Source organism: Xenopus tropicalis, chromosome 2, assembly GCF_000004195.4.
Source record: "Xenopus tropicalis strain Nigerian chromosome 2, UCB_Xtro_10.0, whole genome shotgun sequence".
Lineage (NCBI taxonomy): Eukaryota > Metazoa > Chordata > Amphibia > Anura > Pipidae > Xenopus > Xenopus tropicalis.
In genome coordinates this window covers 63701778-63772049 of record NC_030678.2, presented here as the reverse complement: position 1 = coordinate 63772049, position 70272 = coordinate 63701778, and the positions used below count along the sequence as shown (strand labels likewise).

At 38.0% G+C, this 70272-nt stretch overlaps 2 protein-coding genes across 7 annotated transcripts; one reads left to right on the top strand and one right to left on the bottom strand.

Moving 5' to 3' along the window:
- Positions 1-4268: 4268 nt before the first annotated feature.
- Positions 4269-33092, bottom strand: tnnt2 (troponin T2, cardiac type). 5 transcript variants are annotated; one of them, XM_002932124.5, is made up of 17 exons: positions 33000-33091; positions 29603-29651; positions 28014-28027; positions 25496-25537; positions 24701-24733; positions 22670-22690; positions 21516-21534; positions 21361-21421; positions 20940-21056; positions 17522-17599; positions 15559-15669; positions 11836-11945; positions 10222-10312; positions 9229-9269; positions 7343-7348; positions 7066-7071; positions 4269-4433 (listed from the first exon to the last, which is right to left on the bottom strand). In XM_002932124.5, exons 2-17 carry the CDS (start codon positions 29635-29637, stop codon positions 4382-4384), a joined length of 837 nt encoding a protein of 278 aa, XP_002932170.2. In that variant the 5' UTR covers positions 29638-29651; positions 33000-33091; the 3' UTR covers positions 4269-4381. The 5 variants fall into 5 exon arrangements, with proteins under 5 accessions (XP_002932170.2, XP_012809815.1, XP_004919784.1 ...); XM_012954361.3 differs by having other exon boundaries at positions 21516-21537; positions 33000-33090; XM_004919727.4 differs by lacking the exon at positions 24701-24733 and having other exon boundaries at positions 33000-33090.
- Positions 33093-44379: 11287 nt separating this feature from the next.
- tnni1 (troponin I1, slow skeletal type) lies at positions 44380-69975 on the top strand. Of its 2 annotated transcripts, none has more exons than XM_031895627.1 (9): positions 44380-44488; positions 49297-49316; positions 49443-49446; positions 49613-49654; positions 49743-49874; positions 54722-54811; positions 56815-56991; positions 58997-59122; positions 69748-69975. In XM_031895627.1, exons 2-8 carry the CDS (start codon positions 49306-49308, stop codon positions 59102-59104), a joined length of 564 nt encoding a protein of 187 aa, XP_031751487.1. In that variant the 5' UTR covers positions 44380-44488; positions 49297-49305; the 3' UTR covers positions 59105-59122; positions 69748-69975. The 2 variants fall into 2 exon arrangements, with proteins under 2 accessions (XP_031751487.1, NP_001096486.1); NM_001103016.1 differs by having other exon boundaries at positions 44474-44488; positions 58997-59108; positions 69748-69973.
- The last annotated feature ends 297 nt before the right edge of the window (positions 69976-70272 follow it).

The window sequence follows — 70272 nt, the reverse complement described above, 5'->3', positions numbered from 1 at the left end:
CAAAACATTTTTTTTATTGCTTAGCTTTGGAATCTCTGTATCACAATGAATCACTTATTTTTAAGGGCACTGCCAGGGATACAGTGATTCTAAAGCTAGAAGACTGGAAGATATTTTTGGAAAAAACACTTCCACCTGCACTTCTGCACAGTGCCCACTAAAGTCAGTTGGAACTGCAAGAAGTTGTTACAGGTGTTCATTTTTGTACCAGTTGTGAATCTGCTACATCTACCTATGTATGGCCAAATTTAGCCTCCCCAGACAAAAAAAATCACCCTCCCCCTAAGGGCCAGTTCACTCAACAACAAACTTGTTCTATTGTTTGATTTCTAATTTTGACTACAGTCATCTCTATTGGGGAAGATGGAAAGATAAGGGGAAGATGATCCAATATTGCTTGCTTAGAGGCTGCACAAAGATGAATGCATAATGACTTAAAGGAGAACTAACCCGTAAACATCAATATGGGTACAAATGCCATATTTTATATACTGAACTTACTGCACAAAATGTCATCATCGCAATAGCAGAAATGATTCAGGTCTTTACAGTTGTCACAGGGGGTCACCATCTTGTAAAGTGTCTGCGACACTCACATGCTCAGTGTTTTTGTCGGGGCAGCTGTTGAGAAGTCAAACTAGGTCATTACAAAATATTAAGCAGAAAATGAGTGTTGTCTCTCACGTAAGCTAATGCTACAGGGATGTTTATTAAATTCTGTTAAGAGTTGCACTAATTTCAGAGCTGCCATGTAGTAATTATCTGTATTAATTACTAATAACCCTTGTATTCTGACATTTATATTCTGCATGTAGGGTATATTGTGTGTTGTCTCTAAGCTCAGGTAACTGACAGCACAGAGCATATACAGTGAATTAGCAGAAAAGGAGATAGAGAGCTACTGGGGCATCTTTGGAGACATAGATCTTCAGCGCTAAAGACCTGTGTTTACCTTGGGCTGGTACAGAAGCTCAAAACATTATGTGCAACATTTCTAGCCAACTTCTTTAGTTAAGCTTTAGTTAGGCCTTAGTTCTCCTTTACGTCTGTGATATTACAGCTGTTGTTAATACAGCATCTATCCAAAAGAATTTATTTCTTATTAAGTAAAATATATCACACACACTCACATATATATATACTGTATATATATATAGCATATGTAGCTTTCGTTCTCTTGTGCATGCTTACAATTCAAATTTAACATGATATTGGGTGTAAACTGCTAATTAAAGAAGCACAATGTGGGTATTTGTTGTAGTTTCTATATCATGTTTTGCTTATCATGGTTTATATAAGATACATACATATCTTTTCGTGTATATGTCAAATAAACAATTCCTTTTCACAGATTTTGGAGTCTTTATTTGTAATAGCAGATTATAAATGTGTTGTCTAGGTAAAGCTATAATTCATATATAATATACAAGAACCATTATATATATATATATATATATATATATATAGCCCAAAATATATCCCTATGAATGGTACTTAGCAATGTCTTACTGTATTTATACAGGTATGGGACCAGTTATCCAGAATGCTCGGGACCTGGGGTTTTCCGGAATAAGGGGTCTTTCCGGAATTCGGATCTCCTACCTTAAGTCTACTAAAAAAATTATTTAGTAATTAAACCCATTAGGGTTGTTTTGCCTCCAATAAGGGTTAATGATACCTTAGTTGGGATCAAGTACAAGCTACTGTTTTATTAATACAGAGAAAAAGGAAACCATTTTTTAAAATGTGAATTAATTGATTTCAGTGGAGTCTATGGGAGATGGCTTTTCTGTAATTCGGAACTTTTTGGATAATGGGTTTCCGGATAAGGGGTCCAATACCTGTGTGTGTAATATATATATATATATATATATATATATATATATATATATGTAAATTTTATATATATATATATATATATATATATATATATATATAGATATATATAGATATCTTAATCTATCTTCTGTTGAATTGTCGCCATTACAATTAAAGGTTTTGGAACGAGGTCTAAACTTTTGTCCTACATCACAATTTGATTCTTTTCAGTTAAAGGTGGACTTATATCGTTTCTTCCTCACCTTGAGGTTTTCCCAGTGTATGTATATATATATATAATTGGTGGTTAGTTATGAAAAGTGATGTATACCTGTTTTAATATGATGGTATGATGTCACCTCAGAGTTTCAGAACAAGAACGAATTACTAAACAGCTGCAGTCTATTTATTATAGATGTTCACTGCCAACTGCTCTGCTTTCTATGCAGAAGACTGCATGGGTTTCTACTCATCCAGCCTTCACTTCACCCAAGTACATACCTTGCCCTCATCAGTTCCTAGGGTTGTAAAGGAAAGCCTGGAGCTATAAGTGCAGGGGCTGCATGACAAGGGATCCTAATAACCAGCAGCCAGATTACACTGGTTTATGTTTAGAGATAGGCAGAACTAGGTTCAACTGTGATTTGGTGAGAAGGAAAGAGTTAAGGCAGGAGAAAGATGGCCTGGGGGCGGAGAAAGAGAGGGATGTGATATCAGAAAAAGAAGCACTCACTTCCTTATCTTCTGAGCAGATAGAAACATCCCACCCTCCCCCTTTTTTCTTCTTTTTGTTTTCATAATATCTATTAATAACTGAATGTGGATGTTTTCCCGAATGCATTGTTATATTGTGCTTTCTGTATCTACGGTATTAACTTGAGAGTCAGCATTGTATTTAATTGATGTTAACAAGTGATGTTAACAATTGCTTGATCCAGGGAATGTTTCCAATCACTAAGGGGGTCAGGAAGGATGTTTTTCCCTCTTGAAGCATAAATGGCACCAGCTTCCAGTTGGGTTTTTTGCCTTCCTCTGGAACAAAACAGTGGATATATGATGAAATATTTTAAGTTTTATATGTCACAGCAGCGGTAGGACCTTGCCAGAGTACTGCACAGGTAATTTTAGCAGAAGGAGAAAGGAGGTTCTCTCCTGTGACTACACGGTGGATTGATAGATACAGACGCTACTACTGCTTGTGCTAGGTGACAGCCTGCTTGGATTTACTATCATCAAGACACTGCAGATCCAGGACCGGCAGCAGGGCTGCTCATGGTTGGTAATGCAGCTCCTGCTGGTAGCAGCGTTTGGGGCCATCATCTCTGTAGGTAGAGGCAGTCTAATACTCATTCAAGTCTTCAGCGAGGAACGGCAGAACATAGTAGCAACCTCTTATGGAATTATGGCTTAAGAACATTGCCTTGGGTTAGGCTGGCAAGGTTCTATTTATTTGATAAAATGTGAATAAATGCTGTGGCCATTTTCTCCACCTCCTGTCATTTCATTAAGGTATGTATTGAGGGCAGCAGTTTGTGAGGCAATATATTTTGTTTTTAAGGCTGCATATACAATCCCACAAAATTATTTTTATCAATTCATTACTTTGAAACACTTTATTTCACTTATACAGTGGAACAGAAAAAACCTGAATCAGTTTCAGTTAAGGAATACCATTACAGACAAGGATACAAAACTTTTTCAAAATGTCCAATCCTTAGATTGCAAATTCATTTTAGGCATAATTATATTCTACAATATTGGGACCCATTATCCAGAATGCTTGGGACCTGGTGTTTTCCGGATAAGGGAAACATGAAAAAATGAAAGTGTATAAAAGTAACTAAAATATAATGTGCTGCTGCCCTGCACTGGTAAAAGTTGTGTGTTTACTTCAGAAAGTCTACTATAATTTATATAAATAAACTGCTATGTAGCCATGGAGGCAGCCATTCAAAGGAGAAAAGGCACAGGCACATAGCAGATAACACACTATTGTATTCTACAGAACTTATCTGTTATCTGCTATGTAACCTGTGCCTTTTCTCCTTTTTTCCAGCTTGAATGGCTGCCCCCGTGGCTACACAGCAGCTTATTATATAACTTATAGTAGTGTTACTGTAGCAAACACACCAGTTTTACCGATGCAGGGCAACAGTGCATTATATTTTTATTACTTTAAAGCTCTTTCATTTTTTGGTGTTACTGTTCCTTTAAGTGTACTAAAATATTATTTAAACATAAAACAAACCCAATAGGAGTATTTTGCTTCCAATAAGGATTAAATGTATCTTAATTAGGATCCTGTTTTATTATTACATAGAAAAAGGAAATAATCTGTAAAAATATGAATTATTTGCTTATAATAGAGTTTATGGGAGATGGCCTTCCAGTAATTCAGAACTTTTTGGATAACGGGTTTCCGGATAATGGATGCCATACCTGTATTTTGTTACTTTCTTCAAATGTATACATTCAAATATAACAGGAATTGCAAACACATAAATATAAATATATGGTGGATTCAAGGTGTCAATGAGGTCTTGTCTTCTTTCACCATCTCTGCTTATTTCCATCTTCCTCCAACAATTCCTTTGCCTGATCTAGGACCTTTGGAGCTGTGGGATGCAAAAGAAAATAAGCACTGCTAAAACACTGTGTGCTATTAACTGTGCGCTCAAGCTAATGGAGAATTACAGAGCTGTTTTCTACAAACTTTAAAACTTAGTTTCAAAATGTTTAATCTTTTTTATGAAATCCACTCCTCTATGCCATCAGTTATATCTAGTATAAATAAATTTAAAGCAACTGGACTGGTTTAGTAATCATTGAAGACGTTTCACTACTCATCCGAGCAGCTTCTTCAGTTCAACTGACTGGTATGGGAAGTCCTCAGCATATATACTCTTCCACTAATCCAATCACAATGGCACTATGTAACTCTTCAGAAAGGTGACATCTGAAACTCACAGAGGTGTGAATGCTGTGGAGTTACTTTGAAAGGATTACCAAAGTATCATGCAACTCTTCAAACAGGTGTTACTTTTTGGAGTTGCATGAATGGATATGTGAAGAGTTCTGAAACTGCCGGGGTACAGATGTTAGAACAGCATTGTATGTAGCAGACAGATGGTGTCGAAGTCCCCCGCCTCTGTTAAGGGATGGTTTCTCCACTTTGACATGAATGGCCTCTTTTACACCTCTTTCAAACCAGCGGAAAGTGTGACAACTGATACAGAGTCCAAGGACAAGGAATGTAAACATCTCAGAGGAGCACTGAAAGCTTGTGGCTACCCAGACTGGGCCTTTGTCAAAACAGGAGCAACTAAGCCCAACAGGAACACCAAAAGGAATAACCGTCCTGAGGCAGAGAGAAGGCGCAATATAGTCATCCCATATGTAGCAGGAGTGTCGGAGAAACTCAGGAGAATTTTCAACAAACACCACATCCCTGTGTTTTTCAAACCTAGCAACACACTGAGACAAAAACTTGTACACCCAAAGGATCCAACACCAAAGGAAAAACAAAGCAATGTTGTATACGCAGTACAGTGTAGCGAGGAGTGCACGACCTTTACATTGGTGAGACAAAGCAACTGCTCTCCAAGCGAATGGCTCAGCATAGGAGGGCGAACACTACAGGCCAGGACTCTGCTGTATTTCTACACCTAAAAGAACACTCCTTTGAAAACAGCAATGTCCAAATTTTGGACAAAGAAGGCCGCTGGTTTGAAAGAGGTGTAAAAGAGGCCATTCATGTCAAAGTGGAGAAACCATCCTTTAACAGAGGCGGGGGACTTCGACACCATCTGTCTGCTACATACAATGCTGTTCAAACATCTGTACCCCGGCAGTTTCAGAACTCTTCACATATCCATTCATGCAACTCCAAAAAGTAACACCTGTTTGAAGAGTTGCATGATACTTTGGTAATCCTTTCAAAGTAACTCCACAGCATTCACACCTCTGTGAGTTTCAGATGTCACCTTTCTGAAGAGTTACAAAGTGCCATTGTGATTGGATTAGTGGAAGAGTACATATGCTGAGGACTTCCCATACCAGTCAGTTGAACTGAAGAAGCTGCTCGGATGAGTAGTGAAACGTCTTCAATGATTACTAAACAAGTCCAGTTGCTTTAAATTTATTTATACTAGATATACCATGACCTGGATGAATTAAAATCTTCATAGACATATGCCATCAGTTATAACTATGGCCGTATGCTTTGTTCAATGCCTATTTGTTTAAAAGCCAGTGTTTTAATCTTACTCTGCCACACATTGCCTGGTGAAGGGCATGAGGTAAATAAAGGCCTCTCTGTGGGAGAATGGAAAATAGGTGGTCAATCCTGTATCTGGGTTCTTCATACAAGTAGAGGCTCCATCAAGCCGTCCCAAATTTATGAATAAGTAACACATTTCACTTATGCATTGCACAGAATGTTTTGGAAAAATTTGTGCATGTTTATATGTTTACTAGAATGCATAAAGGCTCGTTATGAGCCAAAAATACAGTTGCAGTTGTGCAAGTTTGCATTAAAGGCAACTCATTGACTTCCGCCTGTTGATGTAGCGGCATCAAAGTGTCCCAAGTCAATTGCCACAGCAAACTTTAGTGCCTAAAGACTTGGCAGCAGATGATGTTTTCATGCCAAAACCAACCTTTCAGTGCAATTAGCGCTATAGCTCATGCTCAACTTTTTTTTTAATGCATTGGCCACAATTGTGTCAGGCACATCACTCCTTCGAGGCCACAATAACACTGATATTGATCATTGATAGTGATGTGCGGGTCGACCTGCAACCCCCGGGCCAGGTGGGTTAGGATTGAAATTGGGGTTACAATGCTCATTTAAGTTGGGTGTGAGCCAGACTGGGGAAGTACATTCTTCCTCTGCTCTTGAAGTTTCTCTGTCTTAAAACCTAAGGCATGTGTAGATGTAGTGTACAGAGTGAAAAAAACACAGGTATCAGTTGGGTGCAGGTTATACAATGCGGCTTAGGGTTGAGTGCGGCTTAGGGTCAGGTGTGGGTTAAGTTCTTCCTGACTTGTACATCACTAACTGATATTATGGGGAAAATGCTGAATTTAAAACTTGCACTCAAAATTGCACTTTGCAAACTGCGCTTGAGTCCTTTTGCCTTCAAAAATAAGCCTTATTGTAGTGTGCTATAAACGACATGAATATCCGTGATCCTTTTAATGGCCATATGTGTTACTGTTATTACACAATAAGCATGGTTAACTTACCTTTTACTGCACCAGAGTTATGAGAAGGGAATAGAAGAGGGAAAAAAAAATATTAAAAAGGAAAAAAATGATCTTATGGAAAAGAAAGAAATGGCATGAAAAAGTATTATAGGTGCAGTATATAATGGGATCATATACAAAAATAACACAATATTTTACTTATATTTTAGTAGAATTACACTATGCAGACTATGTAGACTTCCAGAAAATCATTTTTTCAGTAACACTACAACATTAATATTATATTGAAATTACACAGTAAGTATGGTAAACTCACCTCTTACTGCATCACAATTATGAGAATTGAATGGAAAAGAAAAAGAAAACATTATTACAAAGTAAAGAAGTATTTATATTTTTAAATAAAAACAATGAGTTTAGGGAAAAGAAAGAACTGGTATGAAAGTGTATTGTACAATGAGGTACAGTATGTTTAAGTGCTAAAATAACAGTCAAATTAGAGACAATAAAAGATATCATAGCATAATTTAGCAAATTGCTAATTTTAACAGACATTTCCAGGAATTGGTCAATGGGTTTGGATGTTTGGATAGTTATTTTAAAATTCTCAAAACTGTTAAGAGCTCAACTTGTGCTTTTCCCTATAGAGAGTTTTACCTAAAACCACTTTCATTAAAGTTACTTGAGTGTTACTTCCATATAGTTGCTTCCTGCCTTTAATTCTGAATAATTCCTATTGACGCAGGGGAACTCTGGAGCTTGGTGTTATTTACGCAAGAGCATCAGTTAGTTTCAGAATTATTTATTGCGAGTTGCAAGTTTTTAGGATAACTGCATAATCTGTGTGCCAATTAACACACTAATGAATAGTTTATATAAAATAGTATTTATTAGCAATTTATGAATGTATTATTAAATTTAATTATGACCAATTAAGTAATATCGGGAATCAATGATATGAATTATTCTTAATTCATTCACTAATAATACATTTATAAGTATCATTCATCCCAAGTGCAATCACTAATTTTTGCTACTTACGTTGAAAAAGGACTTTATATTTTTCCCACTCTACATTTTCCGGCTTTGTTTCACATTTCTCAGGGTGTTGAGAAAAATTAGCTTAAGATTAACTTAATGCTCCCCACTATGTAGTTTGTGGACATTGCAGCAACAACGAAAAAAAATTAGCAACAATTTTGTTTTTCTGAAGTAGTTAATATTTACTGTCTATCACACCTTAGTAAACACATGCCTTAGTGCTTACAGATAAGAAATCTTGAGACTTGCATTGCAGTTGCAACTGGGACCAGCAGTAAGGGCAAGGCAGGTTGAAGATGTCCATAAAAACATGAGGGGTTTGGCCTTTTTTGTACTGTGGCCATGACCTGCCTAACTGCTAACTGATCCAGAAGAAGGCAAAAAAAAACAAAAAAAACAGCTACTGAAGCCTCTCTAAATTGACCTGATGTTTTTTTTCAACCAACTTACAATATAACTACAGTATATAACATATTATTGCCTCAGAGGGGAAAAAAATCCTTTCTGACTCCAAGATGGCAATCCAAACTGTAAAGTTTGGGCCCACACCTTCCTTGAAGTTATCTAATGTATCAGCCAGTAGGACTGGTAAAAGAATTCCACAATAAAACAATAAGTTTACTTTCACTGAGCAAAATTAGCAAATTGTTACATAGTTACATAGTTACATATGATTGAAAAAAGACCAAAGTCCATCAAGTTCAACCCTTCTAAGTAAACCCAGCACATACAAACCTATACTTACCAATCTATACACTCACATACATAAACTATATATACAAACATTAATACTAACTGTAGATATTAGTATCACAATAGCCTTGGATACTATGCTTGTTTAAGAACTCACCGAGGCCCCTCTTAAAGGCATTAACAGAATCTGCCATTACAACATTACTAGGGAGGACAATCCACAACCTCACTGCCCTCACCGTGAAAAACCACTTACGCTGCTTCAAATGGAAACTCCGTTCCATCTAAAGAGGTGGCCTCTGGTGCGTTGATCGTTTTTATGGTAAAAAAGAACATTCGCAGGCTGTCAAAACCGCTTTATGGATGGAGCTTTGTCTGTCTTATTATAGTGAATTTGGAGCATGGAAAACCATGAACATGAAGAATTAATCAGTTTATTGAAAGGGTTGTCGTTTTACAAATACTTACAGCTTTTGATGATCCGAAACTCGATTTCGCAGAACATTAATCTGAAAGAGAATGTCATTTAATTTACTAAACTTCAGGTAAAATAAATCTAATAACACTTACTAATACATATGGTACTTATTCTTTTACCTGTAGGTAGGATCCATCACCCAAATAAGCATCTGCATGGCTAAATTCCCCTAAGTGATGCATACATTCAAACCAAAATTATAGTGTTCTGTGGAAATGGATGCTGAGGTCAACTTTATCCCCAAAATCAATGCCCTTGCACCTAATAGAGCACTATGAGAGCCACAGAAATAGACCATTTTACAACTATATCCATTTAAAGTTTTTTTCTTCTGCTCTTTAGACACAACGCATTATCAGAATATAGCCACAAGTGACCCTAAAATTTCAAAATGTTTTATAAAGATGAAGATTGATCAGTGGGTCAGGAAAAACTCAACCCACACCTGACTCTAATTCGCACTCAACCCTAACCTGCAAGATGTTGCCTTTGTAGGACCCGCACCCAACCCGGACCTGTGGGTTTTCATTCTGTACATTACATCTGCACTTGCCTTAGGTTTCAAGACAGGGAAACTATAGGCACAGAGGAAGAGTGTAATTCCCCAGTTTTACCTACACCCAACCCAAATGCGCAATTGTCACCCCATTTTTAATCCTAACCCACCTGGCCTAAAGGTAAGCCTGTGGGTTGCAGGTCAATATCAGTGTCATTGTGTCATTAAGGGTGTGCCTGACACAATTGTGGCAAATGCATTAAAAAACAAACCAACCACAGTTGAGCATGAGCTATGGCGCTAATTGCACTGAAAGGTTGGTTTTGCCATGCAAATTACATCTGCTGCCAAGTCTTTAGGTATATATGATATATAGTTTATATATGTGAGTGAATAGATAGGTCTGTATAAGTATCCGTGTATATATACTGTGTTTTTTTAACATAACTGCTTAATGACATAACATTAGTTTAACAAAATGACTCACCTCATATTTCTGTTTCTTAAATGTAGCCTGATGATCATATTTTTCTGCTTCCAACTCATAGATTCTGTTAAAGAGATGTTGAGCTTCTGTCCTAAACACATATAAGCACACAAATTATTATGTTTTAGGGTTAAATATAATCATGTCTTCTATATAGTATATTAGATACATGATAGATTATATCTAAGCTTTTAGATAAAGTTCTCAGGCCAATCATTTGGTGATACATCTCTGCAGCCACAGTATCAAAGGTATGCCGTAGGTATGATATGGGAAGGGACTTTCAGCCTAATCATTTTATCTCTTTGTAAACATTGATAACAGAAACATTAAAATAGGATTGGTTAATGGCAAAGGGATTTAAGATGATGGCTCAAAGAGAGATTAGTCACCCGTGGTTTAATCTCTTCTTTAGCGGGCCACTAATCTCCTCGGCAATAAAGTGAATCACCAGTGGAAAAGCATATGCTTTACTTTGTCTTCCGAATTTGTTGGCGAAAAATCTGGCCCTGGAAACAGGGCAGGATATACCTGCAGTGCGCCTCTTGGCCGTTTGCACCCTGCCCCCCCCACGCACTCGCACACTCCCCCACCCCCTCACCCACATGTTCTCTCCTCCAGTGCTCGCACCCCCTATGCTAGCACCACCTTCTTTACTGATTGGCTGAACTGAGGACTGGGTGGTTGGGAGATTTAAACAGCTGTCAGAAAACTCCCCTCCAGTCCTTAGTGCAGATGTGGCCAGCTGGCGACATGCCGCCCCTTTATCTTTGCCACCCAAGGCCCAAGCCTTTCTGGCCTGCCCACATGTCCGGGCCTGAGTGGAAAGACATTTTGGGGAAATTAATCGCCCGCGGTATTAACCCACAGGCAATAAATCTCCTTGTGGGCCATCAGCCTTAGGGCAGTGGCAGACGGGCGACTGATCTCCCCAAAATGCCATCCCACCGTGTTATTGCATATGCGCTGTTTCAGTTTGCCGAAGTCACCTGAAGTTACCTTTGAAAGAAACTTAATTTCTGGCGAAATATGGTATATAATAGTTTTTAAGGAGCTGCTCCGTAATATGAGATCACAGCTGGTATAATGTTCATTAACCTTAAAGTTCTTAAGTGCTTTCTGAACTTTACAAAGAGGTCCTTAGTTGTTCATATATTCTCCATGGCCAGATTATTTATTGCACAGAAATGGAAACAAGAGGAGTTGCCAGAGTTATCTGTAATTTTTTTTTACATTAATTTCCTTAATTACTCAAGAATGTTTAAATATATTGAAGGTAAGAACTGTGGTGGTCATAAGAAATATTACCAAAATGGGATGTATGGATTAAAAGTAGCTATGTGGAACAGCCCATGAATTCTAGGGAAAACCATTGATTTGAGGGATATAAATACATGGCTTTGTGCTTGAAATTGCACACTGCGTCAAGGAAAGTGAATGTGCCCTACTGTTCTTTGATTTTTACAAAAACTTTAAATGTTCACAGTATCCCAAATTATTACTTATTTATATATGTGTATATCTGACATTGTAATGAAATTCAGTTACATACAGTTATTTCACATTAGAACAAAAAAGCTATTGCTGTTTGTATTTTAAAATATCGCACTATACCTCAGTTTGTCTTCATTCATGTTCCCAATATTTAGTGGGGTTTTTCTTTCTGTTAGAATCATTTTTTTCTTTTCTCTTTCTGTTTGTTTCTTCCCTACTTTTCTTTCTGTCTGAAATAAGTTTAAATACTTCAGCACGTTAGCTCCTACAAGAGCACATTTACAATAAGATTTGACAAAAATTATGTGATGTACAAGATTAGAAAGTGTTAAGCTGACTCTTACCAAGCCTTAGAGGTATATTGTGCATCCTTAGTAACATTTATATTATTTCTAAGCTCTACAAAAACATGAGTTATCCTACCAATTTTAATATATAATTAAAAAAAAAATATGGACAAAGCCCAGTGTTACAAAATCCCCAAATTTTGTTAACTTTAGAAAGATTTGCGAAACTGTGGAAAATTCGCAAAACGCAGAAATTATCGTGCATCAACAAAAATGTTTAAACGCTGCAAAAAATGATGCACGCAACAATGTTTTGTGTGTCATTTTTTTGGACACACACAACAAATGTTTTTGACACGCACAGCTTTTTTTTGTCACATGGCAAATTTTTCTGCAGCAAATTGTTGCGCCCAATGGCAAAACGTGGAAATTTGCCGCAAATTCATACCTAGCAAAAAATTTTGCTTATCAGTACTGGGGGACCAGTTTACTACTGCTGGCTCTAACTAATGTCCTCTCTGTATTCAATATTATCAAGGGAAGCATTTATCTAAAGTATGTGAGAAGTGATTGTTTTCTGTGCCATTTAAAGAACCATCAAATAGACTGCGTGTGATTAAGCTAATAAACAGTTACCCATTGTTTTAAGAACCACTGGTACACAAGGTATTGAGAAATCTGCTGTGTTTGTATGTGGTATGTTTATGTGATAAAATGAGGGTAAATGTTAGGCACCCCCCAGTGGTTGTATTAACATACCTGATACCCCAGGCCGGTGCAGTTTTCGGCTAACAGGAGCACCGTCCGCGGTATCAAGTGACTGCAATCACTGGGGGGGGGGGGGGTGCCTAACATTTTGTCATCCCCCAGTGATTAGCCCTTGGTCCCGCTCCTTTATAGGAGAACTAAACCTTAAAAATGAATATGGCTAGATATGCTATATATTATATACTAAATGTATTTCACCAGCCTAAAGGTTTGGCTTGTCTATAGTAACGATTCAGTACTTCTCAAAAGTTGTCACAGGGGGTCAGCAAACTGTAATCTGTTAAGTGTCTGCAAAACTCTCATGCTCTGAGCAGCTGTTTAGAAGATAAGCTTAGGAGTTGTGGCAAATTATCAAGCAGGAAATAAAGTTTGTCTGTCATAGAGGGTGATGCTACGGGACTGATTTTTAAGTTCTGATACTAAATGCACTAGTTTCTGAGCTGAGATGCACTAATAATCTCTATTATTTACTAATCAGCATTATATTGTGACATTTATATTCTATATGTACAGTACATTGTGCATGAGTCCTGAAGCTCAGTAACTGAAAACAGCACAGAGCATGTGCATGTAATCAGCAAAAAGGAAAATGGAGGGTGGTACAGCGGTTTCAGAGGCACAAATGTTCACTGCTAAAAGAGCTGGGCCCTGGGCTGGTACAGAAGCCCAAAACATAATGTACAGTATTCATAGCCTACTTCTTAAGTTAAGCTTTAGTTTTCCTTTAACCCCTCCTCTATTTTACATTGAAAGAGTATGATATAATAACAGGAGTTGCATGAAGTTGTGACTCACCAGGCCGGGATGTAAAGTAATGTCCTTTGTTCAAAGGTAATACAGAATAAATAACCAAATAAAAGCACCAGTGAACAAGTATAATTTTAGTATTTATCCTGAAATACAAAAATCAGGACCATCATCATCAGTTCTGATTTGTTGTCAGGATCTGTAGAGAATTGAACTTTGGACTATGTGCTAAACTGGGACTGCATTAACCCACTGGGCCACAGGAGTTTCTTTGAGCAGTGTTTGGTCAGTTGCAGTGATGTGCATCCAGCATCTCTACCTGTTTCCCTCTTGTCTCCACCCATCTTGTTAATCACATGTGTTGCTAGTGTAGGGATCCATAGGGTTAACTAGTCCCTATGGCTTTAAACCCTGCAGCTTCCTGGTTTTGTGCTGTTACTGGGCAAAGACCTATGTGTCAGTTTTGAGTTGCATGTGTGTGTTTATTGGTTAACAGGGAGACCACACCCTTGGGACACAGATATAGTGTTTAGCAGGGGGTGGGTCTGCCTCTTTGGCTGCCTTTGCTCACAGGGGAAGGAGCACTGTGCTGGAGGCAAGGAACTAGGCCCCAGTAAAGCCGTTGCCCCAGAGTGTGGTCATCCACTCTGGTGGATCGGGGACAGGGACCCCGTGAATGAGGACCAATTAGATAGCAAGTTTTGTGGAGCACTTTCTATGAGAGTGAGATAGTGAGGGAAGAAAGCACGAGCAGTTTGGCTCAGAGGAAAGTAGCTGTGAGAGTACCCTTCCAGACAGGCACTGTTGCCTCAGTGTAGGGCCACGGTTTAGACATAGGAGGCAGGTAGTCTGTGAACCCTGATCCAGAGTTGCCGTGGGGCCTGAGGAGTGTGGTATCCAGCTGACTGTTCCAGAGAGGGGGTGTACACCATCTCTGTGCTGTCCTCAGAGAAATGCTATGCTAACTAATGTGTGTGAGTATATTGCATAACCCTGCAAGTTGCTTGTCGCTGAAAATAAACCAGTTCTACTGTTCAACTGCAAGAACCTTCTGGCGCCCATTTGTTATTCTGCACTGCACACAGCTACAGTGGGTTGTAGTTTCACTACACCATAGCTCAGTTTGGTTACTTCCACATAGCGAAGGCCCATCCTGAAGGACTGAGTCGTGTGTACCCCATGCTCTTGAACTATCTAGTTGTGCTGTTGGCTTGGTTATAGCCAAGAAAGGGTTACACTAGTCTAGAAATTAGGGGCCTTTATAAACCTGTTCCTTACAGATCCCAGTTACTTGATCATTGTTGCTTCTGAGCCTGATCTAGCCTGTTTTCTGTGATTCCTGGTTTTCAAGTTACCTGCCTGGTTCCTTGCACACGTTCTCCTGTCCCCACCTGGTCTTCTGTGGATTCCCATGTTTGACTTCTGACTTGTTTTACTTAACCTTGCTTGCCTGCTGCCGTCCACTGACCTCAGCCTGCCTTATAGACCTTTCCAGTCTTCTGCCAGCCCTGACCATTTTGCCTGTTACCGGACTCCGCTTTATATACTGTTTGCCTCACCACTGGCCTGTATTTCAACTCGTTTTTGTTCTGCTTTTTCATCTGTTTTGTTACTTCTCTCATTAAATCAGTCTTCACCTTCATTATGGCTTTTGGTTACTATGCAGTTCCAAGGGTTATTCAGCACATAAGCTCCTACCTGCTGGTCACTCACCCATGGCCAGACCTGACATTTGTACAGATTGTCTAAGCTAGGTGTATGTTAAAGACAACTGGACACCCTGTTATATGGACAGAAATGCTGTTACCTAGGAAGCAGTACTGAACTGATGTGATTATAATCCTCAAGAAATATGAAACTGGGCCACCTCTGCTAAACTGAAGCATTGTACAGAAAACTACATTTGCTATGCAGCGCACTGTAGAAGACCACAGTAAGAATAATGGGTGGCCAAAACGTATAAAGTATAACTTGCTTGATAACAATCCTGACAATGCTGATGAAAAATATAGCAAAAATAAAAAAGAGAATAATAAAATACCTTTTGAAGGTAGCCTCCAAAGTGAAGCATGTTGGAAAAGGCTTTCTTTTTTCTGACATCATCCTCAGCTCTCTTTCTGTTTTCCTCTTCTTCTTTGCGTGCACGTTCTTCCTTGAAAAGCAAAAAAGAAATATTGATGATTACAAAATATTTACTGTAATATTTACTGTTATGACAGATTAAACTAGATTATGCTATATTACTATAAATTATGTAAGGTAAGAAAGGCAGACCGCTCTTGAAATTCACTGTACTTTTAAACAGGCTTCAAATAATATAGTAAAAATTTTCAACAGTTTGTTGCAGATTGCAGAACCAAATAGGAATACTTTCTAGTATGTGAAGCAGAGTAGCAGAGATTCTACTAGTGGCTTCAGCCTGCAGATTTCCGTGTGGCTAGTAATTATGGACTGAATTCACAGTTGGAAGTATTATAGAGTTTAGACCATAATAATGCTGTCACACAATCTGAACAAAATGCCATGCAATCTAGAAATCATGACCAGCCTTTAAGAAGTTGCATAGATGGCAAAACTTATGCAATTTAAAGTTTATATTAGCCTAAAATGAGCTGTTTAGAAGCAGAATAAGGAGAGGTCACTGTTGTATCACAGCTACTTTTGGTAAGACTCTATCAATACCGGTAAGTTTCAGGTCCTTACTGTTGTGGATATGCCTAGGGTAATTACTCCACTGCCACTTATTACTAGAATTTCTTACTGCTTTCTTGCTAATTACTGAGATTTCTTGCCACAAGCTTTTGACATAGATCCTACAACAGATGATAGTTTGTATTGGCCAAAAAAGGGTCAATAGTTTTGTTGTGCGTTATAATAGATAGGAAGCCCTGAAGCTATAAACGCAGGGGCTGCATGACAAGGGATCCGAATGACCAGCAGCCAGATTACACTGGTTTATGTTTAAAGATTGGAAAAATCAGATGCAGCTGTGTTTGGGTGAGAAGCAATAAGTTAAGGAGGGGGAAAGCTGGGCTGGGGGGTGGAGAAGGATAGGGATGTGATGTCACAAGAGAAGGAGTTCACTTCCTATCTTCTGAACAGGTAGAAACATCCCACCCACCCTCCCTTTTTGCATACTTTGTAAAATGCCAGGATATTGTCTTCTTTATGCTCTCATATTATCTATTAATAACAGAATGTGAATGTTTTCCTATATGCACTGTTACATTGTGGTTTCGGTAACACTATACAGTATGAATGTGAGAGTCTGCATGGTATTATTTATGTTAAATGAAAGTCAAATCCTTGATCCCAGGGAATTTTCCGATCGCCAGGTGGGGTCAGGGAAGGAATTTTTTCCCTCTTGAGGCATAATTGGCACAGGCTTCAGGCTGGGATCAAAACAGTGGATATATGTTAATGTATTTATAAGTTGTATCTGTCACAGCAGCGGTAGGACCTTGCCAGAGTACTGCACAGGAAATTTTAGAGGAGGGAGAAAGGAGGTTCTCTCCTTTGACTGCATGGTGGGTTGATTGATACAGACGCTACTACTGCTTGTGCTAGGTGACAGCTTACTTGGATTTCCTATCATCGAGGCACTGCAGATTCAGGACCGGCAGCAGGGCTGCTGAACTTCTCTCATGGTGGGAGATGCAGCTCCTGCTGGTAGCAGAATTTGGGGCCATCCTCTCTGTAGGTAGAGGCAGCCTAATACTCAGTGGTGGATATAATGGCATAGTGCTGATCTCAAGTCTTCAGTAAGGAACAGCAGAGCATAGTAGCAAATCTCTTATGGAATTCTGGCTTTGAATATTGCCTTGGGGTGAGGCTGGCAAGGTCCTATTTATTTCATAAAATGTAAATAAATGCTGTGGTGTTTTATTAATGTATGTAACAATGGGGTTCAGAGGGATGGCTGAAGGTGAAGGGCAATTGAGGAGTCCCCTTGTCAATATTATACTGCTACTCTTATAAGCCTGTGGGGCATACCAGGTACTTACTGCAACTCTAGCTTGTCTCTCTTTTTCCCTCTCATTTCGAATCCTCAGCTGTTCGGCTCGTTCAGCTCGTCTCTTCTCCTAGAATAATAAAAATAATACATAAAAGCTAAAAAAATAAACCAATATATTTTTATCTTTGTTTCAGTTTTTTTTATTCAGAATGTATAATTATTTAGTTACTTTATTATCACAAGCTTCTATTAAAGGGGCAGTATATCCATTTATTTAACACGAGGAGCTCATTTTCAGCTTGTACAGAGCAACAATATGAAACATTGTCAGCAGAGCAATTCCTTTGAACTAGGCACAATTCTTTAGTGTAGTGGCCATTTAGGATGGCTACATAAAGGCAAATTTCTTGGATATTATACAGTTTGTTGATACTGAGGGCTACATAGTATTGATCTGATTTATTACTTTTTTTAGACATAGGTTATCCAGGGTTTTCTATTTTGACTGACCTTATCAAGCACCAGTTTGACTGACCAACATACATATAAGGCTGGCTTATACATTGACTGACAATTACATTTGAGTTAAAATTGATAATGTTAAAGGACAAGTAAACCAAGAATATAATTTGTAATGGTTTTTGAGTTATTTGTATATATAACTGCTTTTAAATGCCGTGTGTGTCTGTCCTTTTCTATTTCCTGCCCTGGTGGCTCCAACTCTTGAAACAATCTAATACAAGCCAGCAGATTGACAGGCCTGTCTTGCTGGAGGAAACTGACCGTTTTAACATTGTTTAAAAAGAAACAACCAGGAGTTTAGCAAATGCTGCAAACTTTTTTAATAAATTCATATTGGAAAGTTGCTTAGAATTATGTTTTCTTTTATTAGGCAAAAATGTATTTTTGGGATTGACATGTCCTTTAATAATAATAATAATGAACTGAATTCTACATTTGCCAGTTAATGGTCACCTCAGTTTATAAAGAACTAGAAAAAGTTTTAAAATCTGACAGTATAATAAACAGATCAATGTCATACAGTTTTCTTCACATGTATGGCTTATATGATCATCTTATATGATGACCAAAAAATGGGTAACATAGACACACGACCATAAACTCTAATAGTCACATCTACAGCAATAGTATAGTGCCCATTATGTCTTATTCTATAATACTTTGTTCATGACTAGTGATGAGCAAATTTTTTTTTGCTCTTTGTTTAAGGGTGAAGACACACAGAGCTCTAGTAGCAGCTGCTTATAATGGCTACAGAAATAGACAATGCTGATCTTTTACTGAGAATTGTCTCTATGTGTGTTTTAGCAGAGCCAATTCTCAGTATTGTCTATGGCAGGGTATTAGTTTAGTAGCCGTAACAAGCAGCTGCTACTAAGTCGCTCTATGTGTCTTCACCATAAAAGGATAACAGGCTGTAGCTGGGGGAAGGGAGTGGTATATTTATAAAGAGGCTTTTCAGTGGATTGCTTATTTGTTTGACTGCTCCTTTGGATCAGGAAGTAATAAGGCATTAGTTTCATTTTCAAATGTTGCCCTAGTTAAAGCAAAAATTAAAAAAAAACAATACATATTTTCTAATTAAAATAATAGGCAAAAGTATGCTCCATACAAACCCTATTCATCAAACCAATGTTGAAAAGAGGGAATATTGTCCCTCCACCCAAAAAATGTTTCTTGTAAAAAAAAGAAAATGTAATTGGTTAAAATGGTTTTACATTGTTATTTAATGATTGCTATTAAAAGCAGTATCTGTCTTGCTTATTTCCACTCTCTGCACTACTAACTCTTGACTCCTCAACAAACAATGCATTAAAGTTGTTTAACTGGAGGAGACCTGGCTTCTGCTACACAAGAGTCAAATCCAGCAATGCAGAAATGGATTAACAAATTAAGGTTTCAGTTTTAATTACCATTACAAGTACAACATTTTACTCAATGTATAGTATACTGGAATGTTATATTTTCTTTTCTATTTCTTTTTTTTTTGCAGTAGGAAAATACATGTTATAAAATTGTTTAGAATTGTAGTTCCTCTCTTACCTCTAAAGCCAGCATATTCTAAACATGCTCATAAGGACTGCTTATCATTATGGCATGTCTCATAGAATGTAGTATTACATACTAAAAAGGTTTTATTACTATCAAGAAACGCATAGGTGACACATGGGTGTAAAGTAATATATATAGTAATAATAGTAAAGACTATAAAAAAATTTCTGCCTGCTTAACACAGTGGTTTCTTGGTTAGTTGATATGTGTACATAAGTCATACACATCTGTTATTGGCTGCACCACGTAGATAGACTTTAAGCACTATAAATATGAACAGTCAATAGATTAGGCCCAAACCAGAGGCATTTTAACAAATTAACATCATATTATGAGAATTGTTATGTGAGAAAGAGTTCTAAGACAACATAAACACTTGAAGCCTCAAGTCTTTCATAAACTCCATGTAACCATGTATCCTCTCATCATATATTAAAATAATGAATGTTAAATTATTTTTTAAAATATAACAAGTAATGTGACAGATTATTTAAGACCCTTGTGTAATATATTCATATAGTACATGGAGCAGTGAAAATCCTGTAAATGTTATCCTTATAAATGGTCTCAGTGATGTCTTCCGTTATAACAGATGCTTAGTAATTAATTTGTTTCATTAATCACTAAAATGTGTATTATAATAAATAATGTGCCCCACTGTTGTAAAATAAGAGGATATTGGATAGTTCCATGACCTGCTTAAAAGCACTCAGCCTTCAGCCTTGTGTCATAATATTTATTTTACAAATGGGGTTACATTTTTCACTATAGGACTATGTATGTCTACAGACACAACATGCTCTTTTCCCTGCTGTGAGTGAGTGAATATAAGCCACTTTCATTAGAGGTTCTTGTGTCTGTATAGTTGAGCTCACTGGAGATCACTCCTTCCTGCCCTCCATTTCAAATAAAGAGCTTCTGCTTCTACTAACACATGGTTCTATGCCCTGCATCAATAAATGCAGCACACTTGTGGCTAAAGAATTGGGTGCAGATATAATTTGCACACTAAACACCTGAACTGACACCAAGTAGACTGCAAAAATATTTGGCACTACTGTATTTGATTTATGGCAAAGTGCAGGTGCATCCATTTTAACAAATCAGTTACAGTTCCACCTGACTCAGAATGCAGGAGCCCAGTTGTGATTCAGCAGTCGCAAGAAGCATGCAATAATGCATGAATTCTTTAAAAAAACATGCTCTGGGGGAAAACACATGGTGATTGTGCACACTTTGCCCATTGCTTCAGGGTAAGTGACTGTGCCCTTTTATATTTGTTGCCATTTACATTAAAAATGGCGTAACACTGGATCTAGTTAATTAAATATAATTAAATAATGAATTACATATAATTATATAATTAAAAAAAACATTCCAATTATCCTACATACCATTCTTTCTGTCAGTGCTTGAAGTTCCTCCTCCTCCTTCTTTCGACTTTCAAAATGAACCTCAATAAGCGTCTGCAGTTCAGTAAGATCTTTTTCCATTCGCTTCCTGTGAATGTCCTACAGTTGTATAGAAGATAGATAGATAAGATATAAAATAGAACAGGTACCTGACTGGTTTAAAACTAAATGTTCTAGGATATTTATCTTTCTTTATATGATAACTAAAGCCCATGAAGGTAACATAGTAACATAGTAAGTTAAGTTGAAAAAAGACACATGTCAATCAAGTTCAACCTTTTATGCCTATATATAAACTGCTTAACTGCTAGTTGATCCAGAGGAAGGCAAAAATCTCCTTTTGAAGGCTCTCTAACTTGCAGCAGAGGGGGTTTTATTTTGATAACCATTTTGCAATGCTTACATCAAAATCCACCTTTTCACCATCTGGTATCTTTAGAGGTATCAGGTTTGGCATAAAGAGCCTAGAACAATAAAACAAAGGAAAATAATAAAGTACAACTTAAAAAGACAACAAAATTCAACTTTCCTTCCTTCCTATTTTGTATGTTTACTTACTTTGGTTTAGGTCTTGACTCTTCTGTTCCAAAAATCAGGTTATATAAAGAGAAAATATAAATATAATAAATGGTTTGGCTGGAAAATATTCTATCTGCCTTTATAGCTTTATTTACTCAAGGTTAGGATTCAATGCAACCCCATGTGATGTGCAGTTTTTCCACTTCCATCTAATAAGCAATTGTTCTTTTCCATACAATTTTACCCTATTTCTGTTTACTCACTTTCCCCAGTTTTACCTTTTCTTTTCCTCCAAGTCCTGTTTCTATCTCTTATGCCTCACTTTTGCTTATACCTCTTTCCTCTTCATGTGTTATCTTTCTCACTGTGAACTCCATCTCCTATGGCAGGGCCAGAATAGCCTACATGCTGAAAAGAGCACTGCACTTATTCTTCCTCAGTCAGGAGCAAAGCAAACAGGACCAGTACCTCAATTAATAAACTCACATAGGTTCTCCTCATCCTACCCTTGTTACAGCAATAACCCTTAAAATTTGCAAAGATTCAGATAGGATCTTATTTGTTTTCCTCTAGAATAGATTATAAAGGATTCACTTGTACAAAACATAGAGCTTTATGGATTTATGGAATGTGATGTTATCTTCTTGTGTTTACCTTTATTGCAAAAACTTGGGTGGCACATACTGTAGTACGAAAAGAAGTTTCATAAATATTTGGTGTGTGTGTATGGTGGGAAACAAGGTCTTGTGGATATTGGTTGTCTCGTCAATTAAGGTGTCCGAGCAAAGGCAAGTGTTTAGTGCTGAATCATCAGATATGTGTAGAATTCTACCTGTATATCTGACAGTTCAGCCCTGACCAATGGTCACAGTCAAGATCATAATTGTATCATGTATGACCACCATTATATTTTATAGTAGGGGTTTGTTAAATCTTTCTTTGAAACCCAGGTTAAGCCTGGAAAGTTTTGCAAATCAAAAGTGGTTTCTTAAATCAGGTATCCAACTAACTAACTATTTTCTACTGAAGGTAGAAATTTTATTATATTGAATGGAATCATGAAAACCCACCCTAAATACTTGTACAATGGGAACCCATTTTGTGGCTATGACCCACAGGCTAAGAATATTTGCTTTGCAAGGGTATATTGGGTATTGTTGGGGATTTGGAATTGGGAAATAAAAATACCTTACCTTCTTGTTCCTCATTTTCACCTGTGAGAATAAATCAATAAATCACGTAAATTCCTTGAAAGAATACTGTCATGGGAAGACATGTTTTTTTCAAAATACATCAGTTAATAGAGTTTCTCCAGCAGAATTCTGATTTGAAATCCATTTTTAAAAGTGCAGTTTTTTTCCAGAGTGTGAAAGTGGTGGAAGGTGAGAGTCCCAGATAGGGGACAAGTCTTGAATATATTTTGTTGAAATGCTACAGAACTATGTTCCTGTAATGCTAATGTTGGGAAGAGTTTGCCCCAAATAAACCTGTGTTTTTGCCAGAAGACGCGGTGTCCCCTGTCCCCCCTGTTGTGCGCATTTCTTGTAGTCACACACCTGGTAGTTGCGACCCTGTCAGTTAACCCCTGGAAATATAGAACTACATTGACTTAAAAAAATTTGCCCATTGCCTGCATTTGCATGAAAATTAACACATAGAATAACACACCCATTGATTTGAATTTGTATTTCGCAACTTTTTCCGTTTTGCAAATTTTTCAGCCAAGCAAAACAGGACAGATTTGCTCATTACTGTTTACAAACTTAAAAAAAATAAAAATATGTATATTTCCTTTTTTAAAAGGGGTTTTAAGAGCCATGATACCGAGGAAGGAAGGAGAACAGCCGAGAGAGCTGCCAGTGGCAGAAGTATGCATTAGAGAATGGGGTACAGTGAGACAGAAGATTATAGCTGTGGCAATAAATGGCTTTCAAGAAGTATAACAGAATATGGTTCATTAGAATGTATAGGTTATTGGTTATAAAACTCCAGCAAGGAAAATCTGAAAAAGTCTATGTAGCATGTGACAGTGGGGCGCATTTATGAAAGTACGATTGAGTCCAAATGGGAAAAAATGGGAAATAACGCTACTTTTTCGTGCTTTGCGTCAATTTGTGCAACAAAACCGTATTTGCCGCAACGACTACAAAAGTTTCCGAATTTATTCAAGCTTCAGTATCTTGACTTTCTTTTGGCCAGGTTGGAGCTGCAGAGTGCCATTGAGTCCTATAGAAGGCTTCCAAAATCACGCATTGAAGGTTCAAAGTCAGAAAGGTTTTCGTGCCGTTTACGATCAGATACGAAAATTTTTAAACTTATGGATCACACCACAATATTTTTGTACAACCACGACACAAATGTTAACGCACATCAGAAATTATCATGGTTAGTCCGAATTTTTTCCAATCGTGCTTTTAATTGGCGAAAATTTGTACATTGATAAATGTGCCCCAGTGTGTTTAGAAAACACAGCTGTCTTGCCTAAAAATGTATAACAAAGTGTGCATTTGACACATGATGTAGGTTGCAGGGGGATTCTTATTGCAGATAAGGTTAATAATCCCTCTCAGTCAGGTAATTAAGAGGCAGCTGATAGAGTAGCTGCCTGTAGAGGTAAAAATGGTGTGTGCACACTCCTATGGGCTCAGAGCAGGAAGTCTACCTGCCTGTGTTAAGCTGGCCATACACACACCGATAATATCGTACGAAACCCGTTTCATACAATATTCGGTGCGTGTATGGGAAGTCGGCGAGTCGACCGATATCACAGGATGCTGCTGATATTGGTCGACTCGCTGATCGGGCGGGTTAAAAGATTTTGATCAGGTGCCATAGAAGGCGCCTGATCAAAATCTGCCTTCAGGGCTGAATCGTCAGAAGGAGGTAGAAATCCTATTGTTTCTACCTCCTTATCTGCCGTTTCAGCCCTGAACGGTTAGTGGCCGATTGTACAATCTTTCGTGCGACCATCGGAAATCCCCACGTGTGTGGCCACCTTTAGGAGCTCCCAGAGGGGCAGAGGAGCAGAGGGAGCCGTGACCATGTGTATGAGTGCTGGAATGACAAGGCTTAGAAGAGAAGCCAAAGTGTGCCAGAAGCTGATGAGCTGGTATCCCTGGATGGGAGAGTCAGCAGGGCTGAGTGAGAAGCCAGAGTGTTCACGAGTGTGAGAGTAACTGTGGATGTGTGAAATTGGGAATGATGAGAAAAAAAATATACTTTACCTTCTTTCTCCTCATTTGCTTCTTCTTCATTACCTGTGTGCATTCATTTACATATCAGATATATACAGATATAACCTGCCTTTTTTAGCTGTATTAGTTAATGGTAACAAGGCATTTGGTCATGGTCTCTGTTTACACTCTCATTAACACAGATTTAGATAAAATTGTGGTGATATTGACATCACTGCAATAGAAATATAGGGTCCCCTAAACCTTTGCATACAACAAGCATAGTATATTCATCCATTTAGGGCAGTCAGGATGTGGAAAGCTTTGCCTAGAGAGGTGAAATAAGTGATGTATGGGGGTGGGGTGATACTCTAGCAAAAAAGGCATGTTTATTTGTTAAACAATCAGTATTAATGAATAAATGTTGGCATTTTTTGCTTAGGCCTGTTGATGGTTTTGTTTGCATTCCCCTAAATAATTTTATTCAGATATATTTTAGAAAGGATGAACTTTATGAGCTCAAGCTCTCTTTTTTCCTATAATTTACTACATATGATAAAATACTTCCTTTAACTTTTCTTTTTGCTAAAGTTTCGCAAAACAATTCACCAATGGCGAAATGCAGAAATTCGCTGCAAATCCTTGCCTGGTGAAAAAATGTGTTCATCACTAGTTACAAACACCTGTGCACCTAGAATTTTTATTTGACAATTTACAAAAAATTATTTTAGTACAGACTGACCTTTCAGGATAGCACAGTACCCCTTTCTCAAAGACTTTTAGAAGACAGCGCTTTGCCGCCCTAACAAATGACTTTAGAGTACAAAAGATATACTTTCTACATACCATCTTCTTCAGGCTCTTCCTCTCCCTCTTCATTCTCTGACACTAAGGAAATAAGATACAAATGCATTTAAACTTGTTTTAAGAAGAAACATGTTTATGTAAAATATAGGGAGTACTATCACCTTAATGATTTGTCAGTTCACACATTTCTATGTAACTTTACACAGGTCAGTGAACTTGGGTACTTTATCCCTCCTAGGCATCCACAATAATTAAAGCGGTGATTAAGACACTAACAAAAATTTAATCCAATGCATCACCTAAATGCATCCCATCAACAAGCATATTTATATCATCACAAGTGGGATCCCAAGCCTACTTCATCCAATTTGTCCATTGTTTATTTCTCTTCTACTTCTCCAATTGTCTATTATGTTTCTCTTGTTTATTTTTACATTTGTTTTCCCTTTTACATTTGCTTTCCCTATTCACTGTCTACTGTCTAATACATTTTATTAAAGGAATAGTGTCATGGGAAAACATGTTTTTTCAAAACGCATCAGTTAACAGAGCTTCTCCAGCAGACTCCTGCAGTAAAATCGTTTTTCAAAAAAAATGTATATTTCATTTTGAAATTTCACATGGGACTAGCCATACTCTTCATTTCCCAGGGTGCTACCTGAGCTCTGATAAACTTCAGTCACACTTTACTGCTGAGCTACAAATTGGAGTGATATCACCCCAAACAGCAGCCAATCAGCAGTGGGAACAATAGGAAGGTAGCAAAATAGCATTATTACATTCAGTAAAAACCATTGCCTGACATGTTTTGTGACCTAGGCACTTAATCATAGAAAAGAAATAAAGTAAGTCCAATATTTGAAGGAAATTCCAAGGACAATGTCATCTGACCACACCCCATCACACATAGTTACAAAATGCAAAACACTCTAAAAAAAAAGTAAAAATTAAGTCAAAGGGAGGATAAGAAAACAATGTTAAGCAAAACAACTCTAAAGCAACTGTATCTTGATTTTAAAGAAGAAGAAAAGGTAAAAATCACTGGGGGGTGCCAAATGTTAGGCACCCCCCAGTGACTTTAATCACTTACTGTACCTTTTACCCCAGGGTGGTGCTCCTGTTAGGATGCCTGCAGTGAGTGTTTCCTCTTCCTTCTTTCATCTAAATCCCAGGGCTGGCGCATGCGCAGTAGGGTGAAAAAGCCGAAAGAAGAAACAGGAGACACTTGCTCACAGGTACCCCGGGCTGATGTCTTTTTCTTTTCACAGGAGCACCAGCCCAGGGTAAAAGGTAAGCGATTAAAGTCACAGTGACTTAGCCTTTCCCTCTCCTTTAAGCATTCTCGACAGATATATTTGAAAGTCTCAGGGACATTAATTAGAGCTCACCTCAGTAAAATTCAACCACTCTCTGTTGATGTCTATGGGAATTTAAGAGATTTATTGATAAATATGAAGGCATAAAACGCCCAGTGGCTCAAAACGCATCAGGAGGAAGTGGCTGAAAAGAGGTATGTGGACAAGGGAGGTAACTGCCACTGTCAGGCATACATTTCAAAATATGGTTCATCAAAATATGATCAAAATGTATTTACACAAATAAAATGCTATGAGTGATTAAATGTGCATGATATTTACGTGTATATGTTGTAATGTGGAATGATTTTGCCACCATCTGATCGTTTTAGCAAAGTCATGCAGAGAATTTGCTAAGCACTGTTTTTTTTTACTTCAAGGAAGACTTTTGGCACAGAGAGAAAACCTTTGATTCTTTTATTTGTCATCTGATATGATATTCTGGCGTAAATTACCACAAAAGTTAAATTCATTTTACATGAAAAAAATCACATAAAAGTGTACAAAAAGTATTCATTTGCTACAATTTTATTGTCACCGGCAATATGCTAGTCCTACAAATAGAATGTAACTGCCTTAGTGCTATAAGCTGTGTGTATATTTTTCCTTGCAGTACAAGTGTCCAGCAAAGTTTAAGGCCTTTTTGCAGCTTGCCCCACACAGCAAATGTAAGCAGTGTCGGACTGAGATGCCAGGGGCCCACAAGAAAACCTTGGATTTACTCTAATTTTCTTCAAAGAAGCATACATATCAGCACTTTTCTAAACCTGCTTCTAGCACTGCCTACAAGCAAATACTGTATTACTTTTTAGTGATACTGACGTGAAAAAATGACTTTTCAAATTATGAATCTACATATAAATTTACCTATAAGTCATGTTGATCTTTTTTCACTGTTAGGGCTGGTTTTGTATGTAATTGTTGCTTGAATTTCCTAAATCTGACTGTTTTGCCAACCTGACTGTCCCTTTTCAGCCTGTCAGTTATAGCTTCTAATGCTAACAGCCTACTGCTGCACAAATATGGCCGCCCCCTCATAGAAGAACATGGGGGATCAGATAAGGAATGGAAAAGCATCAGGAAATACTTTTTTGGCAAAATTATAAAGCTCATGCAAAGACAATGTTATGATAAATGTAAAAAAGGTTTCACTTCTGGTGTCGGTATCTCTTTAATAACAGCTAGTTAAAAAAATAACTTACCTTTATCTTCTTCCCTGCAGTGAAAAACAAGAAAAACAAGTTTTAGGATTGCATATGGGCAGCTATAAAAAATGATCCTTCCTTTGCTGCTGTAAAAGCCTCTACACTTTAGTAAAAGCTTTCCTCTAGATTTTAGACCACTGTTGGTGGGCTTTGCTTCCATATAGACAGACACACTTTTCCCTATATACCGTTGCCCTACAGGTGTTCAGTTGGGCTCTGTGCAGGCTAGTCAATCTCTTCCATGTCCATCTCACCAAATTTATTCTGTACAGTCCTCATTTTATGCACAGGGTCATTATCACACCACAAAAAGATACCACTGCCATTGTTTCATGGTCCAATGGTGACTACCTTTGTACCACTCTATCAGACACTGTGCAGAACAATGGCCAGCACAGAAAAATACATATCTGCACCCATGTCAATTTGTTAAAACTTCCCTGACAACAAAATGTTGTTTAAGTGGAATTTAGATTCCCCAGTTTATTTTTTTTAACATTTGCCCTATACAACCCTATGTACATTTTGATATTTATTTATTAGGGACGTACCAAATCCATAATAAAAAAGTGTTTGCTCCAGAAACCAAATCCCCCACAGAAGATTTTGTAAATAGTGATGAGCAAATCTGTCACCTTTTGCTTTTCCAAAAAAACTTGCAAAACTGCAGAAAATTACTAGAAGCAGCACCATTACGGGTGATTAGGGTGCTGACTGGTGCACCATAGGTGCGTACCTCTTCTGCCTACCCATAGTTCCAGCCCTGGGCAAAAGTTAGAGCTCACAATTTGATAAATATGTTTCTAAAAATGGATAGAAAGTGGGTATTTCTGTGGTAAACTCTAATCTCACATTTTGATAAATCTACCCCTTAGATTAGGTACGGAACTATATGATTGCCTTCATTTAATAGAGGCTAAATATATCTGTTATGCTACAGAAGACAGCAAACTTAAATATGTAAAATTAATTTGCATTGTCAAACCTTTTTTTAAAAGAACTGCCGCATAAGAAAATCTCCAAATAGCCAAAAATGTTAGTTCAGAAAAACAGGAATCTGCAGTCAGCTAAAGTCCCACTATATCATGGCTTAATTTCCACAACTGTCTTAAAAAAATATACAGTCCCCAGCATAGTCTAATCTTGTTTTAGACTGCAATATCTCAGTGCCATTATATTAAAACAAGATTAAAGGCAGCTGGAGGTTGAAGCTGTAGTCAAATCCAGGCAGCTGGGGGCTTTTTAAAATGGCACTGACAGTTTAAAAAAGTGTTCCCATGCAATCCTCATGACCAGGAGTCCAGAGGACAGAGCTGCTGCTCCCATGCCTATGCATGTGACTTGATGCCCCCAGCCTGAAGTCAGACATACACTATTGCTGAAAGCACAGCACTCCTTATTGGAAGTCAGACTGTAATCTTTTAATAAGCGACCACTATGTTGACTCTTGTGATTATAGCTATTTTTTATGTTCACTATGGGATATCTAAAGGGTAATGTGTAAGAACTTCCAGAAGGTAAAATGGACTGGATTTACGGCGATGTTTGGAGAAGTAAGTTCTGTCAAATATATATGCTATACTTACTCATATTCTTCTATTATATCCTCTGTATCAGACATGTTTTCACCACAATCTAAAGTGATAAAAAAATTCAAGTAATCATTAGTATTTTTTAAGAGTTTTGTGCCAATGTTCTTACATGAGCATGTAAATCAGCTATATATTTAACCTATTAAAACAGAATGCCTGCTGTCGTCTGTATAAGCTTTACCTGACATCCCATTACAATGACTTTAAACCCTTTAAAGTAGGGCCTAAGCAATGCTGAATTAATCCATGTAATATGCAGTTTTAATTTTACTGAACTATGCCACAAACTAGATTAGTAATGCATAACTAACTGCAATACACTTTAACATGTATTGGGTGCACTGTGACCCAGAACTGCACTCCATTATTGTTTGAAACATGCAATATATGTGTTTTACAAAGATATGTATATTTGAATTTATAAAAAATGGCAAGTTTATCTGCTGTACTGCTTTTTACATATTGAATTACACAAAATGATTTCACTTAATATTTTTGGCTATACACTTCATGACAGCACTGACATCATGATGTGATAAAATTACTTTTATTTATATAGTGAATAATGTATCCTATGTTGTAAAATATAAGACTATTTGAAGTCACCTCAGAGTTTCATGACCTGCATAAAAGAACTTTGGTTTTGTGCCTTTACAGGTATATGGTGACTTATAATAACCATTGAATTTACAATAGGGAACATTATTCATATATAAATAAAATATTTTTCATTGCTTGGTGATGTCAGTGATGTCATGAAGTGTATGACCAAAAGTAAAATCCCATTGAGGAACTTGCCCTTTGCCATGTATATTTAAAAAAAAAAAAAAATTAGGATTGTATTGTAAACAGACATGATGGTACTTATAACAAACATAATTGGAAACAGACGTGATGATGGACTTATAAAGTCCATCCACACATGTGACAGGGTACAAAGGAATGACAGAAATGGAAGCTTTAAGACTGAAAGAATGTGTTATCTGTATGTTCTAGTACACCCCTTTTAAGTCCAAGCTCTCTTATCACTGTGTCATTTTATCAGAGCTCTCACAGTGCATTTCCTTCTATGGCTTTTAGCATTTAACTACTTGAAAACAACATTCCTGCTGCTACATTTAACCTGCTTACTGCCAGACCATATTTACTGTATAGCATAAGCCCATTTCTATAAAAGAAATGGCACAGCTATTGATCTAGTAGGGACTCAAAACAGTGTAATAGTAAACATCTGAGTAGATTTGTTGTCATTAGCCTTTTGCAGTTGACTAATTTAAATTTATTACTGATTGTTTGCTATGGGTTGCTATACCAGGGTAAATTTTACCATTTTTGGTGGGGTAATTCTATGCTGTTTGTAAGGGCTGTTAAGGGCAAAGGCAAATAAAATAGGTAATATTTGGCCACATCACTGGCCTGCTCCAACCATACCCAGTTATGCCTAACATGTCCCAGTTTGCATGAAACACTGCCCAATCACTTTTACTAAAGTAAAGTTTCAGTGATAAATGTGTGTAGGAAATAGATTTGCCCATAATGTTGCTTTTTAAGTAATGGGGGAATTTGGGATACATTGATTTCCGCAAGGTGCAGCAAAATGATTAGAAATGAAGGGCTGTCAGATTCAAAATATATCTATTGTATGTATGGCTGCACTGTATTGTATGTATGGGGGCCCATGCGTTTCTGCATTAAACTAGAAAAGGTAAAAAAACTGGTAAAATGCCTCTGGAAGTTTAAAATTGTTTGGCTGCACCTTTAGCTTTATTAGTGAAATTAAAATATTTGCCTTTGTGAAATATAGTGCTGACAATGGGTGACAGGGCCAAAATACGCAGGGGCATATTTTTTAAATAGGTGGGCCCATGCGTAGGGCAGAAGCTTTAGCGGACAGTATATAAGTGCCTATTGATAAAAAAAATCATTCAAAAAATCACTGCTGGCAGCAGGATCTTGGATCTGAGCGCAGGGGGGAATCATAGTCCCACAGCACATGCGCAGTAGTTAAACTGCACTGCACATGTGAAACATAAGGGGGTGGTGTGGCCTGGTCTGGTGACACCCAACCAAAATAAAGCTCTGCACATAGCTACCAGTTGACATCCTATTTGGATGCAAGTAACAGAATTTCTAACAGCATTTAATAGGGAAAAATTCCCAACAATAGAAAATGTAATTTTAAGCAACTTTCATATATAAATATACATGAACTGAACTTATTTCAATGATTAGTTGTAAATGTAATTACTATTGTAAAAATGTCTCTTGCAATTGTCTTCACATCTGCTCTTGACTAAATATATTACTGAAGCAATGTAGCAATAGCAATGTCCCCTCCAGCCAAATTCCCAAAATGCCTACCTATATACACAGTGAAATCTTTTAAAACACTGGAGAACACATTTATAACAGGGTAGGCACAATGCTAGATGGTGGGCTTACAACTGTATTGATAAAATACTATACATAGCACTTGCACCTGGTTGCTCTGCTATAAGAGTATGCCCTGCCACTGTTCTGGTTGTGCCTACCTTGGTTCATCAAGTGCAAGGTGCTGCACACTCTCACACAAGGGACTTTTTAATATCTTTCCTTATTCCAATTACCCCCTGGCTAGTCTTACACTAATAAAGCATACTGGTGGGTTTTTATGATTTTTGTAAATTTTGTTGTGGCTATATTTTCTATTAAATACATAAATGACATAGAAAATTAATATTTCATTGTAGATGCTGAATTATGAAAAATACTAATTATACACTATTCATCTAAAATTATTACCTAGGTTTATATTTTATTCATCTTGCCCTTTGCATCACTGCATATGCTCACTGAATATATAACTAGCTCTTTACCCTTTCTGGTGTATTTTTTCATATTGTTTTACATGAATTGGCTGCAAATGTGGCTTTGTTTGCTTATGCTGTGTGTATACAGGTATGCGATCCCTTATCCAGAAACACGTTATCCAGAAAGTTCTGAATTAGACTCCATTATAAGAAATTTTTTAAAAATGATTTCCTTTTTCTCTGTAATAATAAAACAGTAACTTGTACTTGATCCCAACTAACATATAACTAATCATTATTGAAGATAAAACAAGCCTATTGGGTTTATTCAATATTTAGCAGACTTAAGTTGTGGAGATCCAAATTACGGAAAGACCCCTTATCCGGAAAACCCCAGGTCCTGAGAATTCTGGATAACAGGTCCCATACCTGCATATGTATATACATACAACATTGTGTATATGGCATTTTTTGGTCATATAACATTAGATGAGATTCATGCAGTCTACTCCCTCTCCAGTATTTTAGTAACAATATCAGCTTACTATATCCTATTAAGAATTTTTTTCAGATTAAAAATTTAATATATGTATGTATCTTACCTTTGAGAGTTCAAAAAGAGAAAGCAAGCAGGGTCTGTGAAAGAAAGAGAATCCGGATCCTATATATCTCTGATAAGAGCTGTGGGTGTGTAATTGTAACTGGCATGAGGAAATAGGGCAAAATTTGCAATGGGAGGAGATTTTTCCCTGTTGCTACTATTCTTGGTTATCAGAAAAGCACTTCAGATGTTGGTTTTCCTCACCATATATGCATAAATATATTTTAAACAGAGCAATGCTATTGCAGGATACTAGTATCTGTACATTCTATATTCTAGATTGGGTAGAAGGCAAATAACATTTGCTGTGTTTTGTCCGGAGTCAAACCATCTTATCTTAAGTACAGGTCTTTTTTAACATCTAAGCCAAGAGAAAAGGTAGTTTCAAGCGGTTAATAACTTTTAAGTGGCGCATGTTTAAAATTAATAAGTCACCCACGGACTTATTAATTTTTAGCTCCATATCCTGCATATTTGTGTGGATACATGCTAGGCAGTAAACAGCCCAACTTCCATTACTGCTAAAGTTGCAAGTGAACAACTTAAATATTTCAGGTCCTCCACACTGCTTTACTAAATAAAAATGAGTTTAACTCAGTTAATCATTAATTGTGTGTAAGTTTATGTATCAATATGATAAATGAGTCCATGAACAGTAACATAACTAGGGCAGGATTTCCACTCAGGCCCCACCGACCCTCCAGTCAGCCCCCATCACCCCCCCAGACAGCTCCTCTCCACTCCCTGGATGCACCTCTTCATAATTGTCATGCCACTGTGTCTGCAATGGACTCTGTGGGGGTATGGGCCCTTGTGCAATCGCAACTGTTCATAAAGATGGCAAAAATGCAAAAGGCAAGTTTATCAGAGATGAATGAAACAACAGCAGTGTAAGGGCTCTGGCACACGGGGAGATTAGTTGCCCGCGACAAAACTCCCTGTTCGCGGGCGACTAATCTCCCCGGATTGCCATCCCACCGGCGAAAATGTAAATCGGCGGTGGGATGGCATACGCCTCGAGAGGAAACTTGCGCGATTTCAGTGAAATTGCGCCACCGCGTATGCCATCCCACCATAAAGGGTATCTTTTTCTATCTCTGTTTTGTTTTTTTAGGTTTTAGGTTTTAATTGCGAAACTACAAGAAAATTTGCAAACCAAAATGGCGATAAATCTACGAAACGCGTTTGTCGCTAAATTTTTTGTTCCGCACAGCTTTTTTTGTCAAGCACGTCGCGAAACAATTCGCCACTAGTACTAGTGATGTTACTTATCACTAGTACTAGTGATGTTACTAAAGCCAGACCTTTCAAATATTGTCACAGATTGAATTCAATGAGAAAATGTATCTCCTTGTCCAATTCCAAATTTTCCCATTGCTTGAATATTTTATGTACAATGTAACACTTTAAATCTGCATCTAGTTTATTCATTGTTAATGTTTTACTTACATGCCCTTCAATTCATGGTAGAATTGTTGTTGCCCCCATTAAAATCTGGTTGCTGTGACTGCTTACTTTTGTGTAATCTTTATGATTTTTCTATGATTCAGGCTGTAAGTTCATGTATTGTTCACACCTGTAAGCCACCCCCTTGCTCCCCCGCTTTAACTTTTTCACGTCATAGAGAAGTGAGGGGGGCATCGCAATAGCATTCTCTACACTACACATTTAAAAATCTGAATTTTGCTTCTTTATGTTACCAGGAGCGGCTTTTTGCCTTCCCTATGTTCCCTGTGTGTACCATTCTTTGCTGCCTGTGGGAGGTGAATCTGGCAGGGGTTTGTTCTAGGATTTTGTTAGAATTTGGAAATAAATGTTAGGGTGTCCCTAAGGTATTTAATTATATGCTGGGGGTTGCTGTGTAATCCACAGGGGAGGACGAGATATATGGTTTTAAGAGTAGGTCTTAATATGACCTTACATGAGTGATGGGTGATATCCCTGCAGTGAGCACCATTTATACAACCGTCCTTTATGTGGGTATGGTCTTAAAAGGTCATGTGATAACATGTATGTTCTTTAAAGTGGGTGTGGGTTAAAAACAAAGTGGTCAAAACTGGCTTCCATTATTCACCCTTCAGAAAAATTCCAGCCCTTGGTACCACAGAAGTCCCAACAACCCAAATTTTCCATTGACTTTGACAAGGAAGGTTTTCAAACTGCTGCCACTCTTACAGCTTTGAAGCTACACCCCCCAAACTTGAATAACATAATAATGGGGTCAACTCAGATGAAACAGCGACATTTGTTGGATTATGCCAAAGTGGGAGGGGCTAACAACAGCCAATCAAACTTCACATAGTCATGGGGTCAGCCTGAATGAAAATATGATGAATGTTGGATGCCCAAAAGTGGGCGGAGCTGTGAACAGCCACTCAGATTTTACCTATTGACTTGCTGCTATTATCACAGTAATAACACCAGGGTCCCCAAACTTTGCAGAGTTAGGCACCAGGTAACTGTGGTTCAAGGTTAGAAAAAGTGGGCAGAGCCACCAATAGCCAATCAGATTTTACCTATTGACTTTCAATGGGGAAATTCATTCTGCTGCCATTCTCACAGTATTAACACCAGGGTCCCCAAACTTTTCACAGTTGGTCAATAGGGGACTGCAGTTTTAGTTTTTAAAAGTGGGCAGAGCCACCAACAACCAATCAGATACCTGTTGAATTTTACTGGTTTGATGCCAGGGTCAGGGGCGGGCCAAGCCGACCGGGCACCCAAGGCAACCCGGTCGGCCAACTCCGCCCACCTCCCCGAACGGCGCATGCGCGCCAAAGCACAGGAGAAGGGGCGGAGTGATTAGATCGGTCATTGCCTCCGCCGCTAATGACAAGCGCGGAGGCAATGACAAAGTAGCACTAGGGGTAGGCAGGAGAGGCTCGTTGCTCCCTAGGCAGCTGCCTCTTCTGCCTACCCCTAGTTCCGGCCCTGGATAGGGTTCCCAAACTTTGCACAGTCAGTCACTGGGTGATTACGCATTCAAGCTTTTTAGGTTTTATGTGGGCGGAGCCACCAACAGCCAATCAGATTTTACCTATTGATTTTTATTGGTTTGATGCCAGGGTTCCCAAACTTTGCACAGTCACTGGGTGACTTCGCACTCAAAGTTAGAAAAAGTGGGCGGGGCTGCCAAAAGCCAATCACATTTCTTTCATTGTTTTCAGTGGGGACATTTTAACTTCTGCATTCTCACATGTTTAATGTCAGGGTCCCCAAACTTTGCACAGTTTGTCACTGGGTGACTATGTTCCTGGGTTCCTGGGTGACTACGTTTAGAAAAGTGGGCGGGGCCAACAACAACCAGATTTCACCTATAGACTTTGTATATTTAAATTTAAACTACTGCCATTCTTTAAATATTAATACTAAGGTACCCAAACTTTGCAGAGCTAGTCACCAGGTAACTGCGGTTCAGAGTTGGGTGGAGCCATCAACAGCCAATCAGATTTTAACTATTGATTTTCAATAGGGAAATTCAACCTGCTGGCATTCTTACAGTATTAACACCAGGGCCACCAGAGGACTGCATTTTTAGGTTTTAAAAAAATAGTTGGACCCATTAACAGCCAATCACATTTCACCTATTTACTTTCAATGGTGAAGTGTAAAATGCTGTCAGTCCCCAAACTTAGTTAGTCACTGGGGGACTGCAGTTCAAAAATAGGAAAAGTGGGTTGAGCAACTAACAGCCAATCAGATTTCATCCATTCAATTTTATTGGTTTAAATTTAGAATGCTGTCATTCTCACACTATTTATGCCAGGGTGCCCACTGTTTGTCACTGGTTGACTTCAACTCAAGATTAGAAAAAGTGGGAACACCCACCAATCACAATTTACCTATTGACTTTTATTGGTTTAAATTTAAATTGCTGCCGTTCTTTAACTATTAATCCTAGGGTCCCTAAACTTTGCAGAGTTAGTCACTGGGTAACTGCAGTTCTAGGTTAGAAAAAGGGGACAGAGCCACCAAGCACCAATCAGATGTCACTTGTTGACTTTCAGTGGGAAAATTTAAATTGCTGCCATTCAGACACTATTAAAACCAGGGTCCCCAAACTTTGCAGAGTGGTTTTTACTATATAACTGTGGGCCAAGGTTAGAAAAACTGGGCGGAGCCAACAACAGATCAGTTTTCATTCAGTCACTTCACATTTTTCAATCCTACATGAAATTTGTTCTCAAACTTCCCTTGCTAGTTTAAGTTGTGCTTTTTTTGCATAATGAAAACACTGTTTGAACCCTTTTTAATGCTTCCTTTCAACTTACATAGTAACATAGTAAGTTTGGTTGAAAAAAGACATACGTCCATCACGTTCAACCATAATGCCTATATCTAACCTGACTAACTACTAGTTGATCCAGAGGAAGGCAAAAAACCCCATCTGAAGCCTCTCTAATTTGCCGCAGAGGGGAAAAAATTCCTTCCTGACTCCAAGATGGCAATCGGACCAGTCCCTGGATCAACTTGTACTAAGAGCTATCTCCCATAACCCTGTATTCCCTCACTTGCTAAGAATCCATCAGCCCCTTCTTAAAGTTATATAATGTATCAGCCAGTACGACTGATTCGGGGAGGAAATTCCACAACTTCACAGCTCTCACAGTAAAAAATCCTTTCCGAATATTTAAATGGAACCTCCCTTCTTCTAAACGGAGTGGGTGCCCTCGTGTCCGTTGGAAGGACCTACTGGTAAATAAAACATTAGAAAGGTTATTATATGATCCCCTTATATATTTATACATAGTTATCATGTCACCTCTTAGGCGCCTCTTCTCCAGTGTAAACAGACCCAACTTGGCCAGTCTTTCTTCATAACTGAGACTTTCCATACCCTTTACCAACTTAGTTGCCCTTCTCTGGACCCTCTCTAACTCAATCATGTCCCGTTTGAGCACTGGAGACCAAAACTGAACAGCATATTCTAGATGGGGCCTTACCAGCGCTCTGTAAAGGGGAAGAATAACACCCTCCTCTCGTGAATCTATACCCCTTTTAATACAGCTCAAAACCTTGTTAGTTTATTATCTACAAGGATTCCAAGGTCCTTCTCCATTATGGATTTGCCTAGTGCAGTCCCATTAAGGGTATACGGGGCTTGCATATTTTTACATCCCAGGTGCATGACCTTACATTTATCCACATTAAATCTCATCTGCCACTTAGCTGCCCAGATTGCCAGTTGGTCAAGATCCTGCTGCAAGGATGTCACATCCTGGATAGAATTGACTGGTCTGCAGAGTTTTGTGTCATCTGCAAACACTGATACATTACTCATAATACCCTCCCCCAAGTCATTTATGAACAAATTAAACAAAAGTGGACCCAGTACAGAACCCTGAGGGACCTCACTGAGAACCTTATTCCAAGTAGAGAGTGTACCATTAACAACCACCCTCTGTACCCGATCCTGTAGCCAGTTTTCAATCCAGTTTTCAATTTGGTTCCCTTGCCTGCCCATCTGGGAGTTACTAGATTCTTGTGCAGGCAGGACTGGATTTCTGATTGGGGTGCCCCGAGACCGCCCGCCCGCTTCGACCACACGTGCACGCAAACCCCCCCCCCGCGCGCATGAGCATCACAACTCTATACGGAGCATTGGGGAGAGGACGTGCTAAAGTTTCTGTGCGTCCTCTCCCCATTGCTCAATATGCGGGCAAAATTTTCCTGCGCAGTAGGGCAGTGTGCCACCCCTAAATTCCTGCCTCCCTAGGCCCGGGCAGTATCCCTAGTAGTTGAAGGTCCTGACAAAGACAAAGATTATTGTTTTAGGCAGAAAAGCACTGGAATACATTATAACAGGTCATGGATCCCAAAAGACCTCACGCCTCCTCTTCCAGCAGAGCAGTTGTTTTCTGACCTTCTGCAGCATTTGAATGCATAAGAAGGCAATGGGGTTTAGATTGTCCAGTGCATGAAACTTCTAACTGCTCGCCTAGATGGCATACAGCAACTGGCTGCAGTGTCTAACCCACAAAACCTGATCAAAATCTTCACTGGAATTTAGCCCTAATGGGAAAATGGTTAACATTTCCTCTCAGCCAGGTAAGTAAGTGGCAGCCTGTAAAAAGGGTGTGTTCCCACACCTATGGGCTCTTGTATGGACCTTTGTGGAGTTTGCCCCCACACCTATAGGCTCTTGTGTGTCTGGAAGAGAGACATAGGTCTGGCTGTTGCAACAGTGTGAGAGGTTACTGGATCATAAAGAGAGCCAAGGGACCTGTGAAAGAGACAACTTCTGGGATAGCAGGTGCTGTTAAAAGGCTGTGTACTGACTGGTGAGAGAGTGTGTTTCTCTGGAGAGCTGCAGCTAAGTGTGACAAATAGGTTTTGTACCTACCTTGTTTGTGTTTAGGTTGAGAAACCCCATATAGATCTCAAGGAGTGAGGGTTATTTATCTGTTAATCCAAAGGCTCTGGTAAAGTTTTGTTACAATTTTTGTGAAAGCTGGACTGCTGTGAATAAACGCAGTGAGAAAACTGCAGAAAAACTGACATGTGGTGTCCATGATTCCAATTTATCTTCACTTGAGCAAGTAACATAGTAACATAGTAAGTTGGGTTGAAAAAAGACATACGTCCATCACGTTCAACCATAATGCCTATATATAACCTGCCTAACTACTAGTTGATCCAGAGGAAGGCAAAAACCCCATCTGAAGCCTCTCTAATTTGCCGCAGAGGGGAAAAAATTCATTCCTGATTTCAAGATGGCAATCGGACCAGTCCCTGGATCAACTTGTACTAAGAGCTATCCCCCATACCCCTGTATCCCTCACTTGTACTGAGAGCTATCTCCCATAAGTGTTGGATAAATATGTTCGATTGGTGTCTAAAATGTATTTAGTCTTCTGTCTGTTTGGGTGTGACATTAACCATGGCAAAAAGCTCAAATTACACAGTAAAGAGTGTGTGTGTGGGGGGGGGGGGAGGGAGCAAACTGAGCAAACTCGTACTGTGCCCTGAAGAATTTTTCTGAGAGCAGGAAGTATGACACAGAAGATCATGTATACAGAATAAAAGTAAAGAAATGCAGTATTTCTTTTCACCAAGGATTGCTTATGGCTGTGTTTTTATATAGAACTTTCTGATAAAGCTTAGTTTTTACCTTTCCTTCTCCTTTAACCAGCTATTTAAAAATTACTTAAACCAAAGTTTTTTTATGGCTTCTCCCAACACTGCAGTGCCCCAGACCCATAGCAAGGGAAGACTCAGCAGTCTCAAACACAATTTCGCACACGAGTGAAGCGCTTCAAATGCCAGTGGAAGTGGTTAAGAAGCAGAAGCTTTATTTCACATTAATCCTGACACATTTCTTGTCTCTGACATAACTACGGGGCCCATTCATTAAGGCACGATTGGAAAGGCACGATAATTTCTGGTGTACCAAAATTGCACGAAAATTATTTTCTTGGTCATACAAAAATATTGTAGTTGCAATCCGAAAGTCACTCTACAGTTCCAACCTGGCCAAAAGAAAGTCACAATACCAAAGCTTGAATGGATTCCGAAAAATACAACTTTTTCATGTAAGTTATAAACCCTGGGATCTTGTAATATACCATTCTAATAATCCAGGCATAGTGCTTGTTGTTTATCCCCATCTGTGGGACATATAACATGCCCATCAGGCAAAGGTGAATTGGAGCCAACGGTTGACATAATTGCTAAAAACAATTGTGCAATTGTATTTTTTGTTAACTTTTTTGTTATTCTTTTAGTTACTATAGAATGGTGATCTTGGTGTTTTATGTATTTTTTTTATATATATATATTAAGTAAGGGGCCTTCACCACTTAGCAATCTAACAGTTTTGTCCTAAGAATTTCTTTGACAATTTCCACAAGTGTCTCTTCTGCCAAGACATACAATTTTTCTAAAATAATGATCTTCCTTCTGCATATTATGACCAGGTAGCAAAGCAGGTTGCAGTTGCAGAGCCTTTGCTAACATTTACACTCAGAATTAAAATAGTAAATATGTTTTTTATTTGCTTGATGACATACTGCTATATTCTAAGGTGGTTGCCAGCATTATCAGAAATGTTCTCTTAAAGGAACAGTAACACCAAAAAATGAAAGTGTATAAAAGTAACTAAAATATAATGTGCTGCTGCCCTGCACTGGTAAAAGTTGTGTGTTTACTTCAGAAAGTCTACTATAATTTATATAAATAAGCTGCTATGTAGCCATGGAGGCAGCCATTCAAAGGAGAAAAGGCACAGGCACATAGCAGATAACAGAGAAAACACTATTGTATTCTACAGAACTTATCTGTTATCTGCTATGTAACCTGTGCCTTTTCTCCTTTTTTCCAGCTTGAATGGCTGCCCCCGTGGCTACACAGCAGCTTATTATATCAATTATAGTAGTGTTACTGTAGCAAACACACCAGTTTTACCAGTTCAGGGCAACAGTGCATTATATTTTTATTACTTTAAAGCTCTTTCATTTTTTGGTGTTACTGTTCCTTTAATAAGGTTTCTGGTAATTCCACAGCCAGAGTAGTGGCCTCTTCCTCCTCTTAGGCTGTTGCTGGGTTTCTAACATCCACTAAGCCCTATGAATGATGTCCTTTGACTGTATTACTGAATTGTCGCTTTTCCAGGACCATTCTCCAAAGTCTGGAAAGATTGACCAGGTGGTCACCTACTTGTACCATGTAATCACACAATTAAACAAAGGGTGAATGATTAATGCTGACAACACTGACTGCTATGCTCCTAATTTTATTGCAGCTACCCAGCACTATTGCAAAACTTGTCCTGGTTGTTTGGCACACAATCCATAAAAATAACAAGAGATCAGCACAACCACTCCCTGGGGGCGCTTTGTAAATGTACATGTTGATTTCACAGAACTTTTGTGGTTATAAATATGCATTAGTAATAATATGAATGTATTTAGGTTGGGCTGAAGCTCACCTAGTCACAAAAGCTGAAACTTTAGGTGTCAATAAGATAGTACAATTCTCTCTTGCTTAATCATCTTCCTTAATCATCAGTTTGTTGTTACCCTCACTATAAACAGGTATAGGTGTACCTATTTGACTGGCCAGAATACAGAAGAGATTTGTACAAGCTTACTGATTCTGCAGATGTTGTATTGCCCAAAATATCTAATGGCATCAGGTCTAATTAAATTTAAAAATGGTAGTCTGAAAAATATACTTCCTATAATGTATACAAAGATTTAAATAGCCAGATTCTTTGACTTTAGGCCTAATAAATCTGAAATCCACTACAAACAATAACATAACTGCAGAAAAGCAAAATTTGCACTGAGGGACCCCCCTTTACACTGCCCCTTCTTACCAATCTACTTATGCTGTACCTCCCAGGGCCACAGCGACTTCCTGTCAAAATTGACTTTAGACATAAGATAGCTTATTCGCTTGGTACAGTTTTGTGATGAGATACGTTTTTTGCCAGTGGCAAATGACAGTGTTGCACCACCTGGTGTTGTGCTCTACTCCATGTGCCAGCGAGAGGAACAGAGTGCTTGCAAACTGAGCACTATGGGGTGTGTTTTAGTACGTGTGCACCAGGGTAAAGTAAATGACCCCTCTTGTGCCTTGAAGAAGTATATGCACCACGCAAAATGTAGCCTTTGCAGAGTTAAGCCTCTTTTTTTAATTTATGTCTTTATACTTTTCTCCTCTCCTGTCATTTTTAACTTCCGTCTTCATACAGCATCCTAAAAAGTAGGAATGATTTGGAGTTACAGTTTTAGTAACTGCTGTCATATATACCTCACTTGACAAAAGTCCTTAAAAAGAAACCCACAAAGATCAGTGCAGTATCTGTGGGGAAATACCTGGGGTTGGATAGTGGGTGTAAGCTTAGATCTCTGACCTTCTGTTAGAACAATACCCAGAGGAACTAATGACAAATATAGGAACAGCAGCTGATGAGAGTGGGATTTGTACATGCTGCCCATTTGTACTACCTTAAAATTTGTTGGGACAGCTGGAAAATATCCCATTAACCACTATGGGACATTTTAATAAAACTTTAGAAATGATGTATTGAAATATTTCACACATTAATAATATACAACCGTGGTACTCCATGATTTATAACATAGATATAAAGCTGTGTAATGAACTATGGCATTTGTGTGAGGTGTAAACTTGTGGAGTAAACAGAGGTTCTACCTCTAACTAAGGTAAATTGCATTAAATGGAACTGGGTGCTGTTGGTTTTTACAGGGCTGCGTACACTACTTTGTACACAAGAAATTCTAATCTATTTGAACTTGTTTCATTGGAGACAATGGCTGATGTCAGGTCTGAAGTGGTAACAGATTGGTGTCATTTTCATTCAGCATTAGAGTGTTGTTTAAAGGAGCAGTAATGTCAAAAAATTAAACATGCAGCTTCATTAAGTGTGTTCTTAAACAACATGAAATGAAAAATGAAACATGCAGCTTCATATAGTTATATAGTAGAGAATGTTGAAAAAATACACATACCCATTCAGTTCAAACTGCCTGGAAAATCTTTTTTTCCCGCTTTATTATGGCACTGCACTCTTTCCTACAAGCATAGCTTTCCTACCCTATAATCCTCTGCAACAAAGCATCACAATTTTTTCCTTAAAAACCTGCAATGAACGAGAATGGCTTCTCTCCTTACACCCCTCTAATGCTACAGCAGTGTAATGGAAAAAAACTTTTTCTCCTCCCATGCCTTGTAATGGAACAGCTCTTCTTCCAACTTTTTGTAATAGGATAGTTTTTCTTCACAACCATGTTACACAATAGCACCGTTTATTATAATTTGCATCTTTCCCTCTGATCCCCTTGCTCCCCAGTAATGCACAATATAGCACTCCAATACCCTACATGGCTGAAGAACAATTTAACAATTTTAAAATTAGAAATTCATCCGTGAGAATGATTCACATGTGGAACTCTCCTTGCCAGCAGTTTTATTATATCTGCCCTGTAGTTTGTGTTTTAGCATGTTTTGCTGTTTCTTTGGAAAAGGAGTCTAAACCTTTAAAGATAATTTAACTATAACCATGTTAAAGATTCATGCTCCCAGTAAGATTTGAAACATTTTCTTAACTAAGCTTGGGGTGTGTATGATTAAGAAGTGTAAATCACAGATACAGATTTCTATATACAGGCACCCCCTTATAACTATGAGGTGTATGTAATATGATTTCTGCTCTTGTCTGTACAAGGGATTAGAGTCATTCTGCATTCCTATCCCATAATAGAACTCAGGATTAAAATTATCAGCATTCTCATATCAGTATTATCATTAGACAAGAACTAGCCCAAAAGACAGGTGCAGTTTAGGCCTCCCCCACTCTCTAATATCAGAACAAAGAGTTTTTCCTCTTTGCCAGACCATCTGGTATTAAAAGTGTTGGTGGGCGTGGTGCTCTATTGTGTTCAAAATCCTGGGTTAAAAATCCTTACACAGTGAAGGCAGTACAGAATTTGTGCACTCTTCATTCAGTGAAGGCTCTGTAGATAGGTAAGTGTCCAGAAGTATTATTATAGTTTTTTTTCTTATACATTGTTACTTACTCATGTCTTGTTACATTGTATACAACTTGGTATTCTCTTTTAAAGAGAGAAAGATTGAAAATATTGTGCAAGGTTAAGCTAAAATCACATATATCACAACAGCCTCTCTATTTATGCTGGCATTTTTGGAATGTTGCCATTTTTATTATTGATAGATATATAATTAAAATTGTTTCATCCATTTAATCATCACCAACATAATGAAAATGATATTTAATTATGGTTAAAATAAGATTTTACAAACATACTCAATGCTTAGTATAGTCAGATTTATACAATGTCTATGCCTCTATGCACCCAGGCCATTTGTTTCTGGGGAGAAACTTTCTCCCCAGTGTATAAACTTGAGTCCTAAATGCAGTCTCTGATTTTTTGCATAATCACAACTTTGCATCCCTCTTTCAACGGAATACATCAGCTTCTGTATCTCTCTCCCTACCAATACACCAGACATGTTATTTCTTTCCACCAGTATATCAGCTTCTACATCTCTTTCATAACATGCATTACTCTGCAACATAGGGGCACATTTACTTATCCACGAACGCTCCCAGCGTTCGTTCGTTCGTTCGTTCATTCGATCGGTCGGTCCAATCGTATTTTCTGCAACTTTTTCGTACCTTGCGCGACTTTTCCTTTTTTTTAGTGCAAAAAAATCGGCTCGGCTTTGCCGCTGTTTACAATCTTTATGTACGAAAATTTCGTGACTTTCAGATCACCAATACAATATTATCATGACTAATACGATTTTTTCGTGATATTTGTAATCTTTTTCCCATTCGGGATTTGAACTCGTGTTTTGATAAATCTGCCCCTAAGTCTTATCAAATGCTTAGCTCCATTTTTCCCACTCAGAATCTCTCTCTTTCATCTTTCTCCCTATGAATGCATCAGCCTCTCCATCTTCCTCTTAATCATGTAAATAAGTCTCTGTAATGACCATAATTTGCCATAGCTTCTGCACTGATTAAACTAGGTTTGTTAGTCTCTAGTGCTTTATTCTTATACAACACAATTTCCCTTATTCTACACTTTTTCCTCTCTCCATATATAAATTTCTGCATACCCCTGTCTAGGGGTATTTTTTTATTTGTTTTTTTTTTTTTGTTTTTTTAAATGAGAGTACCTTTTACTACACTTATTACTGCAAAGATATTTGAAATTAAATAAAATGTCACTAATTAGTCATGGCAATCATAGAGATAATCTACATGGGAGACTTTGTAGGATGGTGTTGGATTGACGCAATGCATTTTACAAGCTGGATGTAGTTGCGTTGGTTAAAATGTTATGTGACTAATAGAAAAATCTGATGTGTAAAGTATTTGGAACATTTGAGATCTGACAAGACACATCCATTGGAAGGGAAGGCTGCACAGTGCATCTGCATCCACCAAGATTGTCAGATGTAGATGCAGGAACAAAAGACAACATCCAACAGATAAAATCTGATCAAAAGGCTTTAAAGGAACAGTAACACCAAAAAATGTATATATTTTAAAGAAATTAAACTATAATGTACTGCTGCCCTGCACTGGTAAAAGTTGTGTGTTTGCTTCAGAAACATTACTAGAGTTTATATAAAATCTGGTGTGTAGCCATGGGGGCATCCATTCAAAAGAAGAAAAGGCACAGGTTTTATAGCAGCTAACAGATAAACCCTGTAGAATACAATGGTGTCTTATCTGTTATCTGCTATGTAACCTGTGCCTTTTCTCCTTTTTTCCACCTTGAATGGCTTCCCCCATGGCTACACAGCAGCTTATTTATTAACTATAGTAGTGTTCCTGAAGCAAACACCTCAGTTTTACCATTGCAGGGCAACAGTACCTTATATTTCAGTTACTTTAAAACACTTTCATTTTTTGGTGTTACTGTTCCTTTAAAGCAATTTGTGAGTGCTGTTGTTACTCCATTTTGTATTGGTATGCCTTACAAGATTTGCTAATTAGTGTCGCAGGTGAGGATTATATACATTTTAAGGGAAACTACTTTTTGGGCATTACAGCAGTGAATGCTTTATTATTATTTTTCAGAAACATCAGTTTCAGCATTTTTTCTTATAGTTTCTGAAATATAAATGTTTATTAGCATGCTTAATAATCCAATTTTTCCCACTGTAAATGAGATCATTCTGTTTTTGAGTATTAGATTGCAAATTGTTGCAGTCATGCTGGATTCAGCCAGCTGCTCTGTCAGTGACTGACTGTATGAATGTGTTGGTTGTGATATTTCTTACTATTTTTAGAATTAAAAAACAAGTTACATGGTTAATACTCCAGCTGATAAAATTAAGGGTTCTGGCAGTTAGCAGAGATGCTTATTTAAAGTTATTGGTTGATGGTGAGACCTTTGTCCTGGTTGGTGTGGTGAGCCCTTAACCAAAGTCCAACACAGGCTGGAGTCAATCTTGTTTTGAATCCCACTACTATTAATTTTGCTTTTGTAAAACATAGCTATATACTGCTCCTTTAAACAGAACCTAAATCATTGGGGATGCCAAATTGTTAGGCATCCCACAGTAACTAAAATTGCAAACCTCCTCAATGAACAGGCCTGTGTACTCCTACCTGGTATTCCTTGTGTGCCCTAACAAATTGGCAACTAGCAATGATTCTAGTTTCTAAAGTTGGTTTTGCTCAGTAAACCCCCGTATGTAATAAAAAGCACTATGTTTGCCCAGCAGTATTAACCTATAGCAATCAATAAAATGCTTGCCTTTAAAAATGAAGGTGACAAGTAAATTCTTCCTGTTGATTGGTAGCTATGGGTTAGTGTTCCTGGGCAAACATAGTGCCTTTTATTATATAACAAAACTCTTACTAAAACTCTTTGTGATTAAAATATCTCTGCACTACTCCAGGGGCCACAGATTTACAGAGTGCACCACTACTGTACTTTATCAAATCTATGGGCATTTTCTCTCTAAAGTGCAAATTTATTAAACTTTAAGTTCCTTTCATTTGCACAATTCTAGAAAATTCAATGATTTTCATAATTATGCATGTGATAACTTTTTTTTACAAGTAGCAGTTAAAATGCCCTCCTTGCACACATACTTTTCACCAAGAACAGTTCTCATTATAAATACCATGCCAATAAAGAGTAAGGCTGCAAAGAGTATAAGCACAGCACTAATTATATTGAGCAGCTTGGAGTATCATAGAAATATTCAAGCTGTCTGATTGGTAGACCACAGTCATTTTTGAGCAAAAGGGTGGGTAGCTGCTAGAAACTGTGCCACTCCCTGGTTGTATAGCTTTTTGATGGGTGAGGGACACATAAGCAATGTTAAGGAAGGCTCAATCAGCTAAATTCCACATTGCCAGCTTCATTAATTGGTTCTTCACAGATACTGATTTGCTTTGATCAACAGGGTGCATCAGTCACCAGCGCAATTCAACACTAGCAAGACTGTGTTTTCCACTGACACTTAAAAAAGGAAGCATTGGGTCACATTAGTCATAGTCACATTTCCAAGCCAGTCAGAGTAAAGGTGTTTTATTGTATTTAGTAGTAGTAAAATGTTTCAACCAAGAGCTGAATAATTGTTATGGTTTACAGCCATTCCTTCAGCATTTCTTTCTTGGCAATGTGCGCAAAAAATATTTTGTGCATGTATTTTAAACTTATTTTTAAACCTGTGTGCTCAGGTCAGAATAAATATGAATGTTTGTGTTTTCACACAAAATTCTTTGTGCGGACCACAATATGTTGCGTGCAATTTCCTCAAAATTTGTGTTCACGCCCATGAAAGTACATCTTACAGGCAACATTGGTTACAGTAATTAGGGAAATTTGCCCAGAAAACAAAGCCCAGTAAATACATAAGTTTAATGGATAGGATAGTCTAATAATGTATGTGTTTTTTCATATAGGGTATTTATATCTGTGGTCTTATTGCACTTCTGAATGAGATTTTACTTAAATTTGAGCCACTTTATGTCAGTGACTAAGTTGTGCAGGTTCATTTGTGTGTTTATAGCGCCAACTATAGAATCATAATAATCCATATTTTTCAAGCCTTTCATTATATATTTGCAAAATATATAAGTAGTTGGATGATTCCTAAATTGTATATTCAAACCCAATACCGGTAGACTATTACATTTAAACCTCACTATCTGAATGTCTTCTAACTGGTCCAGTACCAAATATATAGATAATAATATGTTTTATGGATAATTGCTGAATTGTATATTAAAAACCCATGGGCACTTTTTGATCTGGAGCACTTTGGCACTTTTAATAACAGATCATAGATTTTACTACCTGTGGCAGTAAAAAGGCTAAAAGTTATCAGGTTAATTTACGTACAAGTGTCTGTTTGACCAGTTATGATAAATATTTTGTTTGTAATCTGAGATTTGATCCATAGTTTGTTTGGATTGTGTGATCAAACTCTGGGGTTTATCATGAATACCAGTTAACCCCCATTCTGATTTTAGGTGAACTGCATCATTTAGCCTTTTTATGAGTGGCCCCTCCTGTTTTTGCCTGCTTCTGCCATAGGCAGTACAATGCCATTTAGGCAAAAGTATAGGGGTGCTAATATTTATGTATATAACTTTTTACTCCTTAAAGAAAAACTGTAAAATATGTTTGCCTCACCATGTACACCATTTCAACATGATAGATGTGGTGGTTGATCTCTTAATAACTTGACTATTCAGACAGTATTACTTATATGAAGATATATTTTTCTTTAGACATGTTTCCCACAAAATAATTTATTTTCTCTTGGTTACCTCACAGATTGTCAACATGCCTGAACCGTGAGTATTTGAATTATTTTTCTGCCGACTGATATCATCTATATGCCATTTATATTTTTTGTATCCTGAAACTAAAATATTTATATATATGTTTTCCATTTCTTTTTTGTGAATCTGATAACACAGTGAGGTAAGTACATTTTTTATATATTGATCCTTTCTCTCACAAGACCCCCCTCATCATATTCCCATTTCTTTACCTTGTAGCTACATATCATTTGTCTTCATCTTTTGCTCAAATGTTTTTATTATGAAACATAATTATTTCTCTTTTGTAAATGGTTCCTTTTCAACAGAGGAAATCAAAAATTTCAGCATCCCGCAAGCTCCTTCTAAAGGTAACAGATATGAACTAAAGAGAATGCAATGTATATACTGAGTAATGAATAAGAATGGTAGCTTACCCAGCTCTCAATTTCCCTACAGAGTTTAATGCTGGCAAAGGCAAAAGAGGCATGGGATCAGGATCATATTAATACACAAGAAGAGAAGGAAAGATACTTAAGTGAGAGAGTACCCCAGGAAAATTACCATGGCCTGTCATTAGCTGCACTACAGGTATTAAACTGTTATTTTATACATAAGACTAGTGCTATCTAAATTGTTTGTGTTGTGGTTGGTATATTCATTATATTACATGTTAATATTTGATACATAACATGTTGATTAGACCTGTAGCAAACTTTGCTTCTTTATTTATATAACCCCCTTACTGTGCTAGCTGTAATCCATATAAAACCATGGAGATCAAAACTTGCCTCTGTAATTTGCAGACATGGACCATGCTTATGCTAAAAAAGAGTACACCGGGGCACAGTTTACAAAGCAAGTCCTGTACTTGCCACCTGGTCAATTTCAAGTGTAAAATCCAATGCTCCTATGTGCCTTTACATACCTTGCCCTCTACCTTATTCAATATTAATGTACGTTCCCTGGCCCCATGATTTAGTAATAATTCAGTATGATACAGAGGCAAAACTAGATGTTACTGGGGCCCCATTACAAATTTAATTTAGGGCCCCAAAACATTGGTAAGCTGTCCTATTCTACCAAGAAATATTGACATTGCTTAATTAGGGCCTTACAGGGTCTGCATATATGTACATATATTCTGAAAAACAAGTGTTACAGTTGCATTTTAGGCTGACAAAGACAAACATCCATCAGGTTCAGACCTTCTATGTGATCCTTCACCTTTACACTTAGGGGCACATTTACTAACCCACGAACGGGCCTAATGCATCCGATTGCGTTTTTTTCGTAATGATCGGTATTTTGCGTTTTTTTCGGAAAAATGTCGCGACTTTTTCGTTACTAATACGATTTGTGCGAAAAAACGCGAGTTTTTCGTAGCCATTCCGAAAGTTGCGCAAAATCTGGCAATTTTTCTTAGCGTTAAAACTTGCGCAAAAAGTTGCGATTTTTTCGTAGCATTAAAACTTGCGCGAAACGTCGCACCTTTTAAGTTTTAGCGCTACGAAAAAGGCGCAACTTTTCGCGCAAGTTTTAACGCTACTAAAAAATCGCCAGATTTTGCGCAACTTTCGGAATGGCTACGAAAAACTCGGGTTTTTTCGTGCAAATCGTATTGGTAACGAAAAAGTCGCGACAATTTCCGAAAAGTCTTAAAGACGCCGAAAAAAATCGCAAAAAATACGAAAAAGTCGCAAAATGTTCGTTTTCAAATCGGAATTTTTCCAATTCGGTTCAGATTCGTGTCTTAGTAAATGTGCCCCTTAGTGATACTAGACACATATTAAAGTGAATCTCTGATGGAAAAGCACTTATGAGTGCTTGAAGATAAAAGCTGTAGCAAGCAATGCCATTCTGAGCAAAAGATTAATACGGTGTTATCATTTATCTGGGATGTTAAGTCTTCACTTGTCAAAGGACCTGTAACTTTTAGTTCAACCAAATCAGGAGGACTTCTGAGTAGAAATCTCTGGCTTACTTCCTTTTAAATTTGAAAAATTAGTTCTTGTAATATGAGTGGTTTCATGACTGGCATTTAGAGAACACTGGGAATTTCATCACTGTATTTCATCAACAGCTGTTGGACTTCAGTTTGGATACCCCCTATCTTATATAATTGTACATTTTGATTGTAGGTACCAGATGCTGAAAGCATTATTTATAGCAACAGATAAAAACAACACACTGGAGATTATATATGTGTGTATATATATATTTTACAAAACGATCAGCAACACTGGGAATTTTAATGAAAAACCAAATGTGTATTCAGTAGGGACATACAGACAGTCCGAAACATAATGTTGGCTGTATGTCCCTACTGAATACACATTTGGGTTTTCATTAAAATTCCTGTTGTTGCTGGTCTTTTTGTGAACTTTAAGTTTTTTACCATGTACCTGGGTTTTTGAAGTTTTTAAAGCAGTGTGCCAGCCTATGGATGTACTGTATATATATATGTATATACACACATACACACAGAAACCAAACACTAATGGCAAGACCAAGGATGTGGATGCTTCCAAAGCATTAGTGCAGCTAGTCTAGACTCTGACTATGAATATGACAATGAATGGACAATGAAGATATTTTTATAATAAACAATAAAGCATCACTTAGGATAAAGTGAGTGCTGTGCTTTTTGGTGGTGTGGATGTATATACAAACCTAAGCAAAATATGGATTCCTCAAGAGGTATGCCATGTAAGAGGTAAGCCAAGTAGAGGTATCATGGCATCACCCCAGTTGGTAAGGACCAACAACTCCCTTCTTTCCTTGAGCAGGACCAGTGATGCCCACCATTCTCCCCATCCCTGGAAGGGTCACAGTGGCCCGTGAGTGTGGGTGATAGAGATGTAGCGAACTGTTCGCCGGCGAACTAATTCGCACGAACATCGGGTGTTCGCGAGTTCGGAAGTTCGCGAACTTTTCGCGTATGTTCGCAATTTGGGTTCGCGTTTTTCCGCTGTGTTTTTTCGCGCACAAGTCACACATGGCATTTTTCAGCAAATCCCGTTTCCATGGTGCTAATAGCAAAAAATGCAGCGTATTTCCGCTAGGTCTGCCAGCTGCCTTTGCGATTTTACGCAATGCTGTGTCAACAAAGTATTTTTCAGATAAATTTTTGCCATTGATCCCCCTCCTGCATGCCACTGTCCAGGTCACGGCACCCTTTAAACAACTTTAAAATCAGTTTTCTGGCCAGAAATGGCTTTTCTAGGTTTTAAAGTTCGCCTTCCCATTGAAGTCTATGGGGTTCGCAAAGTTCGCAAATATTCGCACTTTTTGGCGTAAGTTCGCGAACGCGTTCGCAAACTTTTTTTTTTGAGTTCCCCACATCCCTAGTAGGTGACTGGATGGTGCATTTTTCAGACAAATTTTCAGAGATTAAAGGGAATAGTTGCTCACAGAAAAAAATGTATCAGAAAATTGTCACAACAGTTCATCTGGGTTGTAGATGTAAAGTTCATCCACATTCTATTGTTAAAGGATGAGGAAATCTGGATTTAATAGGGGGTCCAAAATCTTTGGCAACCATTATTGAATCCAGTTGCTAAGTTTTTACCCCAGTACAGTGCATCTTTCAGGAAAAATGATCACGCCAACAATTTACGTACCTTTGTCCAGAATCCCTAGTAATGAATTACACTTACACATGCACAGTATTATAAAAGGCTGTTCTGCTGCAAGCCTAAACAGGTTTACAGTAAGTAAGTAGTAGTATTGAGTTGCAATGTTATTTTTACCCCATTTTGTGCAGTTTTTCCAAAATGGAGCACAGGGAAAAAGTTTAGGCTGATGCCACTCGGGGCTGATTCTTGGCCTGTAAAAAAAATGCAGGCTGTAACATAGTAACATAGTAAGTTGGGTTGAAAAAAGACATACGTCCATCAAGTTCAACCATAATGCCTATACCTAACCTGCCTAACTACAAGTTGATCCAGAGGAAGGCAAAAAACCCCATCTGAAGCCTCTCTAATTTGCCTCAGAGGGGAAAAAATTCCTTCCTGACTCCAAGATGGCAATCGGACCAGTCCCTGTATCAACTTGTACTAAGAGCTATCTCCCATAACCCTGTATTCCCTCACTTGCTAAGAATCCATCCAGCCCCTTCTTAAAGCTATATAATGTATCAGCCAGTACGACTGATTCGGGGAGGGAATTCCACAACTTCACAGCTCTCACTGTAAAAAATCCTTTCCGAATATTTAAATGGAACCTCCCTTCTTCTAAACGGAGTGGGTGCCCTCGTGTCCGTTGGAAGGACCTACTGGTAAATAAAACATTAGAGAGGTTATTATATGATCCCCTTATATATTTATACATAGTTATCATGTCACCTCTTAAGCGCCTCTTCTCCAGTGTAAACAGACCCAACTTGGCCAGTCTTTCTTCATAACCGAGACTTTCCATACCCTTTACCAGCTTAGTTGCCCTTCTCTGGACCCTCTCTAGCTCAATAATGTCCCGTTTGAGCACTGGAGACCAAAACTGAACAGCATATTCTAGATGGGGCCTTACCAGTGCTCTGTAAAGGGGAAGAATAACCCCCTCCTCCCGTGAATCTATACCCCTTTTAATACAGCTCAGAACCTTGTTTGCCCTTGCAGCTGCTGCCTGGCATTGCTTGCTGTGAATCAGTCCCTCCACTGGCATCAGCCTCCTACATTGCTTGCACCTAAAAGCATTGTGTCTGACTAGGTGCAGGCAAGGTAGGACGCTGATGACAGCTGATTTTTGGTATTTCTTTTTCTGCAGGCCCAGAATCAGCCCCATATGGCATCAACCATAAGAATTGAACTGGGGCTGCATTTAGCACCCCCCCAGTAACTTAGCATTTCCTTTTAGATTTTCCTGTTCAGATTTGTTTCACTGACTGTCAGATATCTTGTTCGAGCCATAGATCTGTTTATGCCAGTACTGGCATCATAAGGCAAGAGTAATATATTGTCTTGTGAAGCAAATTCCAACTACAGTAGATTGCTGCAAACAAATGCAATATATTACTGTGCAGTTTTCCCACTTGTTCATTTTACCTTCCATAACCAATTGTTATTTTCCATACATCTCTTATACAGTGCAAATACAATGTTATTTTGGTATCAAAGTTCATGTGTTCATGATTTCAAGCTTTAGTAACAAGTACAATTACATTAATGTAAATGATATGAATATCATAATACTGCATGTTAGACATACCTACAAAAATACATTGGCAGTTACATAATAATATCATTGGTCTGCTTTATAATTGCTTGGTAAATTTTACTCTATGGTAAAGTGGATTGCTCGCCTGCACGTACCCTGAGCTGGTGCAGTTTTAGGCTAAAAGGAGCACCAGCGATCTTAATCACTGGGGGGTGCCCCCAGTGATTCCTTTTAAATAAGTATTATATTAGTGTTCTGACCTGGTTTTGGCCATCCCCTAACAGGAATTATGCAGAGATCTACATGAAAAAGTTGGCATTGTGGACGAGGAAAGATATGATATTGAAGTAAAAGTCAATCACAACACCAGGGAGGTAAGAAACCTTTTGCTTTAGTTGTAAAATTCCAATGCAGTCATTACAAGGGTGAAAAATTATGTTCTCTGTCTGATTAATCTGCACCTTAAACTCCTATACAGGTAAATAAAGAGCTATGGAGTTACCCTCTGGCAAACTGTGGTGAACATTTTAGTCATTGTTATAAATATGCCTTAGAACAGTGCTGTCCAACTGGCAACCCCCCTTTGTGTGGCCCCCCCCACCTGTCCAGCTGTTTTGATGCTTATCTTTGTGTAAACTTTAAATGGTATCAGTGCTGAGATTGGTTCACACCTCAGACTGTAATTCTCCTGTATTGTTTAAACATGTAATTCCCTGTGCTGTTCACACCTTTTAATCTCTGCATTGTTCATCCCCTGCATTGTTCACACCTCAGGCTGTAAGCACCCACATTGTTCAACTCAGACTGTAGAAACAGTGCCAGCACTATGTCACTGTATGTACTGTGTATGGTACACACAGGCAGCAAAGGGCAGACAAAGCATGGCACACACAGGCAGCATTGGTCAGACAGAGCATTGCACACACGCAGCATAGGGCAGGCAGAGTATGGCACACACAGGCAGCATAGGGCAGGCAGAGTATGGCACACACACAGGCCGCTAAGGGCAGGCAGAGTATGGCACTTAGGCAGCATAGGGCAGGGAGAGTATGGCACACACAGGCAGCATAAGATAGGTAGAGTATGCCACACACAGACAGGGTAGGGCAGACAGAGTATGGCACACACAGGCAGCATAGGGCAGGCAGAGTATGGCACACACAGACATGGTAGGGCAGGCAGAGTATGGTACACTCAGGCAGGATAGGGCAGACAGAGTATGGCACACACAGGCAGCACAGGGCAGGCAGAGTATGGCACACACAGGCAGCATAGGGTAGGCAGAGTATGGCACAAACAAGCAGGGTATGGAAGGCAGAGTATGGCACACACAGGCAGAATAGGGCAGGCAGAGTATGGCACACACAGGCAGCATAGGGCAGGCAGAGTCCTGTCTGTGTGTGTCATACTCTGCCTGCCCTTTGCTGCCTGTGTGTGCGCCATATTCTTCCTGCCCTATGCTGCCTGTGTGTGCCATACTCTGCCTGCCCTATGCTGCCTGTGTGTGCCATATTCTTCCTGCCCTATGCTGCCTGTGTGTGCCATACTCTGCCTGCCCTATGCTGCCTGTGAGTGCCATACTCTGCTTGCCCTATGTTGCCTGTGGGAGGTGAACCTGGCAGGGGTTTGTTCTGGGAGTTTGTTAGCAGTTGGAAATAGCCATTAAATGGTCCCTAAGGTGTGTAATTATGTGCTGGGGGTTGCTGTGCTATCCACAGGGGAGGAGAAGGAATATTGATTTAAGAATGGGCTTAATATGACATAATATAATTCTTTCACATATGAATGATGGTTGATATCTCCACAGTGAGTACCAAGCATTTGAGTTTTTGCTACACTACCACCATTGTGATAACATGGGTGTGGTTTAAAAAAGGGTAGTGGCCAAAACTTGCTTCCATTAGCGATCCTCCTCTATGTATGCTAGAAACATTTTGGTTCTCGGCACCACAGAAGTTGGATATCACTGCAGAAGAATAAGAGAAGAATAAGATTAAGTTTTGATTCCATTTGCAAGGACAGGGTTTGTACAAGAAATTAATGAAAATGAAAAAAAATCAGCTGAAGAGTACTTATAGGTCAACTGCAAACAAATAATCCAATAACAAATTAGAAGCAACACATAATAACCATTAATTTAGTCTTAACCTGATACAATCGCAACTTTATTGTCTTTCTTTAGCCTGCTGTTGCATTAACTCCATCAATTTTGTAATAATGTGTGATAGTTTGTAAAAATCTGGGGGTAATCGGCATTTGATTGGTTGCTACTTTTATAAACTTACCCTAAACATGCAGCATGTGTACTTTATATATAACTCCCCTGTAGTGCAGCTTCAAATTCAAATGTATTTCCTTTACTAATTGCTTTACTAAGATTCAGGATCTGAGAATGAAAGTGCTGGATCTTCGTGGAAAGTTCAAGAGGCCTGCTCTACGCAGAGTTAGAGTATCTGCAGATGCCATGCTTCGTGCACTTTTGGGTTCAAAGCACAAGGTTTCCATGGACCTCCGTGCCAATTTAAAATCTGTAAAGAAAGAAGATACTGAGAAGGTGACAATATCTTTATTTCAGTTTTTACAACATATTACAACAAACATTTTTTACAATATATATTTTAATTAACATTTTTTATGTAGTGCCATCATGTTATGAAATTATTTACATAAGGTGGTCAATTTTATCACATATATGTGTGGAAATCGTGTAATTTGTAAATCATAATTTATTTAGTCAATTGGATTCATCCAGCAGAGGGGAGAGGATAGTATACACAACAACAAGGAAGTTGCAATAAAGCTAGAGTACTGGGTAAGAAGTAGGAAACATTTGCAAGATGACAAAATTTCTTTGCTGCGGTTTTTTCTTAAATGCATTGGAGTTAATGAGCTTTTTTTCTCGCACAAATGCATTGGAGTTTATGGCCATCAACTGCCATTTCATTGTAAATCTCTACAAATTTGCACATCTCTAGTAAGGGGTATTAACCTAGGCAGGGAGGCTCCTTAGACAGCAGCAGTCAGTTCATTGGGGGTCAGTAGAGTTTGCCTTAAGTTTAACCCTTTCCCATCTACTTGCCCCTGCTCTGTGCTGCCATTGCTTGATATAGAAGTGACATACGCTTTTGCATAAGTTACGTAAACTGTGTACGTTTTGGGACCCAGTGATCTTGCTGTAGGGCCAAATAACTAGTCGGTAGTAGTTAATAAAAATAGCAAAAATAATTAATGTGCTAATAAGTCAGTATTTTAATTGGGGGGTCAGTGGAGTCTATACGTAAATTACGTAAGTTTCTTTTAAACTAATGTAATTTTTTGCATAAGTTATGTAAATTGTGTAAGCGTAGGGGCCCAGTGATGTTACTGTGGGGCCCAATAACCAGTCATTCTCCTGCTGGAAAGTTCATGTAGAAGACACTGATATAATTCAGTAAATAGATCCCAAAATAAACAGCTGATGTTGCTCTATAATTAGTACTTATAAATAGTTAAAATGAATAATTAATGTGCTAATAAGCCATTCAGTTTACTGGGGGCAGTGGAATTTACCTTAAGTATTTTAATTCATTGGTGGTCACTGGAGTTTATCCCTGCAAAGCTTCTCTGCATTGTCTTTTGCTATATTTACAAGTTACTTTAGTTCTAGGCAAGTTACCTAGCTTTCTAAGCAGTTTTTGCAGAAGTTGCTTTGTGTAACGTGAATGGGCCCCCTTAAGAAAGAAGATTTCACGGGGCTCGGCACAACTGTACCCCCTGTCCCCCCCTTAAGTTGACCCTGGAAGGCAGTGTGTGTCAGGTTACAGGGGGGCAGCAAAAATCTGCTTTTAGTAATTTTAAAAGCTGAATTTCAGTTTTGTAAAACATAAAGTCAACAAATCTAGTGCCCGGGACAAAATTGCACTCTGCATCTGTGGCCATGGCCGAAATTAGTGGAAGACTAAAGAGGTACATGCTTTGGGTGCAATGCTGGGGGGCCTCAAGCATGTACCTCTTGTACTCCCCTTGTCATCGCCCTGGTCCCCCCACTGCCAGCTTGTATGTCAGAGCATTGCTTTTTCTCTCCCACGGTCAGAGCGCATGCATACACGCTGACATTAGGGGGTGGTGGCGCGTGATGGGAGGGGGGCAATGGGTTGTGCAGTGGGCGAAGTACACTGCTGGTCCTGATTCTTGTAGTACAAATTTGCTGATTAACAGAACCATGAATAAGCATGCACTGCGGAAATTGGAGGGCTAACTTCTGCTACACTTTTTAATAGTCAGAATCAGCAGAGCATAAAGGAATAAACAAATTGTGCTGGAATGTTGCTTAGAATTACATTTTTGTTTATTATGCAAATAAATATTGATTTAAATCCTTTGAATGATAAAGAGTTTAGTCAGGCTTGTTACCATTTAACCTTTATTATATCAACATTGCAAAGCCATGCCATGTACAACTCAATAACTTATAACTGATTCTTTGCTTCTTAAAAATTAGATTCAATAGCAAATACCAGTTTGAAAGATTAATATTTATTATTTACAGCAATTAAAATGAGTTATGTACTTGTAAGCAGGAACGCCCAGTTGAAGTAAGTGATTGGCGTAAAAATGTGGAAGCAATGTCTGGCATGGAGGGAAGAAAGAAGATGTTTGATGCTGCTAAGTCACCACCTGCACAATGAGAAGGTTAGTGAGAAGAGGTAAAAAAAAACACAGTAACAACTTCATTCACTGCATCTAAACTAAATGCCCATGGTTATGCTACATACACATTTCTGGGGCCACCCAAGCACATGAGTTATTTGGCAAACATCACTGATATACTATTTAATATGGCTAGTATGTAAAGATATCACAGTAACATAGTGTGATTAAATTATACATACCTGCAGATAAATTAAAGGGAATATGTAATAAAGAAAGGGATTCAAATGGGGGGATATGTAATGTAGTAAGAAAGACGGATATTGGTATAAACAACTCCAGTCATTAATGATGCAGCCATATCAGAAGCATTACTTTTAGTCAAGTAGGTAAATGCTGCATCTGTTCAAGAACAGATTTGTAATGTCCCCACAATGAGTGCCATTACTGCAGCCTCTAAGTAAGGGTAACCAAACAACTTATTCACAGTGGAGGCTGATAAGACTTCTGTCTGGGACCCAGTTAGATTAAGGGCAGGCTGGGGTTTGGGCACATTGGGGTAGAGTCTAGACCTGCTGGGAGTATGGTCAAATTAGATTATAGCCCTCCACTTTTTTATGTCAACCCTGACCTCTTGTAAAAAATGCAGTTCTGAGTATCTGGACTCTTAAGCATATGGTCATGAAACCATCTAGTATCCTCATATTTTTCAATTAGGGGTACTTTATTATAATACACAGTTATAGTGAGTCATGTGACAGAAATGACATCACTAAGCACGTATTGGGCATTGGCGCATTTTTTTGCAAAATGGGTGCAAAAATTAACTGCGACAAAAAAAGTCACGATTGTCAAAAAAATTGGTGTGTGTAAAAAAATGTTGCGTACAGCAACAAATTTTTTTACATTTTGTGAATTTTACCAAAGTTTTACGAAAGTTTCGGCGAAGCTAAACGGTACTGATTCGCTCATTACTGCTCTTGTGTATTATATAGTTACTGTATATAGACCTGAATGTCCCAATCAAGTGCATTTGGAGCCACCATCTTTAGTCAGTTATCATTTTCACACTATTGATGGAACACAGTCCTCATTATTCTCTGGCTTTCACTTGTCTTACATCCTATTTTTGTGGGTCGATAGTTATTTTTCCTAATGCAAAATTACCATTGGTCGGCCAAAGCTTCTGTTTACTTTCTGCTAAATAAACAGAACAATATAAATGTGCCCCCTCTAAGATCACAAAACACACACCATTTAGCAGAATGAAATATGTAAGCAAATACAATATCCACTGACACAGTCTTCACAGGTCACCACATTCACAGCTGATTGAGGAGTCTTTCATGACCAAATATGGTCCATTGTAAAAACATTGCAAAAGGGAGGCAATAGTGTAACCACACAAAAACAAGAATGTGTTAATAAACAGGTCACAGGCAAACTTCTTTCCCCCATATGTAATAATAGGCACTAATTTTGGCCAGGGGCAGTAACCCATAGCAACCAATAAGATGTTTGCTTTTAAACAGGTGGCCAGTAAATGCTACCTACAGATTGGTTGCTATGGGGTACTGTTCCTGGCCAAACTTGGTGCCTTTTATAACATATGGAGGAAAGACTGCACAACACATTTGTAAGACCCTAGGTTTTGATTAGAAGATGTCTCATCCATCAACCACTATTCTCAAGGAAAAGATCTCATATATATTATATATACATATCACTACTGAGAAACTCTGTAATGACATAATCACTAAAATTTGGTTCCACTGGATCCAGTATGAGTGATAATAAGCTAAATACTCATGATCTTTGGTTCACTGCCATATAATGCCTATACAATGTGCCAATAAATTCTGAGACCATATCTGTACCATTTTGAAATTCTGTTGTTTACTCGTTAAAGGAATACTGTCACAGGAAACCATGTTTTTTTCAAAACACATCTGCAGAATCTTGCATTGAAATCATAGTAACCTAGTAACATAGTAAGTTAGGTTGAAAAAAGACGTACGTCCATCACGTTCGGCAGCTAATCGGCCCGTGTATGTGCACTAACGACGGGCCTGCCCGACCGATATCTGGCCTGAAATCGGCCAGATCTCGATCGGGCAGGTTGAAAAATCTAGTTGGATCGGGGACCACATCGGCACGTTGATGCAGTCCCCGGACTGACTTTGCCTATACCCGTCATTATAATTCGATTGTTTGGCCCCAGGAATTAGCCTGGATTCTCCCGATATTGCCCACCCAAAGGTGTATGGGCGCCTATAGTCCAGTTTGTGACTCCTCCAGTTACATGGGAGTAGGAAAACAAGAGGTTACCTGAAAGCAGTTCTAATGTGTAACGCTGTCTCCTTCTGAAATCTCAGACTCACAAATGCACAATTCACTAAGATGGCTGCCTACACATCAATATTATATTGGTAATTTGCTATGTATATAATTTACTATGTAAACAGTGTAATTTAGAAATAAAATGTATACCATAAAAAATCATGAAACTTTCCCCTTAAGTCAGGGGGCTCAAACTCAATTTACCTGGGGGCCGCAGGAGGCAAAGTCAGGATGAGGCTGGGCCGCATAAGGGATTTCACAAAAAAAAGTCCATGAAGGCTTGCATTATTGGATAATGCAAGGCACGGCGGGCGGGAGCTGCTGATTGCGGAAATGACGTTATGCCATCATAACAGTTATTATGGGAAGACGTTCTGTGTGCACAATTAGCTCCTTAGTTAGCAGCTAATTGTGCACACAGAACGTCTTCCCATAATAACTGTTATGATGGCATAACATCATTTCCGCAATCAGCAGCTCCCGCCCGCCGTGCCTTGCATTGTCCCTTGAATCGCAATAAAAATCGCGTTCCATTCATTGCTTTTGCGAAGGCGTTGGTGCAGGCCACAAAATATTGTACCGAGGGCCGCAAATGGCCTGCGGGCCGTGAGTTTGAGACCCCTGCCTTAAGTATTTGCAAAGTTATAGTTTGCTGTCTTCTGTGAACCTATATATATATATATATATATATATATATAAAATAAAACACAACCAGCACCAAGGGTCTTATAGTTCAAACATGGTTAAAAATGTTCTTCTGGAGTTCTGGAGTAATAGCAATAACAATTAGTATTAATTGACTTACTTTTTTGCAGTTTGCACACTGTTAGGGTGTGAATGTGCCCTGAACTTTTCCAAGGAAACCATTCATCTTTTAAGCACCTTATCTGAAAGGCATCCTTAAAGGGGGTGGGTTTTGGGACTGCCAACTTTACCGGTTTTATTTGCACTGTGGACATTTTTGTTTTGTATATTTATTACATATATGCCTAAATCGAGATATGCTTAATATAGTTACATAGTTAAGTTGGGCTGAAAAAATACCAAAGTCTATCAAGTTAAACCCATCAAGTGAACCCAGCACACACAAGCCTATACTGATCTATCTATACACTTACATACAGTACATATAACATATATATATATATATATATATATACCAACATCAATACTAACTGAAGATGTTAGTATCACAATAGCTTGGATATATTTATTTAATTTATTTGAGAGAGCAAAAGATAATTTACCCCTACTGTCATTTACAAGTTTATTTAAGATCATTGTTTAGTGCAATACAAGCTAAAAGGGGTGGTTCACCCTTACATTAACTTTCAGTATATTATAGAATGCCCTATTCCTAGCAACTTTGCAATTCATCATCATCAGTTTTTTTTCATAGTTTTTGAATTTTTTGCATTCCTCTTCTGTGCCTTCCTAGCTTTCAAATACTTTTTATTCCTTATCTTTCTATTCAGGCCCAGGTAAACAAGGTAAACATATAGCCTGGTTGCTAAGGTAAACAAGATGCTAGCAACCAGATAGCTGCTGAAATTCCAAATTGGAGAGCTGCTAAACAAAAAGCTAAATAACTGTAAAACCACAAACAAATAAAAAACAATTACAAATTTGAAAGTGAACAATCCATTTAATTACTAGGATCGTATTGAACAAAAGTGTATATTGAACTTTGAAGTTCAAGGGGAATATGAATCTGTGGAATTCCCTTCCAGACAAAGGTGTCGGAAGGGCAGGGAGAGGTGGGCTGCGACCTAGATCAGAAGGCAGGAACAAGCGATCGCAGTAATGACATTGCTCCTTCATTCCATATTAGCAGAGAGAAAGGAAGGTATGAAAGGCAGAGCATGATTAGCAAATATCTCAGTTTTTAGAGCTTGTATTATTGTATGTATTCCAGCTGTGCCTGCTGCTGTCTCTCTCTCTGCCTTTCCTGTCACTGTGTGACTGCCATGTGTTCTAGGGTATTATACAGTACAGGTATAGGACCCATTATCCAGAATGCTCGGGACCAAGGGTATTCCTGATAAGGGGTCTTTCCGTAATTTGGATCTCAATACCTTAAGTCTACTAAAAAATCAATAAAACATTAATTAAACCAAATAGGATTGTTTTGCATCCAATAAGGATTATTTATATCTTAGTTGGAATCAATTACAAGGTTCTGTTTTATTTCTACATAGAAAAAGGAAATCAGTTTTAAAATTCTGAATTATTTGATTAAAATGGAGTCTATGGGAGTCGGGCATTCCGTAATTTGGAGCTTTCTGGATAACGGGTTTCCGGATAAGGGGTCTGATACCTGTACATGGAACTGGCACTGTATTAATCTATTTATTCTGCCATGTGTTCTGGCAGTACTATACATGAAATTGACACTGTATTTTTCCTGCCACATGTTCTGGTATATGGGATCGGCACTGTATTTATCTTGCCATGTGTTTTGGGGTAGTATACATGGAATGGGGTATTTATCCTTTCATGTGTTCTGATGGTATAAAACATATGCATAGAAATGGCATTGTGTTTTTCTGCTATGTGCTCTGAGTATATTTGTTAATATATGGTCATGAAAAATGTCTTATTCCTAAAGTGAAAGGGGTTTTAAAATGTCACTGGATAATTAACAAGAAAATGACACTATTTAACCTGTCATATCCCTGAAAAAGATTATCCATTAAACTGCCAATGTATTTATCCTGCAATATGTTCAGGTAACATTATACATGTCACCAGAACTGCATATATTCTACAATATGTTTAAAAGCTTATAGAAATAACATTGGCCTTGCATTTATGCAGTATTCTGGGGCATTATGCATCAAAGTTACACTGTTTTTCATGCAGGTTGACAATAAAACCTACAGTCGAGGGCATTTACTAGCCTCCCCAAACAAAAATATCACCCTCTGCCTATGATTAAGTCTGGTGAACCTGTCACAGTAACAGTTTTTTACATAAGCTGATTATGCACATTTAGGGGCAGATTTATGAAAATGTGAGTTTAGGGCAAAATACTTTAAATACATTAAAACTCACCCATGCTCTGTTCATTCCTATGGGATTTTTAGAAGCATATTTACAGTATCAATGGGTGAAGGTTAGAACTCACCACTTGAAAAATTCCATAGAAATAAATAAAATGTGGGTGATTTTTTATGTTTTAAGCTCTAAACTCACAGTTTGATAAATCTGCCCCTAAATCTACATAGAGCATTCTGTTAAGGTGGCCATACACGGGCCGATTGTAGCTGCCAATATCAGTCCCTTGGACCGATTGAGCAGCTTATCGGCCCGTGTAGGGGAAACAACGACTGGTCTGCCTGACAGATATCTGGCCTAAAATCGGTCAGATATCAATTGGGCAGGTTAAAAAATGCAGTCGCATCGGGGACCGCACCAACGAGATCAACCAACTTCGCCTGTTCCAGTCATTATAATTTGATAGTTCGGCCCCAGGGCCAAACAACCGAATTAGCCTAGGCGAGCCAGGCGAGCGGATCCTTACGTGTATGGCCACCTTTAATGTGTGATTGCCCAGTGACAGCCTACAGGTAGGCTTGGTTCAAAATTACTGTGCCAGCATGCCACAGAGTAATCTTTAAGCTGTAATCTGCGTAAAACGTGTGCATGGCCTAAAAATTTGGCACAGTGCACCACTTGTTTCTTTTTCCAAAAACATCTTCTGCTGCCTATACTTCCAGATGGGAGTAACTGGCAATATAATAGTTTGACAAAGACAGGACAGCTTATTAAAGATGTGAAATTCAATTATTATTACATTTAGTGCAATACATTTTTATCTAACTGGAGATATGAGACAATTTTTTTCCTTCCCGAGGATACTTGCACACAGCATCAAATGGGTGTTTTTTGCTCCAAAAAAGCTAAGATGCACTTAACAGATGTGTTACTTTTTCTAATTGACAAAGGGAACCTAAGAATACACCAACCACAGATTTTTGAATATACATATAAAAGGTATCCAAAAACCATATTAAACATATTAGCCATGTAAAAAAATAAATGTTCACTCAGTCAGTTACTTTAATCACAGTGAAGAATTAAATATAATTTCCTGCATAAGAAAAGATGACAAATATTTTTAAACATTGTGCAATTCAATTTCAATATAACATTTCCATTAATAATAAACATCTCTCAAAAACATTCTCAAAAATGCATATAAGGTGCATTTTTAGACACAAAAATTCTAACTTTGTGATATACACAAATATAAAAATGCATACACATACATGTTCATTGGATGCTATTCCCTACTAAAAGATTCAGTGTTCAGTGTTTGTAACTGTAAAAGATATATCATGCTTAGTTGTTAAATAATTTTTATTTTCTGTGCTCTTACATGCGCAACTTTCTGATGTGATATAAATAAATAATATTAAAAAATAGTTAAAACACCTCATCCAATAAATAATGGCAAGGCACAGTGGAGCTAAGTGAATACATATTAGTCTGGATACATACTATTCTACTCATGTACTAAAAACATTCCAGTGTTACCTGCCTACTCAAGCCAAATAGTGTTACATAATTTAATAATTTGTTGCTAAAATGCATAACGTTTGAGCAACACCTTTCCCTGATCACCACTTCTTGACCTAGATGGAAAATAGTCTTTTGGCATGCTTCTAAACATTGCTGGATCATATTTATAGCCTTTTTATATTATTGCAATCTTTTTAACTACTAAAAACAAAACTTTCAAATGTTAAGATTTCCTCCTCTGCCTTGACATGAAGAGTGATAGAATGAATCATTTCAGCGCTGGAATATATATATAGCATATCGGTATAAAATGGATGCCCAGAACAAAAAAAAGGTAAATTAGCATTTTCTTCTCATCTTTATAGATTCATATTTGCAGACTTTAACAGTTCCCTTCCCACATTCCCTTATTGATACACAAGAATTTTTTTTAAAAGTAATTATGCCTAATGCATTTAAATAGGTCTTATAACCATTCAGACAAATTCAGGTACAGCCTTAATAATTATGGGAGTTTCTCACAGATCCAGTGTAACTTGAGTTTTAAAAAACGTGAGTCACTGAAACATGTTGAGCAGGTTGAGTTGTTAATGGGGCCAAATAGGAAATGACTAATGACATAAAGGCAAACTATATGTAATATTTACAATTTTAAAACGAAAGCTGTAAAAACAGAGATGGGAGCCATTTTTTCAGCAAAAAACAATGGAAGCACATGGAAGGATTTCAATTCTCTAGCTTTTTTTTACAGAATTTTTCCAGTCCAAAAAGATGCAATTTTTTTCTTGTGATACAAACAACATGGAGAAATACTATTAATGTCCTTGATGGTTTTTTCTGAGTTTTTTTTCCCAGCGAAGAAAAAGAAACATTTGTTCCAACAAAACGCATAGCAAAATTCTAGCAAAGATTCACAACATTCACCACTAGCAAACATTGGAATTAAGCTGTGAAACTGTACCATGCAAAAAAAGTTTGCTCATCCCTAGTGATTATATCAGTTCTAGGTTTGGCTCTGAGCAAAATATTAAATCCGTGTGCATCACATAATCTACTAGCTAGTCTACATCTACTAGCTGTCTAGTTGAACCTCATCTGGATATGGACTACAGGGCCTTAATCAAGGCATGCATACAGTTTAAAGGAAAAGTAAAAGTCAACATTTTTGTGAGACCCCAACTGCAACTACATTCATAAATGAGCCCTCATTTGTACTAGCCCCACACCACCAAAGCCTATTGGGCCATGGGCACTCAGAGCATTGGCTCTGCTGCAAAAAGCCAACACTCCATGTTCCCTCAGCCTTAGAAATGAAAATCTGAACCTAAGTATCTGAACATGTCCCACAGTAACGCCCCATCTTCTCCGCTGATACACAGTGGCTGATTGACAGTGGCTGATTGACAGCTCATGGTTTGGGCTGTTGTTGGCTTACTAAAAAAATACTAATTACACTCAGTCTGAGATTTTCTTTGCCCACTTAGTCCACTTATACACTTTGAGGTTGGATTATTAGAAAGCAATTATGTCATACAAAAAAGTCCATTAAAATTTTGAGCATGCTGGGGAGCATCATATAAATCTCTAGGAGGGACACTTCTGCGGTTTTCCCTTCTCCATTTGTACACCCCTGTATTAAAGCTTCCTAGTCAAAGTTATATATTATAAGTTAAAGTTATATTTTTATTATTTTTTTTTGCAAGCCTCATTGAAATTATAGCAGTGGTCTGTAACAAAAATCAAAGTACTCATATTAATACAGTTAATTTTATATCCATTGATTCTGGTTGAAGCCAAGTGGATGTCCAAAATGAGAAAACAAGTATGCATAGTGTGATTTTGACAGTTGCACTAAAGTGTAGATTGCACAGGACTCACATCAAATTTCAATAGAAGATTACGTGAATAGCAATTTAGCAATCCTACCACTTGAATGCAATTTACAGCAAAACATCATTGCAGTGATGTCTCTAAAATGAGCAACCCTAATTGAGGATGCTTATTTCATCCAGGAATGACATTGCATGGATATTTGCTGTCTATGAAAAGGTTCAAACTGTCAGCTGTGGCACAGAGAAATTCACAGCCTGTTTGCTAAGCACCAAAAACCCAACAGACAGTCATGACTTCTGTTGCTCAAAGGAGTGTATTATTTGGGTTGCTCTCATACCAAGAGGTTTCTAGTATTCTGTATCCAACACTATACATTCACTAGGCTGCTAAAGTCTGCTAAATCAAAGTTAGGAATTATTATTTATCATTATAACATTTGGTCAGAATTTGGTGTTGTTGTTATTATTATTATTAGCAGCATGTATTTAGTACCAACATATTACACAGTGCTCTGGTGTTACATCAGTTAAAACAATTATTTAAAGGGATACAGTCATGATTTTTATGGTATACTTTTTATTTCTAAATTACAAATAATATCGGTGTGTAGGCAGTCATCTCAGTGCATTGTGCCTGAGCCTGAGCTTTCAGAAAGAGCCAGCACTACACATTAGAACTGTTTACAGATAACCTATTGTTTCTTCTACTTTACTCCCATGTAACTGGAGGAGTTTCAAGCCAGACTTGAATTTCTTACTAAAAGTGTAACTGAAGTTTATCAGGGCACAGGTCACATGGTTATAGCACCCTGGGAAATGAAGAATATGGCTAGCCCCTTGTGAAATTTCAATATTAATTATAAAAAAATCTGTTTTTGCTTTTGAAAAAAACAGATTTCAATTCAGGATTCTGCTGGAGAAGGTCTATTAACTGATGCAATTTGAAAAAAAAACATGTTTTCCCATGACAGGATTCCTTTAACTGTGAGGCTAATGCCAGCTTTATAGCAAAATAATTTATATTTTTTTGTTTAAACTTAAAGGAAATATATAACCCCAAACATTGTAGGTCTGTGTAAAAATATATTGCATAAACAAGCTCATATGTAAAACCCTGCTTCATCTAAATAAACATTTTGATAAAAATGTACTTTTTTAGTAGTATGTGCTATTGGGTACTCCTAAATAGAAAATTGCCATTTTAAAAATTAAGGGCCGCCTCCTGGGATCATAGGATTCGCAGTGCACACAAACAAGCCAAGGCACACATACTGTATATACTAGGCCAATCAGCCAATTAATGGACAGAGTTCTGCCTTTTGTTTCCACACTTCTTCCTATCACAGTTAGAGCTGCATTATTTCTGGTCATGTGATCTCTGAGGGAGCCCACAGCCCTTCACTAAATGGCGGATCAAGGGAAAGGATGTAAAATGACAATATTTACTGATACATATTCCAGTTTGGCAAGATTCTTTAATAGGCCACTTAATATGATATAAACTATCTATTGGTTAAGTATTCATTCTGGGGTATAGTTTTCCTTTAAGTGTCAGCACTTTTAATTACAGAAGTGCATTGCATTATATATTATATTGCATTATATGCATTATATAGAAACTAGAACAGAATCAGCTTTGCAGCATAGGCAATTGCCTCTCGGTTGCAAATTAGCAATGGTTTAAAAACTGATCCTTTACATATCTAAATAAAAAGATATAACCTCACACACCACAGTTGCTCCTTAGCTTAGCTTATCTAGTAAGCCAACTCCAAACCACAAAATGCGAGAGTAAATGTGTTCATACATGGGCCGATAAAAGACCAAGTCAGCAGCCTTCCCAGTGGCCAGGAACCACTAGTATAAAAATGTATTTCTTTTAGAGTACTTCCTTGGAATTAAAACATATTTTATTTTTCATAATATCTACCTATCAGGGCAAACTCTGAAAGACATTCACTTTTTATGTTTTCTTTTCTTTTTAGGGTTAACGAAGAGTGTCAGCATTTTCACTCCAATTATCTCTTGAATTTATGCTTCCCTTGCTACTTTTACATTCATTCCCCACACTCCTTTATTACTGCTAAATTTAAGTTGGTTGTGCAACCTAGTAAAGGTTTTACCATTGTAAAGAGATTCTTATTCCAGGATGGGTTGCTGTCTGTGCGCTTCTTGTATAGTTTATCCAGATCAATAAAATATTCAACATTGTATCATTTTTTTTTCATCTAAATCTCTATCATCTGCTTAATGTGAACAAAGTCTACTTTGTTTTCTTTCCATATCTCTTATCAGATTATTCTGTCCCCTCCCCCTCGCCTTTGCAGCAGGTCCTTTTGTAAGAGAAGGAGTAAAGAGCACTGAGATGTTAAACATTAAACATAATTAAGTAGAAGTTTCTCTGCAGGGGGCATAACACATTATTATTATTCATGAAACAGGGATGTGTGGTTCACAAATATATAAACTGCCCTCATTATGTTTTTTTTGTTCTACAGATATTATAAAGG

Bases quoted from the DNA above. Each gene is read 5' to 3' on its own strand.
- tnnt2 (XM_012954361.3), bottom strand. From the start codon at position 29,637: ATGTCTGATACAGAGGATATAATAGAAGAATATGA. The intron at 21,422-21,515 runs GTAAGTAAACAT...TTATTGTTCTAG, and splicing joins GAGTCAAGACCTAAACCAAA to GCTCTTTATGCCAAACCTGA. The intron at 10,313-11,835 runs GTATAGTGCGAT...ATATGTGTTTAG, and splicing joins ATGAATGAAGACAAACTGAG to GACAGAAGCTCAACATCTCT.
- tnni1 (XM_031895627.1), top strand. The intron at 49,875-54,721 runs GTATTAAACTGT...ATCCCCTAACAG, and splicing joins TGTCATTAGCTGCACTACAG to GAATTATGCAGAGATCTACA. The intron at 56,992-58,996 runs GTGACAATATCT...ACTTGTAAGCAG, and splicing joins AGAAAGAAGATACTGAGAAG to GAACGCCCAGTTGAAGTAAG.